Source organism: Megascapheus bottae, chromosome 7, assembly GCF_031878675.1.
Source record: "Megascapheus bottae isolate mThoBot1 chromosome 7, mThoBot2.hap1, whole genome shotgun sequence".
NCBI lineage: Eukaryota > Metazoa > Chordata > Mammalia > Rodentia > Geomyidae > Megascapheus > Megascapheus bottae.
In genome coordinates, this window is record NC_143515.1 from 41,060,179 (window position 1) to 41,132,267 (window position 72,089).

The 72,089-nt window shown below is 40.8% G+C and overlaps 1 protein-coding gene across 2 annotated transcripts; it reads left to right on the forward strand.

Annotated features, from left to right (window-relative positions):
* The first annotated feature begins 35,510 nt into the window (after window positions 1-35,510).
* On the forward strand, window positions 35,511-43,084 carry Tmem17 (transmembrane protein 17). 2 transcript variants are annotated; one of them, XM_090336835.1, is made up of 4 exons: window positions 35,511-35,689; window positions 40,267-40,370; window positions 40,509-40,622; window positions 41,956-43,084. In XM_090336835.1, exons 1-4 carry the CDS (start codon window positions 35,590-35,592, stop codon window positions 42,232-42,234), a joined length of 597 nt encoding a protein of 198 aa, XP_090192961.1. In that variant the 5' UTR covers window positions 35,511-35,589; the 3' UTR covers window positions 42,235-43,084. The 2 variants fall into 2 exon arrangements, with proteins under 2 accessions (XP_090192961.1, XP_090192962.1); XM_090336836.1 differs by lacking the exon at window positions 35,511-35,689 and adding an exon at window positions 37,017-38,921.
* The last annotated feature ends 29,005 nt before the right edge of the window (window positions 43,085-72,089 follow it).

Here is a 72,089-nt window from a genome sequence, read left to right on the forward strand (position 1 = left end):
CCAGAAAACTGAAAGTAGCACTATGGCTCAAAGTGGTAGAGTGCTAGCGTTGTGCTAAAGAGCTCAGGGACAATGCCAAGGCCCAGATTTTAAGCCCCACTACCAACCAAAAGAAAAGGTTGCTCAAGATGTATAAATAAGGACAGCATTAGAATAAGAACTCACAGCCTCAACATCTCAATCCAGGTCAGATGAAGTAAGAAAAATACTAGGCAAAAAACACTCAGACCAAATTAACTAATGTACTGGTCATTTCTGTACTACCTTCTAGCCAGAACTCCAATTTATTGTCTGTGTGTGTATGTCCAGATAGACTGTCTTTTCAAAAAGGAAAATAATGTTTGTGCACCCATATAAAAAAGTTGGAAAAACTTTGAAATATTATTTGTCCTCATTGGCTGAATATGTCTTTGTTGTCTCTTTTGATTGGCTTTGTTTTCCAAGGTTTTTTTTTTGTATTAAACATGTATTAGCTTAGTAATTAGAAAAAAAGCAGGCCAGCCTGGATACTAAAATCCGTGAGACTCTTATCGCACAGTCATGAGGTAGGGTGATAGCCTTGAGCTAAAGTGCTCACGGACAGCACCCAGGCCCTGAGTTCAAGCCCTTAATCAACAAAAAGAAAAGAAAAGCAAAACATCAGCAAAATAAAAAGCCAGAAAGCAGGTACTTGAAAGGGATGGGGTGAAGTCAAGGAGAAAGAGGTAAACAAACAAAGAGGAGAGATGGGGAGAATACAATCAAAAATCCAATGTATAGCCTTCAAAATTAAGAAGAGTAATGGAAGGGGTGGGTGCTGAAAAAAGATGGCATTGCTCAAGATATATTCATAAACTGCTTCATTAAATGGTAACTCCTTTGTACAACTTTATGCAACTACTTCAAAATAAACATTTTCAAAAAGAACCCAAAATTATTTTCTCTGCATTCTAATCCTCATAATAACAATTTAGGTATAAACTCTTGTTTTCTAGCTTCTTGTTTGTAGCTTCACAGACAGCAAGTGGTAGAGCTGGGTTTTCTTTGAGGCCATCTCACTGAACTTTCGTCTCTCCTCTACCTGGTTCTTAGAGCTGCCACTCTCACAGCTCACTGTAGCACACCCAGGGCTGTCTTTATGTTATCCTTGTGATACAATCACAGCCACTCTTTTGTACCTGTTAGTCATTTCTGCAAAAAACCTGCTTCCCGATTAAAGTGGTAGCTGTTCCAGAAGGGCTGAAGCAATTAATATCTAACAACGAATTCCTGCCACTCCATTCATCTGAATAGCCTTTATTTCAAAGCAGTGTACTACAAACTGCTCTCAAACCTAAAAAGTCTCTTGAATCCTCTCCTGGGCTGGGTCATCTTTCTCTATGTCCAATGTTTTCCTCCCATCAGTTTTTCAGCGTATGAGTTCTTCTCTGACCTTTTTCTGAAAGGCTCTGTCTTGCTCACTAATGGGCTCTTTTCCATGGTGAAAATGTAGCCGTAGCCGTTTGTGGAGAGAAATAGAACTACAGAACCAAGTGGGACCAGAGGACTGCTGGAAATCTGAGCCAATGACCCCATCTTTCACAGTTGAGCTAAAAAAGCAGATGCTGATGATAGATGCTGGGCATAGAAAGAAGTTACCAATCAGTTGAAAGTTTCTGCTTTGGGAATTCCCTGAACATTTTTATGCCTTGTCTTTTCACACAAAATTTTCAGCGTCAGAAAAATATTCAGAATAAGCAACATACATCATGCAGAACATTTAGAAGATTTAGAGCTGGGGGCTTTATGGCTGATGGGTTGGGAGGGAGAGAAGGAATCACTGCCAGAAACTGAGTCCAAAGCCTTTGCACATGATAAGCAAGTACTCTACCACGATGTCCCTAGCCCTCAGCCATTTCTTACACTGCACAAAGGAGAAGTCATGAGCAGACCAAATATTTTGGACTTTTTTTCACATATAAATTCTACCTCACATCAGAACTATAAACCTTCTTAAGCAGCCTGGCCCTGGACTCAGACACATTGAACTAGGACTCAACAACTTCTACCCTTTTCAATAAGAACACATTTGTCTTCCCCAACATATCAACAAGAAGCATAGGTTTTTGAGGATTTTGCTGGTTTCAATCTAGCATGACATAGCAAACTTTTCAATAGTCATTCTTATTAGCATCTCAGGTCCACTTATTTCCTCTCAGCCAGTTTCTCATCCCTCAATCCTACTCACAGTAGGCTCTATATTTTCTCTGGTTCTCCTGGGTCTCACTCATTTCCCTTTAATCACAGCCCCGACTGCAATCTATCAGTTGATCTGTCTGTTTTTACTAATACAGAACAATTTGTGGACTTTCTTAACTCTGCATCTCTACACCCATCAAAGAATTTCCTTTGCAATCAGATGGGTATTGTGGATTGCAAGTCATTTTTCTCTGCCACAAGTAATTTTTTCATCTGTCACAGTCTTGTTGGTTTAGTATGCCGGTTCCTTCTGAAACTATAAATTCAAATTCAAGGAGGCTTTCTTCAAGGATAGATCAGAAAATGCATGAGGCTTTCTTTAGTAGAGCTATTTCTCAGGAATGAGAAGGAAAAGCTTGCAATGGGAAAAAAAAAACTAAAGAATTCAAAGTAAAGAGAAAGGAAACTAAAATTTACCAAGCCTTTTTTCAGGATTATTATACACATTATTTTACTTCGTCTTCAGAACAACACTTTACAGATGAAGAAAGTGATGGCTTTTAGAGAACTTCAAATAAGTCTTGCTAGTAAGGGGTACGGCTAGGATTCTAAGCTAGGTCCATCAACTCTAAAGATCTTACCTTGTGTTCTATTATTTTCTGTGAGTTTGGGATTTCTAATCTACTTTGCTGACCCACCAAATTTAGCATTTTAGAGCTGCAACAGAGCTGGGTGCTGGTGACTCTTGTAATCCTAGCACCTCAGGAGGCTGAAATCTAAGGGTTGCAGTTTTGAGACCAGCTGCAGCAAGAAAGTCTCTGATACTCTTATCTCCAATAACCAGCAAAAAGCTGGAAGTGGGGCTATGATTCCAGTAGTGGAGCACTAGCCTTGAGCAAAAAAAAGCAAAGGATAGAGCCCAGATGAACCTAGGCCCACAGTTCAAACTGAGTACAGGCATCAGAAAAAAAAAAAAAAAGACTTGCTTCTGTCCACAGAAAGCCATTTCCTCACTTATACTAGCCAAGACACAGGAATAGCCAGAAATAGTTGACCTGATTCAGTCTCTCTTGGTTCCATTGCAAACCCTACCCAAACAGCCACATAAATTCCTGAGCTTTCACAGGAAAGCCAAAACATTTTGAAGATGGGGTTGTAGATAATCTTGAAACCTGTATTAGAAAAGATCCCATGCCTTAAATTTAATAAGGACCACAGAACATTACACTGTGTATCTATCTTTAAGTTCTTTGAGAATCAAATATTGCACAAAATGTAGTAAAAGAGGAAATAAAGGAAAATTCATATGTGTGGTGTGTTTCTTGCAATTTCTCCCAGACATATAAAGCTATATTTTTATTTTATATTTGAATGGCTTAACAACTTGATGAAAGCAGAGTTAGTTTTGTAGTATAAAATAGTAGAGAATATATTTTCATTTTTTTTCTGCCATCTCCAAGATCTATTACTTTTGTACACACAGGGAAAGTTGCATATGAGCCAACTTCAGCTGCCCACTCAGTGTCTGAAGTGTTGCTGCTTAAGTTACTTAATTTCTTTTACCCTAATTTCTTCCACTATAAAAGGAAACCAGTAGGCTGCATACGCCCCAGGTTTCCTTCTGGCCGTGTGATTTGTAGAGTGGTGAACATCTGTAAGAGTCACTTGCCTTGTGGGAAATGTTATCACCCATTCTAGGAAGAATCCCAATTGGAGCACTTTAGCAGCAACCTTATCTCCCTTCACATAAACCCAAAAAGTGCAAGTGGAAAGGGGAATGACTAACAGAAGGGAAGAGGAGGGATGAGGAAGGTGAAATTAAGTCTGGGAGAATTGCAGTTGTGAGCTAACACGACTGCAAGCTTTTGTTAGGTTATGTTTTTCTACTTGCCTATTTCCTAGTTATGTCTACTCTTATATAATACTACCATTATAACTCAACTAAAAAGTACACCCTGTGGTTTCATTTTGGTCGTTTTTAGGGAAAAAACCTTATCAGTGAGTACTTCTGCTGCTTGCACACATGTGTGAGTATGGATATTTTAATTTCTAGCCATTTGGCTTCTAAACTTTCTCTGATATTTGTAGAAACTATGAAGTGATGTAACAGTCCCCGAATAAAAGATGCCCTCTTTCTTAGTTACTTTTGTACAGTTACATTTGATGTTTGTTCCTTGACATATATACAACTTTTCTAATAAAGAAAATCAAATAGAGAACTCTTGAATACTTCTTCTAATAGAACATATGTCTACAATGCATGTCTAAAGATACTTTTCTACTTGTGACCTCTACAACATTTCTCACTCGTGTGCCCTTGGCGAGCTTCCTTCTCTTGGGACTATGACACAACATTCCCTTTTTTTTATTGTGATTAATAGAAGGGTTACATTATATTCACCAGACAGAAGGTACATAACTTCACAAACATTGATACCCTTTATTATGAAATGGTCCCCATTTCCCTCCCACCCTTCCCCCACTCATCTTGATTTCCCCCCTTCCCTATCCAATTTCAAATAACCAATTAAGCACATACAAAATATATCAGATAACAAGGTGAAATATTGTAACAATATAGATAACCAAGGGATGGCAAAAGAGATGAGCGATGACATAGTACATTAAGGACACAGTCATTCATTATATGGCTTTTGTTTCCTTATCCTGGAGGTCCTTACATTTAGTGTCATACTATTTGGCCTTATGTCTTTAGATTTTGTTCTGTTGTAAATCTCTGCTAGGAGAGCCCAAGGTTTCTACTGATTGTGACAAATGAGGAAGACTATTGGGCCTATGTTCCTTTCAGTCTGGCTTACTTCACTTATTATGATTTTTTTCTAAGTCTTATAAATGGGGCGATGTCGTTCTTTCTGACAGCAGCATAGAATTCCATTGTGTATAAATACCACATCTTGTTGATCCACTCATCAACTGAGGGACATCTGGGTTGGTTCCACATCTTTGCTATGGTAAATAGTGCTGCAGTGAATATCATTGTGCTAGTGGATTTACTATGTCCTTATTTCTGGACAAGTGGGTAAATGCCAAGTAGTGGAATTGCTGGGTCATAGGGGAGCTCTATGTTTAGTCTTTTGAGGAACTGCCATACTGCTTTCCATAGTGGTTGAACGAGTTTGCACTCCCACCAAGAGTGTAGTAGTGATCCCTACTGGCCACATCCCCTCCAGCATCTGTTGTTATTAGATTTCTTGATCCTGGCCATTCTAACTGGAGTGAGGTGGAATCTTAGAGTTGTTTTGATTTGCATGTCTTTTATGACCAGAGATGTCAAGTATTTCTTCATGTGTCTATAGGCCATTTTTGTTTCTTCTTCAGAGAAGACTCTCTTGAAGTCTTTGGCTCATCTTTTAAAGGAATGGTTGTTACTTTGGAGATTAGTTTTGGAGTGATTCAATTTTTTGCGCTGTTGATATATTTTAGATATGAGGCCTTTGTCCATTGAATGGTTAGTAAAGATCTCCCATTCTGTAGGCTTCCTAATTAATTTACTAGCTATGTCCTTTGCCTTACAGAAGCTCTGCAGTTTAATGCAGTCCCACTTATCCAGCCTTTCTCTGATTTGTTGTATTTCTTGGTCCTTATTGAGAAAGTTTTGACCTGTTTCAAGGAGGCCTAGTGTATCTCCTATTCCTTCTTGTAAAGTTTTCAGTGTATCAGCTTTTACCTCCAGGTCTTTGATCCTTTTGGAGTTAATCCTAGTGCAAGGTGACAAAGAAGGATCCAACTTTAGTTTTCTGCAGGTGCTTAACCAGTTCTGCCAGCACCACTTGTTGAAGAGGCTGTCTTTCTTCCATTCTGTTTTTTTTTTTGGCTCCCTTGCCAAAGATTAGGTGGCAATAAGTCTGTGGTTTAATATCTGGGTCCTCAGTTCTATTCCATCGGTCTTCAGGTCTGTTCTTGTGCCAGTACCAAGCTGTTTTGATTATTATAGCTCTGTAATATAGTGTAAAGTTTGGTATTGAAATTCCTCCTGCGCTGTTCTTTCTGCTAAGAATTGTTTTTGCTATATGGGGTCTTTTGTTATTCCATGTGAAATTTTGGATTGCCTCTTCTATTTCTTTAAAGAATGACATTGGGATATTGGTGGGTATTGTGTTGAATTTGTAGATAGCCCTTGGCAAGATTGTCATTTTCATGATGTTGATTCTTCCAATCCAGGAGCATGGGAGGTTTTTCTATTTCCTCAGTTCTGCTTTAATTTCCCTTTTCAGGGTTTTAAAGTTTTCATCAAAAAGGTCCTTTACATTCTTAGTTAAGATAATTCCTAGGTACTTTATTCTCTTTGAGGCTATTGCAAAAGGAATTGCTTTTCCTGATTGTTGCCTCGTTTCTCTCACTGAACACAACATTCTCTTATGTTCCCCCTTCTGTCCTAAGTTTTGGCCACCTTCCTAAGCTAATCTTTTTGCAGCCTCTTCCCTGTCACTGGGAAGTATCATTCAAATCATTCACTCCATTCTTTTGTGAGCATATCATCGCTATTTCTACCAGTATTGCTAACTCAGAGTGCCTTCCTATCCAACACACTCACCCATCCCACTGCTTGAACATTTCCTACATGTGGACACCTCAAAGAGGGTCTCCCACTCCACGTGCCTTACACGAGTCTCATCCTTTGCCTTCTCAACTTATGTTCCTTGTCTCAGTTAACTGAGCCAGAAATCTGATTCACATCCTCAGCACTCCTCCATATCGAAAGCCAATCACCAGACTCAGTTAAATCAGACCCTACATTGTCTCTAGAACATGGCCATGTTTCTCCATCCACACCTCAGCTCCTTTTCCCCATCTCCATCTCACCTGGAACACTAAAGGAGACTGCTTTCTCACCCTGTTCCCTCACTCTTCTCCTCTTCTTTCTTTCCTCCACTCGACATTCTGACTCAATGTTTGGAAGCAGCAATGAGATCCCCTTTTCTTGCTGCTTTCCATGGCTCTTAAAATAAAATTCTTGAGAGCCGAAAGTTTAGTCTAGTGGTAGAGTGCTTATCTAGCATGCACAAAGACCCGGGTTTGATTCCTCGGTACCACATACATAGCAAAAAGCTAGAAGTGGTGCTATGGCTCACGTGGTAGAGCTCTAGCCTTGAGAAAGCCCAAGGACAGTGCCCTGGCCCTGAGTTCAAGGCCCAAGACTAGCAAAAAAAATTCTTGAATAAGATTTCTCTAACTTGCACTCAATACTTCAGACTTAAAACATGTTTGGTTGGTTGATTGGTTGGTTGGCTGGTTTCAATTACTTAAGAGAGCCATGGCCTCTTTCTTAACCACAAACTTCTACACATACCATTCCTTTTTCCTGAATGTTCACATCTCTATTTCTTTACAAACCCCTGAAGAATTCTTAATTCCTTGTTCCAATAGGCAGGAGGACTGGAACCTGATTTTCACTGGACTGGCACTTATTTACTTATCTGCCTCTCTTTCTACTGGCCGACACAGCCTCTGAGAGCAAGTTCCTGGCTGAGTATGTGGGAGAAGCTCAGTAAATGTTAGCAAAATAAGTGAATATTTTTAATATATCACTGTCATAAACAACAGTAATATATGAATATCTTAGTCATATTTTATTCTTGTTCAATGTAAACCAATGGCAGAAACCAAAAATGGTGTTTCATTTCAGTTCCTTAAAAAAAAAATCGTTAAGAGACTGGGAGTGTGGCATTGTGATAAAGTGCTTTTCTAGCATTCATGAAGCCCTGGGTTTGATTCCTCGGTACCACATACACAGAAAAAGTCAGAAGTGGTGCGGTGGCTCAAGTGTAGAGTGTTAGCCTTGACAAAGCCCAAGTACAGTGCTCAGGCCCTGAGTTCAATCAGTACTGGCAAAACAAATTTGAGCAATGGAGTGCTATTTCCCAAATGAAATCTGTATTAGAAATCAATCCATATAAAATGACCCAAAATAGAACTGTTTCTGGAAAAATTAGGGTGGAGAAAGCCCTTCCATTCACCCCCTACCCCTTCTTGATTCTAAGACATTCCTCAGGAACCAGAACACTGCAAACTTTTTGAAAACTACTGATCCAGACAATCCTACCATAATTATAGAGAAATATTCCTCTCATTGGAGACATGTTTTTGAAATCTGAGAAAGGGCCACTGATAGTAGGATTTGCTTAGCTAAAGAAAAATAAAGGAACTCTTTCAACTTTCCTGATGATTTTACATATTCTTAGTGTATTGAGTTTTGAACTCAGGATCACATACTTGCTAGGCAAGTACTCTACCCCTTGAGCCATCGTCCAAGTCCTTTGTGTTTTATTTTATTTTTCAATTACGGTCTTCTACTTTTGCCGAGGACTAGTCTTAGACTGCAGTCCTCCTGGTTTCTTCCCACACAGAGCTGGGATTATAGGAGTATATCACTACAGTGGACCCCCTGACAATGTTCTTCTAAGGATGAAGGAGAGAAGGAAATACCTCCACAAATGTCTAGGGACTTAATGTGTGTCAGGGCATAGATTGGACACATGTTCTGTCAAAAACCATCAAATCTAAGGATGGTTCTAAGCAAATAAAAGCATAATCAGATTTATCCTGATAGCCTCACTGCTTTGCTTGAAGCCTGAGGTCAATCATATGTACAAAGTTCTCTTGTTCCCTGTGGTGCTAGCATCTAGAAAAGCCTAAGAGAGACAATTGTCAATAGGAAATCATACAATAAAAGTCTTTGGGGCAGATGAGGCTGATGAAGGGGTTTGATGAAAGCCCACACAATATAGTGGGTGAGGCTGCAGCATGCACTATTATCATAAAGCCACAAATATCTAATATACCAGTGGAAAACTCAGCCTGAAATCATGATCATCTAGATTTCTTAGGGAAAATGAGAACATTTTCATGTTTATACATACTCTTTTTAAAAATATAAGCAAAGCTTCAAGTATGAATAAAATCTGAATATATTAATGACTATCTGATGGGGAAACAGGAAACAATTTATATTGAACATCAGAATGATTAAAATTTTATTTCCTTTCATTGACTCTGTAACATTAACAAGGAATAAAGACTGTGTAGGAGATAAATATTAGGAGGATCACAGTTCAAGGACAGCCCAGGCAAAAAGTTACCAAGACCTCATTCTCAGCAAAGAAGCTGGATGTGGTGATACAAGCCTATAATAATCTTAGATAGGTGGGAGGCATGGGTAGGAAGATTTGTGGCTCAAGGCCAGCCCAGGATAAAAGCACAAGCATTGCTTTTATATAATTCCATATGATTGGAATATAGTGTTTATGAAGAGATGTCAGGAGATTTGGTTAAAAAAAGTGGGCAGGACCATGGCTCACAAGCTAAAGAATGTGGATAACAGCCCTTAATGTTACAGAGAACCTCAGAGGGGTTTAGACAAAGAAATAACATGATCAGAAAAGAAAGGTGAAATAATCTATTGGTAGTAGTATGGTGTCAAAGTATAATCTTCCAAGTGTATCTGCATCTCCTACTAACAGAGAATGGACACTGGCTGGCAAACTTACATGGCAGTGACTGTGAGATTAGCCTTGCCCTGCCGAAGTGCCTTCCTGGCTGACTCACACACTTTCCCTCTCATGGAGGTGGGGAACTTTAAGCATTGTTGTAGACTAATTATTAAACTAAAAAGAAGTTGGCATTCATATGCTTCAAATGAGCCACAAGTCACCAGATCACATAAATCTTATTTTTCCAATTATTAGTGCACACTAATTGCACAACATAATGGGATTATGAAATTTTCATGTATATAATGCACCTAGATCATATTTGCCCCTTTTTGTACTCTCTCCCCACTCTTGCTCCACAAATAGTCCTCCTTCTATTTTTATGTCTTAAAAAAATCTACTCAGCCAGGAGTTTGGCCTAATGGTAGAGTGCTTGCCTAGCATGCACAAAGACCCAAGTTTGATTCCTCATACATACAGAAAAAGCCAGGAATGGTGCTGTGGCTCTGGCTTTGAGAAAGCTGAAGGACAGTTTGCCCAGGCCCTGAGTTTAAGCCCCAGGACTAGCAAAAAAAAAATCATCTCTTAGGATTATTAGAACCACAGAGAATCATATGGGGATTATTTGTCACTGCAGACATCACAAGGTGATTTTTGTACCCACTAACAGATTCAGTCAGTTCAGTCTTGTTTCCTTCAGTCTTGCTCCCTCAAGGCAAGAAAGTCTGGTAATGGTGATGACAACAGCTGAGTCAGCTAAAGCTACAGAAGGAGCCAAGAAGGTATTATTCACTTCAAACTTGGGAACATTGTGGAAACTCCTGATGCAAGCATCTGGTCCCGACACTTGATGCCTTCCATGTGTAATGCTATGCAAATAAAATCACACAGGTGGAGTTTGTCAAGGGAGCAATGCTGCTTTGTCTCACATCTTCAAATCTCCTATCCAAGCTAATCCATGTTTCCAAGTATCATGAGATTTATGCTGGTGCTTAGATCAGTGGCCTTGCTGGAGTCACAGTGGTTTTGATCACCTCAGTTTGCTGTGGCTCACCCTCAGAGTAGCATTCAATCTGGGATACCAAGCACAGACTGGAAGAGACTCTGTAACACACACCCTGTGTTTCAGCATCTTGTGGCAGGGCTTAGCCCTGGAGGGTAGCAGTCAGTCTCAAAAAATGACTTATGCAATAAACCAGCATTACAAAGAATACTAAAGGGAAGTATATGGTGTAAAGAAAACAATCAACATCAAGGAAACCAATTAGACCAAAATCACTAGAAAACTTGTAAGCGCAGGAAGAGAAAAGAAGCAAAATACAAGAAATCAAGAAAATGGCAGGAAATATGCCAAATCTCTCCATAATAACCTTAAACATTAGCAGACTCAATTCTCCAATCAAGAAAAATAGAGCAGTAAACTGGATTAAAAAACAAGACCCCTGGGCTGGGAATTTGGCCTAGTGGTAAGAGTGCTTGCCTAGCATGCATGAAGACCTGGGTTTGATTCCTTGGTACTACAACTAGCAAAAAAAAAAAGAATAAATAAATAAACCAAGGCCCATCTATTTGTTGTGTTCAAAAGATCCACCTCACAATGATTAAAAATACAAAGAGACAAAGAAGATCATTATATATTACTAAAGGAAATGATCCATGACAGTGGTCAATATGTCTGCACCAAACAATGGAACACCTAAATACATTACAAACACGTTTGGACTTAGAGAAAATGATAGACACCCCCCCAACACAAAAATAGCAGGAGATTTTTATACTGCACTCTCACCAAGGAACAGGCCAACCAAATAGAAGATGAGCAAAGAAGCCTCTGAATTAAATGACACCATAACCCAAATGGATTTAACAAATATCTACAGAGTATTCCACCCAACAATGACATAATTCACATTTTTCTCAGCAGCCCATGGAACATTCTCCAAAATTAATCATATCAATGGATACACAAGGAATCAAGGCAAATACAAGAGAACTGAGATAACAACTCCTTGCATCCTGTTGGACCACACTGGAATCCAACTAGTTCTCTACCACAAAACATATTTCAGAAAACACTCAAACACATGGAGACTGAGTAACACACTACTGAATAAAACCTGGGTCACAGAAGAAATTAGAAATTCTTCTAAGTCAATGAAAATGAAAACACATCACAACAGAACCTCTGGGATAGAGAAAGAACAGTGCTGAGGGGAAAGTCTAGAGCTCTAAGCACACACATAAACTGAAGAATAACCTTATGATGCAACTGAAACTGCTAGAAAACCAGGAACAAACAAAATCCCAAACTACTAGACAGAGAGAGACAGCAAAGATTAGGGCAGAAATTAATGAAATAGAGACTAAAAAACACTACACATAAAATCAATTTTCTAAAAAGCCTGTTTTTAAAAAAAATTGATAAAATTGACAGACCATTAAGAAAAAAAGAGACAAAATTCAAATCAATGATATTAGAGATGCCACCAGAAACACTGCAACAAAATCCAAGAAATCCAAAATGATTATAAAGGTCTGCATTCAAAACCTATACATAAGCCAGGCACAATGGCTCACACCTGTAATCCTAGCTACTCAGCAGGCTGAGATCTGAGGATCCCAGTTCAAAGCCAGGACACTAAAGCCCATGAGACTGTTTTTTTTTTCTTTTTTCTTTTTTTTTTTTTTTTTTGCCAGTCCTGGGCTTGAGCTCAGGGCCTGAGCACTGTCCTTGGACTTTCTCAAGGATAGAGCTCTACCACTTGAGCCTCAGCACCACTTCCGGCTTTTTTCTATGTATGTGGTACCGAGGAATCGAACCCGGGTCTTCATGCATGCTGGGCAAGCACTTTAACCACTAGGCCAAACTCCCGGCCCCGAGACTGTTTTTTTTTCTTTTTGTCAGTTGTGGGACTTGAACTCTGGGCCTGGGCATTGCCCTGTAGCTCTTCAGCTAAAGGCTGCAGTCTTACCCCTTGAGTCACAGCTCCACTTCTGGTTTTCTGGTGGTTAATTGGAAATAAGAGTCTCATGGATTTTAGTGCCCCAGTGCCCGGGATGGTCTTGAACCATGATCCTCAGATCTCAGCCTCCTGAGTAGCTAGGATTACAGGTGTGAGCCATCATGTCTGATTAAGTTCATGAGACTGTTATCTCCAATTAACCACCAGAAAACTGGATGCGGTGCTGTGGCTCAAGGGATAGGATGGTAGCCTTGAGCTGAAGAGCTCAGGGACAGAGACCAGGCCCAGAGTTCAAGTTCCATGACCGACCAAAAAAAAAAAAAAAAAACTATACTCAAAACAGAAGTAAAACTAGCAGTAATAGATAAATTTCTAGAGACATACAAATTGCCTAAGCTATACCAAGAAGATAAACCAGTTAAATAGGATAACAAGATTGAGGAAGTAATTAGAAGTCTTCCAACAATAGGTCAGGAGTTTGGCCTAGTGGTAGAGTGTTTGCCTAGCATGCACAGAGACCTAGGTTCGATTCCTAGGTACAACATATGTAGAAAAAAGCCGGAAATGGTGCTGAGGCTCAAGTGTAGAACTCTAGCCTTGAGAAAGTTCAAGGACAGTGCTCAGGCCCTGAGCTCAAGCCCAGGACTGGCAAAGAAAAAAAAAAAAAAGGAAGTCTTCCAACAAGGAAAAGCCCAGTCCCTAATGGATTCACCACTGAATTCTATAAGACTTTTCAAGATGAACTAATACCAATACTCCTCAAGTGTTCCTGTGAAATAGAAACAGAGGGAGAAATTCCAAACTCATTCTATGAAGCCAATATCACACTCATCCACAACCCAGATTAGAATCCAACACCTTTTTTAAAAAAGAGAAGTACAGACCAATTTCTCTGATAAACACAGATGAAAAGCTATTCATAAAATATTATTAGCCAACAGAATCCAGAAGCAAAATTAAAAAAAAATCATACATTATGACCAAGTAGGCTTCATCCCACAGACACAAGGCTGGTTTAATATTCTGCTAGAGTCCTGTCTATGTAATGATATTATACCAGTTAGGGAAAATGGTGCTAAAATTATTAATATTAAAGATGTTCATTTGTTGAAAAAAAAAAACAAATCAATAAATGTAATTCACCTTATCAACAAAGACAAGAACCACATGATCATCTCAATAGATGCAGAAAAAGCCTTTGACAACATAAAACATCCATTCATGTTTAAAAAAAAAAGGCTTTGAAGAAGCTAGGAATAGAATGAATATTCCTCAAAACAATGAAGGCTTGCTATATATGACAAACCAACAGCCAATACCATACTGAAATACTAAAACCGTTTCCCCTAAAATCAAGAACAAGGCATGGATGTCCACTCTCTCCATTTCTCTTCAATACAGTGCTGAAATTCTTATCCATAAGCAATAAGGCAAGAAACAGACATAAATGAGATTCAGAAAGGTAAAATAAGAATCAAATTATCCCTATTTGCAGATGACATGATCTTATACCTAAAGAATCTAAAAATCCACCCACAAGCTCCTAAAGCTGATCAACCACTTTGGCAAAGTACTAGGTTACAAAATTAACCCACAAAAATCAGTAGCCTTTCTGTATGCCAGCAAGATGGAAACAGAAAGGGAAATCATGAAAACAACTTCTTTTTTTATGTTTTTTGTCAATCTTGGGCCTTGAACTCAGGGTCTGGGCATTGTCCTTGGGCTGACTAGATCCTATCTAGACTATATGAAGCACCCTTATCCTGATTGGGACTTGAACTCAGGCCCTTGGTGCTGTCCCTGAGCTCTTTTGCTCAAGGATGGTGCTCTATCAATTGAGTGCAGCTCTACTGTTTTTTGCTTGTTTGATTTGGGGTGTGTTTTTTTTGGGGGGGTAGTTTATTGGAGATAAGATTATCACAGACTTTCCTGTCCAGGCTGGCTTCCAAATGGGATCCTGTGATTTCAGACTTCTAAGTAGCTAAGATTACAGGTGTGAGACACCAGCACCTGACAATTACAGGTACTATATCTCTTTTTAAAGAAATGAGATCTATTGTTTTTACTTACATTTAAAATGAAAGGATTTTAAATAAATGAGAATAACATGAATGAATTATATTATGTAGACTATGGAAAGAAACTGGTGTTATGTACATATTGATGAGATAATCTATAAGGCAAAAAGCTTTATGAGAGATAAAGAGAATCATTTCAAAAAGGTAAAAGGTTTGGCTCTCTAAACTCATCAGTACCTAGACAAAGTTGATAAAATCAGTGAGAAGATAGACAATTAGAACATAATTACCAAACTGATTGTCTTGAATAAAATATAACACACCATACCTACCTAATAACTTCAGAACACACATTCTTTTCAATCAAGAAGTATTTTTGAAAATTGACCACATGCTGGGTTACAAAACAAATCTTAACCATTGTAAAGAAAGTTAAACCATGCAGATTCCAGTTTCTGATCACAGTACAACTACAACCAAGAAACAAACATCAGAAGGATACCTACAAAAGTCCACATGAATAATCTATAGGACAAAGAAGAAACTACAATGGAAATTTAAAATTTTTTAAATATTTGTAATATGTGATGACAAAAAAATACTATCAATGCCCTTAAAATAATATTCTTTGAGAAATTAGTCTTAAATGTTTTTACTTAAATACAAGTCTACCAGGGGCTGGGAGTTGGCCTAGAGGTAGAGTGATTGCCTAGCATGTACGAAGACCCAGGTTCGATTCCTCAGTACCACATACATAGAAAAAAAGCTGGAAGTGGTGCTGAGGCTCAAGTGGTAGAGCCCTAGCCTTGACAAACTCCAAGGACAGTGCTCAGGCCCGGAGCTTAAGCTCAGGACTGGCAAAAAAAAAAAAAAAAGTCTACCAATGAGGTAAGAAGTTGCTGTTTTTCTAATAGCAATGAAATAGAAATAAAGTAAAAGTAAAATAAATGAACATACATGCATGGATAAAAAGGAATAAAACTTTAGTTCTCCAGCTTGACATGATGACATCCATCTTGATTGCAGCCATCATACTGTCCACCATCTGACCCCAGCTTACCTCTCAAGCATGACAAACAAAACTGTTAAGACAGTCATCTGAGTATGATGTGCTAGCACTGAATGCTAGCTGTTTTTTAACTGACACTTGAACTTATTTGTTTTTTGAAGAAGATCACGAATATTCTGGTCAGCATGGCATACCTTTATCCAGTGCTGGGATCCATTTGTCTCACTGCAACCCTGGTTCTGTCTGCCTCTTTCTTTGAGATCATGGCCCTTTGCAGCTGGTTCTCAGTCAGAGGGACTAGTATCTTTTAATATAAACACTTGTTATTCGTAGGTGATATATGACATAAAATCTCAGCACTATATATTATTCTCCCTTCTGCTGGCAGTGTTTGGAAGGCAGAGAAACAGTAGTGAATGAGATCACATCCCAGAAATACGGTGATTATGAACTAATGAGCTTAAGACAAAATTAAAAGATGTTTTCCTATGTTTTGTTTTTGCTATAAAATCCTTATTAGAAAATTTAAATGTGACCAGGAAACAAATGACAGTTGGCACATTCATACACACGCTGAGTTAGAAGAGAATTAGTGGTTATCAGTAAAGCCCAGAACCACCTCTGAAAGAGAATCCCAAAAAAGTATGGTAGATGTGGCGGCAGCATGATGTCTCTCCCAGTGTCACATACAGTAAGTGACATAGATCTGCAGTGTTTACATAGAAACCTCAAAGATTCATTGGAAGTATTAATAACATTGTTACTTTTCTTCCACAGTGAAAAATCTGATTGGGCCAGAAGCCATTCCTTCAATAAAGAGCCTAACTAGATGCTACCTAAACTATACGAAGAACTCTTATCTTCCCTGATTGGACAATGAACAAACGTAGTCAAGTTATCCAATAGGTTCCATATACACAGATGCAACCAATATGGATAGAAAGTATTTTTAATCCATCAGTACTGATTATGTACAGACTTATTTTATCCTGTGATCATTCCCCTACAGCACAGTATCACAACTATCTCTATAGTATTTATGTTTGTGTGACATTAGTCCTCTAGAGTCAAAGGAAGCCACTCATGTCTCACTCATGTCTTCATCCAATGCCAGCCCCAAGTATAAACACTGAGTTCCTCATTTAATCCCCACTCTGCAGACGTAGCCTGAACTCTCCTTCAGGTTGCTTCTTGGAGCTTCCAATGTCCCCTTAGTCACTGGTGAGTTCTGCCAATGTCACCTATAGTTTACTGAGGTTCAGAAGCCTAGCTGGAAACTTTAATGCAAAGAAAAGCCTGTATTTCATTCAAAAACCTTTCAAAAAGCAGATTTAAAAGTTGGTGTAAGTGTATTCTTTCTTATTAGAGTCAGAGCAAGATCTCCCTGAAGTCTGGATGAACTGTGTCCTTTTCCAGAGATCAGGGAAGGGAACAAGGAGTAGCTAGAACTGCAGGAAATTTGTTGGAAGACAAAGGAACCTTTCTACAAGAAAGGTTCTGGGGTTCGGAGTTTGGCCTAGTGGTGAGAGTGCTTGCCTAATATGCATGAAGAACCGGGTTCGATTCCTCAGTATCACATACAGAGAAAAAGCCAGAAGTGTTGCTGTGGCTCAAGTGTTTGAACACTAGGCCTTGAGAAAGCCCAAGGACAGTGCTCAGGCCCTGAACTTAAGCCCTAGGATTGGCAAAAAAAGAAAAGATTCTGGAGAAGCAACCAAAGATGACCAAGATTTCTTTGTGGGGGAAGCAAAGTGACCTTAGTATTGTGGATATTTTATAGCTGCCCCTGTAAATGTTTCTACCTAGTGTTGTCTTTTTTCAAAAATTTTTTTCAGCTAGTAAAAGATACTTAGGAATTAGCCAGCAAGAGAGAGATTGAGAGAGAGAGAGACAGAGACAGAGACAGAGACAGAGACAGTCACTGGTAATACCAGTTGTTACTGAGAAGCCAAAATAAAATAACAGAAAAGATGTTGAAATATCAGCAGACATTGGCCATTTGAGAAAAAGACTTTAAAAGAATGATATGGTTGAGACTAGGTTTCAGTAGATTGTTTAATCGGTTCATGGAAAGGGAATAAAACTTTTGAAATATAGGCTTTAGAGAGAAAGAAAGAGGAGAAGTCTAGGTGAATGAAGTATGTGTAACAGAAAGAGAAAGGCAGACACAGATGGACACAGATATTGGACGCCTTCTGACTTGTTAGGTTCACAAGAAGCAGAGAAACTGAGGAAGAGGTTAAAAGCAAAGGGAGAGAGAGGAATAATGAGGGTTGGAGGCATGGCTCATGAGACTGGTAGAGTGTTAGTCAAAGTGCAAAGGTGCATTTCAAGTCCTATTCTCAGACAAAGAAAGAAAGAAAGAAAGAAAGAAAGAAAGAAAGAAAGAAAGAAAGAAAGAAAGAAAGAAAGAAAAAGGAAGGAAGGAAGGAAGGAAGGAAGGAAGGAAGGAAGGAAGGAAGGAAGGAAGGAAGGAAGGAAAGGAGGGATAAAGATGAATATGAGTTCCTGCATGAAGAAGGCAGAAATGGTTGGATTTTAGATTGGTCTTCCATTGAAATAATCCAATGACTCCTTGCCTTATTTTGAAAAATGATATAGGTGGATACTTCCAAAGCACAAGATAGTCTTGCACTTAATAGCCTTTATCTGAAGACTTTGATTGCATTTAAACATTGATAACATATGTTATGTATCCATTAAGGAATACGCTTGAAGATTAGAATCCTTTAGATGTTATCTGGATATTTGTTCCATGGTCTATGAAAAACATATTTTTCAAGTCAGGAAGGGAAAAGAAATATCCAAGATTCTGCCTTTTTTTAGAACAACAAGCACATAATTTTTCTGGTTTGTTCTCTATCCATCACTAACATGAAAGGTATTTATCATTTAATCCATTCCTGGATATTCGTTGCAAGTTGAGCCTCAATAACGTTAGCCTTTATTATCTCTAAGGTTATGAATGAAGATAATATTCCTAGAGCCCCATTATATACCATCAAATATCAAAATCAATAATGACCAATAAACACATGCTTTTACAATGATTCTCTGAGTTTGTAATGAAAAGGACTCTGTTCCAAGTGATCCTTTTAAAGGATTCTTTTTTCCCCTCAACTAGCTGAGGTTTTTGAAAATATCAAATCCAAAGAAGTTCCAATAAGAGGTATTTTATTTTTCTGGTACATCTCCCTGGAGCAAACATATGTTCAGTGATATAAGGACTTTCAAACTATGATAAAAATGAGAGACAGTTGTCTAACATTGCAGATTCAGGAGCTGAAACTTCCGTGGAATATTCAGGGTTTCCTTTGTTTCAGTGTTTTGTCTTTCCTCTTTCTCTAGCTCATCCTCATCTTCTTCCATTTCTACTACTAATTTCATTTAACTACCTGTTGACAGCATTATTCTTAAGTATCATTTCTCCTCTTCCTCCTTTTGAATATTTTGAGGGAAAATTATTTGACATAATTCTATTGGTTGCCTGGATTCTTTCCTGAACAGGTCATGTCTGGCTAACTATCGTTTCAAAATGAGAAAGTTTTAAGTAAATAAATAAAGTGATGAACCTAGGCCTTGCTGGAAATAAAGCCTTCCTTTATTGTCCTGGGACAACTCTTCTCTCATAGGGAAGAACGATGTCTTTCCAGGAGTGTTAGCTAAATCAGATGCATATGGATTTGATTCATCTATGCCTATAACCACAGAAGCAAAAATCTCCCCCACTTCATGCTAAGCACCCACAGATTTTTCTGTCACCTATGATAAAAGTCAGGCCGTCACTAGGGTGAGATTTGGCAAACGGAGAGGGTCATAAAAGCAGGGATGTCAAGTGAAGCCAGTGTGACTAAGGAGCCATCTGCACCCTCCTGTCAGTGTTTATTGTGAGGAGTAAGAGCATCAGGTGCCTTAAAAAACGGTAAAACCTAATGCAAACAGAAGAAATCTTTGTAAACTTGTAAAATACATACAGACATACGAACCAAGCCACACTAATGCTTTTCTCATACAGATCTAGAATGAAATGTTTTCCTTTTTCCCTAAAAATTATAGAATTAAAGAGGCATTTTTGGTCATCACAAAAAAGAAACACAGGGCATGGTTCATTCTCTTAATAGGAAGGCAGCCCTTCTTCCCCTAGCCTCCTCCTCACCCCTGCCCATCCTTGCCCACACAGCCACTCTAGGAACGATATCCCTCACTGTTTCAGATTTGAAAACTTTTGTCAGACACCTGTAAGCACAGATCAGCATCATGGCATTCAAATCTGAAAGTCTTTCATCCCAGTTTCCCTCCCCAAAGCTTTCAAGTAGTCAGTGTTTCTTTTATTTAAAAACAAAATTAATGCACCTTCTATCTGGCAAAGATCATGTAACCCTTCTATTAATTACAATAAAAAAAATAAAGATAAAAACAGAAAAAACAAAAAAACAAAAGAGGCCAGGAGTTTGGCCTAGTGGTAGAGAGTGCTTGCCTAGCATGCATGAAGCCTTGGGTTTGATTCCTTGATACTACATACATAGAAAAAGCCAAAAGCGGTGCTGTGGCTCAAGGAGTAGAGTACTAGCCTTGAGAAAGCCCAAGGACAATGCTCAGGCCCTGAGTTCAAGCCCCAGGACTGGCAAAAAGAAAAAAAGAGAGAGAGAGAGAGAGAGAACAAAAAGCCCAACTAACTTGCTATAAACAAAACAATTTGAAATTCTAGTCACATTAAAAAAAAAAGTCAAGAGGTCATTTTTCCACTGCTTGCTCCCCAACCCAGCCATTGTCTTATGTGACTTCCCAGAAGATTTCAGGCAAGAAAACGCTTTAGAAATTCAATCTATGTTTTGCTACTCTACCTATTCCTGTAGGACCAAAGTGCCAAATAGGCTGTGAGAAAGGAAACCTCAAAATCATCACCAAGCCACCCCTTAAAGTTCCAAAGATTAACAGAAATGGAGTGCGAAGTACACACATTGGTTAATTATAGTTATTCATTTCATTAAATGTGAACCAAATCCCAATTACAAAGACATGCATCTTCTTTCAACTATCATTGGGGCTTCAAAGGGATGGCTTCAGAAGTAGGTCTGAAAAAGCTCTCTTGCGCTCTCTCTCTCCTCCCCTCTTTCTCTCTTTCTTTTCCTGTCCTGTCTCTTGTTTTCGAATCTTCTTTCCAAGGCAAACCAGGAAACTAGAGTTTCTCTTTTCCAAAGCAAATCATAAAGCCCATCTTCCCTACCGTCTGTTAGAGATGGCCATAAAGAAATTCTAATCTATTTGTCCAATAGTATATCATAAGGTCTCATTTCAGAAGGGGTCTAGCCCTAAACCCAGGAGGAAGGAATGCTGCAAAGAAACATCTGAAGACAAGAAGAATCTAAACAGACAGGCCTTTCTGGATTTCTCCACTCTAATTAGTATTAGCTCATACCTTTTTTTGTCCAATTATATTTCTACACAGCTATCCACATAGAATTGAATCTAAGCATAATAACAGATTTGTATGTGTCTTGGAGCCTTCCATAAGAATACTCTTGCATCACATAAAATTATAATCAAGTATATTTGTTACATTTTTCTTGTCTTTTGCAGGACAGTAGTTATGATTTCTTTTCACTAAAATAAATATCATGATGGTTAATATTGATTTTTAACGTAATTGGATGGAAATGTACCCAAGGGATTAGTAATGTACACCTCTAGGTGTGTCCTTAATAGCTTTACCAAAGAGGATTAATGAAGCAGGAGGGGGAAGATGTGCTCTGAATGTGGGGAGTACCATCCTATAGGCTTGGGGCCTACATAGAATAAAGGGAGAAAAGGAATAAAGCCAGGAAGCCCAAGAATTCCCTCTAGCTCTGCTTCCTGGCTAACATGATGTGGGCTATTCGATGCCATTATACCTTGTTGACAGTAATGGTCTGAAACCATGAGCCAAAATTAATCATTTTACCCTTTAAGTCATTCTCTCAGGTATGTTTTGCTACAGTATTAATAGCTGGTGGACTCAATGACCCATAAAAGCTAAAACAAGGATGTGAAAGGGTATCAATATATGTGAATTAATGCACCGACTATCTGGCAAATATCATGTAACCCTTTTATTAATTACAATAAAAATATATATATATAAAAGCTAAAACAAGGAAAAATAGAACAGAACTAAATGAACCATCTTCCTTGATTCCACAAAGATTCATTTTCATACTTATTTCCACTGTTTGTTGTAGTCATCCATTAATATTCACAGGATATACCTTTACCCACCCCAGAAGCTATAAAAACCTAAGGATGCCCAAGGGCCCTGTATAAAAGAATACATAACCTACACCCATTCTACACACCTTTAAGTCATCTTCAGATGACAATACCTAACGCACCATAAATTCTATGTAAATTGCTGTTCTGTGTGATAAAGAATAGAAAAAATGTTTGCATATGTTTGATCAAAGCTCTTTTCTGAATATTTTAACCCATAATAGGTTGAATCTATGGATATGGAATCCATGATTGTAAAAGCTAACTGTACTTGAAAGATAGCTTGCCCATCTTTTGAGTTTCTACCAAAGATCAAACTAGAAGATGTAGACCTTTGGAATTGACTCAGGTATGGTTGCTTAACAATTTACAGAAAATCCTTGTCTATCATTTCCTTTCATCAGTACAATAAACAACAGTTGAGTAGATACTATTATAACTGAACAAATTGAGTCTCAGTGAAGCAATGTAAGTCGGTAAGTTAAGGATGATTAAAACCAAACTCTGACTCTTCATGCTACTCTGTTTCCTATGGTAAATGAACATAGAGATAATAAAATATAAGAAATATTAATATAAAAGTGTTCAAATACAAAAAGATGGGGATATTAACAGCAAAGGTCACTAAAACACATTAAAAGTGAAGTTTCAAGTTGACACATGTGCAAACACATATATGTAGAGCATTCAGCCCTGTAATTCTGTAGTATTTTCTCCTGTTTCTTTTAACAAGTCTGGTGATGTTGGTAGACTGAAAGACAAAATAAGAAAGATCCGAGCTAATACGTGTTTGTGTTGATTCATTTGTGGTGGTGGTGTTAACACTGGAGCTGCTTGTAGGCTATCTTCTCACACAAAATAATTACTGTTTACTGATGGCAAAGCCCTGTGGATATGACCCAAGTGCCAGTGACATAAAGAAAAGCCTGTTTAAATGATCTGAAAGCAGGGCCACAGCTGTAACTTTGCCCTGGCAGAGTCTGTCAAGTAAATAGCATGATCTTTTCAAACACAGCCATATTATTTTCTTCCTGGCATTTATAATTTGTTAAAACTCTCAGTGTGTATGCCTTGCCTGCTTAATAACAATGGCGTGTAGCCAATCTCTGTACTTATCTCTTGCACACACATTACTTCTATGTATTATATAATCTAGTTTTATATTAGAAATTCATACACATCTAACTGCAAATTTTAAATATGTTCTGTTACTGTCATGAAACAACTCCATGATATAACATTTAAAACTGCTAAACAAAACCATTTTAATAAAATATGATATAAATGGAGCCCAACACCAGCTTCTGGCTTTGCTTAAAAGAACAAAGAAATCCAAAACTTGATGCTTTGAAACAGCTGATATTTGATTTGGTAAGACATACTACATTTGGTATTTATAGACTTAGTCTTATTGCCAGAGGCCCAAGAACATCTATAACGGGATTGAAGCCATTGTTTGTATCTTGGTAGTTATGTGAATCCTACCATTTTCTAATTTAGAAGTGATGGGTAGGTTTTCAATAATTTTATTCTTAACTTAAAGATTGGATTCTGAACTAAGGCTCACCTAGTATTGTCAACAAAATTTGTATTTATATATTAAATCCCTTTCTCCCAAACAATTATATAACCATGGGGTTTGAAGAAGTCTTGAAGGTTGCAGAAGCTAGAACAATTAGCTTGCCTGAAATTATTTCAAGGAGTAATTTTTTGCTCAAGAGCAAAAAAAAATTACTGTCAACAGAAATAAACAAGAGGAAGAGAGAGATAATGATTTTGAACAATTTGGTTTACCAGGTAAGAATAAAAGCCTTGGAAACAGCATGAGCCTGAACTCAGGTTTTCTGTGTGACCCTTCTGCTTGATTTGTTAAGTGGAAATGAAATAAAACATTCTTCATTGGGTTGCCAAGATTGAATGAGCTAGTGCATGGCTCAGTATAGATACATAATGGGTTGACAAGTAATACGTGTTTTTCTGTTTCTACAGCAACCCCCTACATAGTTCCTCTGTCTTTAATGAAAAACTTCAGGTTAACAGGGACTCTGTCCCTGAAATTTTGTGCTCAGGGCTAGCCTTCTACCACTTAACCCACAGTTACACTTCTAGTTTTCTGGTGGTTAAATAGAGATAAAAGTCTCGTGAACTTTCTTGCCTGAATTAGCTTTGAACTGCAGTCCTCAGATCTCAGCCTCCTGAGTAGCAATTACAAATGTGAGTCACCAGTGCCTGCGGTCTTTGTTATTTTTAACACAATTGTTTCTAGTGTTAAGTTCTATATTTGCAATTCCCTACTTCATGAAAATTTGTTATGCCTGCACTATACATTTTGAAAATTGAGTTGACGTTATGAGAAGCATAGAGGTTTTTCTGAGAAGTATGTAATGCCTGTGAGATTTGTGTTAGACAATCTCTGAAGCTATCTTAGAAGCCTAAGTAAAAACTGTTGAAGCTATATGTGTTTCAATTTTGCTATGAAAATGTGCCTGCCCTGTCTTGAAGGTGGGGGATTATTTTTACCACACAAACTCTCCCTGACAATTGGTCAAATATTAGTGAACAAAGTGAATGACCTCAAGTGTATCTAAATTAAACATTCTGTAAGACTCAATCCTTTTGTCAGTAGACCAGAACTGCTGGCTCTCTGGCTCTGGACCTTAACCTCTGTCAACAAAACCTAACATCTGAGTGGTTTTTTGGCAGCCAGTGCACAGTTTGCTGGCAACATCATAACTGCCTCATTCACAGGCTACTAATTGGTAGTCTGAACCTATAAGCCAGACTTTTACATATTTACATTATGTATTACTTAGCTAAGATAAAAGATATAGTTACACCACTTGAAAATATCTTCAAATATGAAAGGCAAATGCAATAAAATGATGGCTAGACTTCTTAAAAATGAAAACCTTCAGCTGGCTCATGCCTCTAATCCTAGCTACTCAGGAGGCTGAGATCTAAAGATCACAATTTGAAACAAGCCTTGACAGGAAAGTCTGTGAGACACTTACCTACGATAAACCATCAAAAAAGCCAGAAATGAATCTGTGGCTTAACTGGTAAAGCACTAACCTTCAGCAAAAGAAGCTTAGGGACAGTGCCTAGGCCCTCATTTCTAACCACACGTGCGCACACACACACACACACACACACACACCAGAAACAAGCAAGCAAGCAAGCAAGAAAGAAAGAAAGAAAGAAAGAAAGAAGGAAAGAAAGAAAGAAAGAAAGAAAAGAAAGAAAGAAAGAAAAGAAAGAAAAGAAAGAAGAGAAGGAAGGAAGGAAGGAAGATCGTTCACAGAAATCTTAAAAGCAGGAAAAGAGGGAGAAATTCTCATTACCTGTGTATAGCATATTGTTTCAGAACTAACATTGTATAATAATGCAATTGAAATAATAGTTAATAATTTGAAAAAAGCTTTATAGTGTTTTGCTGGGTGCTGGTGGCTCATGTCTGTAACCCTAGCTACTCAGGAGGCTGAGATCTGAGGATTGAGGTTCAAAGCCAGCCCAGGGAATGAAAGTCTATGAGATTCTTATCGGGACAGAAAACTGGAAGTGGTGCTACGGCTCAAAGTGATAGATCACTAGCCTTGAGGTGAAGAGCTTAGGGACAGTGCCCAGGCCCAGAGTTCAAGCCAGAAGAAGAGGAAGAAGGAGGAGGAGGAGGAGGCGGAGGTGGTGGTGGTGGTCATCATCTAAATGATGTAAGAGCATTTGAAAGGAAAGTAACAAAATCCAGATAACCTTTAAAGTCAGTGCATACTAAACTTTTCTAAGTCATAGTGGACCAGTGTTATAATTAGTTTCAGTTAATACATTTTGAATTTCTACATGCATGATATTGATAAGATTTTCAAGATCTAAGGAATACAATTTAAAGCCAACACAGGCAGGAAAGTTCTTGAGAGGAAAGTTCTGTTCTGGGGCTTGAAATCAGGGCCTGAGCACTGTCCTTGGGCTATCTCAAGGCTAGCGCTCTACAACTTGAGACAAGCACCACTTTTACCTTTTTCTGTGTATGTGGTACCAAGGAATACAGGGCTTTCTGCATGCGAGGCAAGCACTCTACTACTAGGCCATGCTCCTGGCCCATTTTGAGATTTTTATCTCCAACTAACCACAAGAAAAGAAAAAAAAAAGGAAGTGTTGATAAAAGTGTTGAATAGAATAAGGTCAAAGGGACAATTTTTATTTAGGGGGAAAAAGCCCTTCTAAACTGCAGTAATTCATATCCTTTGGGCATTTTCACTTAATATACTCCTAATTTACTAGTGTACAGTCACAGGTAAGTGAAATTTTCTCAAAAATATGAAGTATTACATATTTTAATGAAATGCTTTGCTAAAGCAAAGATATACATTTCCCTTTTAAGTGTAAAGAAGAGGCTCATTCAAACCACCTTAAGAAATAAGGTTTCTTGTAAGAGGATGGATTTTGTACTGGCACTAAATACCTTGCAGGAACAAAGCAGTGGTAGAAAAGTCTTCTCTTGTCTCTTTATTGCCTATATGGTACACGCTTCTGATTCAGGATTTGTTTACTCTCCTTTTGAAAGTGTCTGTAGGATCTGTCCTACTCTAAATCATGGAAAGGGCTCCTTGGCTGGGCCACCTCATTGCAAAAGACAGCCTGCTTCCCTGAGTAGGGAGGAGTTTTCATCCAGAAAGAAATCCTCAATGACTGACTAATATGACTACTTTCACCACATGGCTAATTCTGACAAAGCAGAAAGGAAAGTTAGGGTGACATGATTTGTTCTCAGTAAGCATGCCCTATCAGCTAGGCGACAGTTGTACTTCTAAATATACTCACAGACCAAATAATATTTTCCAAACTATCATCTTAGCACTAACTCCACATGTATCTACTTTTTCTGTCTCCAGTATATATTATTTAATATTTATTTACAGATATCTATTAGCCAATTAAAACCAATAGCCAATTAAAAACAAAAACAAAACTTGTCAGAATCATTGAAAAACGTTACATGCTACATATAAAATGCTCAAGGCTAACACTCTTAACCCTTGAGTCACAGCTCTACTTCCTGCTTTTTGCTGGCTAATTGAAGATAAGAGTCTCATGGACCTTCCTGCCTGAGCTGGCTTTGAATTCTGATCCTCAGATCTCAATCTCCTGAGTAGCTATCAGTGTCTTGCTTAAGTATGTTCATTTATAATAAACCTAGATAATTAACAAAATTGATCATATATTGAACTATAACACAAGTTTCAACAAATATCAAAACAATGGAATGGGAACTTAAAGAGAGACATCAAAAGAAGAGGTTAAAATGGCAGAAAAACATATGAGAAAATGTTCATCATCCATGGTCATAAAGGAAATGCAAATAAAAACAACCCTAAGATACCATCTTACCCCAACAAGAATGGCCAAGATTTTGAACTCAGACAATGACAGATGCTGGCAGGGTTGTGGAGAAAAAGGAACCCTACTGCACTGCTGGTGGGATTGTAAACTAGTTCAGCCACTCTGGAAGGCACTGTGGAGGTTTCTTAAAGAACTGAAAATTGACCTTCCCTACCATCCTGCCATACCACTCCTGGGCATCTATCTTGAACATCATAACCCAAGATATAATAAGGATACTTGCTCAGCTATGCTCATCTCTGCACTATTCACAATAGCGAGGCGATGGAAACAATCCAGATGCCCTACTGCAGTTGAATGGATACAGAAAATGTGGTTAAATATATACACAATGGAATTCTACATAGCCAACAGACAAGATAAAATAATGGCATTTGCAGGGAAGTGGATGAATCTAGAGCGAATTATGTTGAGTGAGACAAGTCAAGACCAAAGGAACAAAAGGCGCATGGTATCCTTAATATGTGGCTATTAGATCCAAACAGTACAAGAGCGAGGACTCAATATTTGCATACCCAATGCTATGAACATGGTCCTGGAAATATAAACACAACTACACAGACATAAAAAGTTATGACTATATAGACATAATGTTTTATTATGTAGATTAATATGTATATATTACATACAAACCCTCAGCCTAATTTTAATTATGTTCTAAAATCTAAGTGCCAGTGGTTGTATATAGAGATTCCCTTCTTGAATACTTGTTTGTTAAATATGTCATTTGAAATATGATGTAAAAGTCAATATTAATAAATTCTTTAAAAAAAAAAAAGAAAAAAAGGCACATGGTATCCTTAATATGTGGCTATTAGATCCAAACAGTACAAGAGCAAGGACTCAAAAGTTGCATACCTAATGCTGTGGACATGGTATTGGAAATATAAACACAACTACATAGTCATAAAAGCTTATGACTCTATAGACATAATGTTTTATTACATAGATTATTATGTATCTATGACATACAAACCCTCAGCCTAATTTTGATTATGTTCTAAAATCTAAGTGCCAGTGATTGTATATAGAGATTCCCTTCTTGAATACCTGTTTGTTAAACACATCATTTGAAATATGATGTAAAAATCAATGTTAATAAATTCCTTAATTAAAAAAAGTAAAAAAAAAACAATGAAATGATACAGAGTATATTCTCTAACCATAATGCAATTAAGACAGAAATCAACTACAAAAGAACAAACATTGTAGGGAAAACCAATACATGCCTAATAATCCACTGGTTAAAAAAAACCAACCTCAATAATGTCAGAAATTATAACACATTTTAACAAAACAAAAATGAAAACACTACATACTAAAATATGCGGTGAAGTAAAAACCAAATTTAAAACAAAAGTTATAACACTGATGCCTTATATGAAACCCCACAGGAGGCCAGGTGCAGTGGTTAAACCTTGTAATCCTAGATACCTAATGGGGTGGGGGAGACATAGAGAGAAGGCTGGGCAGGGGTTAGATTGGAGTGAGGCCAGTTTGGGCAAAAGAAAATTTGCAAGATTCCATCACAATCAATGACTAGGTATAGTGGTACTCACCCATTAACCCAGCAATGTGAGGAAGCACAAGAAGGAGGCCTGCAGCCTAAGACATGGAGAGCATAAGCAGAGCCTGCCTTGAAAATAACACTATAGATAGAGGTGTGGTTAAAGTGGTAGAGGACCTGCGTAGCAAGTGTGAGACCTTGAGTTCAATTCCAGTACCTTTAAAAAAAAAGCCTGAAAAACCAACGATCCCTATACCCATCTTAAAAGGTCATGTTCAAAGTCAAAACAGAAAATTATTTCCACACAAATAAAAATAAGGAAATAATAATAGAAATTAACAACAAAAAGAGACAACAGAAAGAGGTTATTTTTTTTCTTGCCAGTCCTGGGCCTTGAACTCAGGGCCTGAACACAGTCTATGGGCTTTCCCAAGGCTAGAGCTCTACCACTGGAGCCACAGCATCATTTTCAGCTTTTTTCTATATATGTGGTACCAAGGATTCAAACCTGGGTCTTTGTGCATGCTAGGCAAGCACTCTTACCATTAGGCCAAATTCCTGGCCCAAAAGAGATTATTTTAAAGAACACTACAATTGTTAAATTCTTGTCAATACTGATCAAGGAAAAAAAAAAAGGAAAACAGAAAAGAACCATATCAAGAAGGCAATATGAGACAGCAATATAGATCCCATCCAAATTAAAAATAGTAAAAGGGACTGATGCCTGACGATCTCAGTCCAAAGCCAGCCCAGGCAGGAAAGTCTGTGAGACTCTTATCTCCAAGAAACGACCAAAAAACAGCAGTGGAGCAGTGGAGCTCTGGCTTGAGTAAAAAAGTTACAGGGATAGCACCCAGGCCCTGAGTTCAATGAGCCAGGAGGAGAACAATAACAACAACAAAGACAATCTGAATCGTTCTAAATCCATAAACAAAGTTAAACTATACATTCCCTATACAGAAAACTTCAGGGTCTGGGAGTTTGGTCTAGCGGTAGAGTGCTTGCCTAGCATGCACAGAGACCCAGGTTTGATTCCTCAGTACCACATACATAGAAAAAAGACAGAAGTGGTGCTGTGGCTCAAGTGATAGAGCTCTAGCCTTGAGAAAGCCCAAGGACAGGCCCTCAGCCCAAGCCTAGGACTGGCAAAAAAAAAAAAAAGAAAAAGAAAGAAAGAAAAGAAAACTTCGGGCATAGATGGTTTTTATAGTAGAGTCTTTCAAATACTTTGTACTCCCTCAGAGAATAAAAAGAGAACATTTGCAAGAACTTTATGAGGTCATTACAGCCCTGATATCCAAAACTAACAGGAAAAATCACAAGAAAGGAAAATTAGAGTCCATCTGCACTCGTGAATAAAATATGTGAAAATTTTAAATGAAATATTATCAATCACCTGAACTGAAAAGCCCCACAAATTTCATAGTTCATTTGTATAATAAAAGTTCATTGTATATTCAAACAGCAGAACATAATGCAGCACTGAAAACAACGGGGCTACTTTTATAACAATATGGATGAATTTCACATATGTAAGGTTAGCTGAGAGAAGTAAGTACAAAAAGGAATAAATAAGGGTTGGGAATGTGGTTTAGTGGTAGAGTGCTTGCCTAGCATGCATGAAGCCCTGGGCTGGATTCCTCAGAATCACAAAAACAGAGCAAAGCAGGAAGTAGAGCTATAGTTCAAGTGGTAGAGTGCGAGCCTTGAGCAAAAGAAGATCAGGGATAGTGCCCAGGCCCTGAATTCAAGCCCCAAAACTGGAAAAACAACAACAACAACAAAAACAGAACAAATAAAATCTCCAGGCTTAAAAAAAAAAAAAAAAAAAAAAGCTGTACAAGATAATAGTGACTTTGGGGAGGCGAGGAAGGTAATGACTGAGGAGAACAGAACACAGTACTTCTCTAAATTTATGAGCAGTAATTATGATTTTTCTATTTTCCAAAGCAAATATAGTCTTGGAGAGTTTTTACCTACACACACATTATATATATAATAATTCAAATTTATTTGAACTTTTTACATGTAACTACACTTTTCATACTAGTCTATCCCTTTAGAACATTATGTTCTTGCAATGTTGATGTGATTAAGGATGAAAACTGAACATCACCAAGCAATGCAAAACTTCAACTCACTGAAGACAAAGTGAAAAGACATAGAACCACAATTTAAGGCCAGCCAGAGGGTACAGGGAATAAACTATCAATGGTCAGATTCTAGTGGCTCACACTTGTAATCCTAGCTACTCAGGAAGTTGAAATCTGAGGATCAAAGTTCAAAACCAGCCCAAGCAGGAAAGTTGGTGAGACTCATCTCCAATAAACTACCAAAAGCCAGAGTGGAATCAATAACAAAGATCAGCTTTCTTGGGCATTGATGGCTCATGCCTGTAATCTTAGTTACTCAGGAGGCTGAGATCTGAAGATCTTTGAAGACTTCCTGTAATCCTAGCTACCCCAGGAGGGGAAGATCTGAGGATCTTCAAAGCCTGCCTTGGCAGGAAAGTCCTTGAAACTCTTTATTTCCAATTAACTGCCAAAAAAGCCAGAAGTAGAGCTGGGGCTTAAAGTAGTACAGCACTAGCTTTGAACAAAAAAAGGCTCAGGGATAGAACTCAGGCCCTGAATGGAAGCCACATGACTGACAAAATAACAAGTAAATTTTCTTCCAGAAAATGGGACATGATTTATGCTTTACACATACCTTAGCTGAGTAAGATTGTTACTACCAAAACTGGAAATTATTCACTAAAATGAACATTTGCGTCTACTCAGAAACACAAATCTCACTCAACGGGTCTGAGGTATCCTAAGGGTTTTGACTTTCTGATCTTTCTCCCTGGACTTGACAGCAAACTGAACAGCTGCCTGGCACAGCAGACAATATGGTAGGCTGACACAAGAAATGCCACACACTGAAAGCTAGAATATAAATAGCACTTTAAAAAAGAATGGATTTTCAATGGGGTAATTTTGAAGGCAAACTATTAATGTCAGCCTTGAAATATCACTTAATATAGTACAAAACTTCCTTTCATGAGATTTGACTTTCTCTGTAATTCATAGTCTGGTGCTTTCTTATAAACATTTGAAAAGCACTGGGAATAAAATATATTGTATGAAGGATTCAAAAAGCTTTGATTATCTGTTAACAATGGAAGATTACACACTACATTTCAGGTAATTTAGAATAAAAAAATTAAAGTGAATCTTGATGTGGAACCGTATCTGAAGATATTATACCCAAATATATAATTTATCTACAGTCTGAGAAATGTTTTCATAGTTTATTTTTAAGCAATAAATGGAGTGACATACTCACATATGGTATTATTTCCTTACTATTAATATCAAGTGGGTAGATTTTATATTTTTACTCTGCCAAGGAGTAGTTTAAATATCTCACTGAGTCAGTTTCTTGTCACATAAGATACCAACGGGGCAGTGGTGGCTCACGCCTATAATCCTAGCTAGTCAGGATTCTGAGATCTAAGGATTGTGATTTGAAGCCAGCTTAAGCAAGAAGGTCCATAAAATTCTTTTTTTTTTTTTTTTTTGCCAGTCCTGGGCTGGAGCTCAGGGCCTGAACACTGTCCTTGGACTTTCTCAAGGTTAGAGCTCTAACACTTGAGCCTCAGCACCACTTCTGGCTTTTTTCTATGTATGTGGTACCAAGGAATCGAACCCGGGTCTTCGAGCATGCTTTAACCACTAGGCCAAACTCCCAGCCCCAGTCCATGAAATTCCTATCTCCAATAAACTACTCAGAAAAATACAGGAGTAGCGCTTTGGCTCAAATGGTAGAACACTAGCCTTGAGCACAAAGAGGCTCAGGGACAGTGCCTGGGCCCTGAGTTCAAGCCCCGGTAGTGCCCTAAAGAAGGAGGGGAAGGGGGTAGATAGGGAGGGAGAGGAGGAGGAGGAAGATAATACCAGACAACTCTGCCTCTTGTTAAAAAAAACAAGTCATCATATGAGCCTCATTTTTTTCCTGAAGATTTAAATAAGCAAACCATAAATGTAACTAAACCCTAATGAAACACATTAAGCAATTATTGAAGGAGCAGCAATTAGCCTAAACATTAACATTGGTATAAGAACTAGGTATGAATCTTGCTTAGAATGCTCCCCATGATTTTAAGAACAGAAGCCCTTTCTATCACTGGTGAAGCCATAAAGCACAACTATTCTCCAAGCACGTTGCTTTCCTCTTAAATTCTCTCTTTTAACTTATTTTTGCATGCTCATTGCCTGTTCTTTTCATTTATTTATGGGTTTTTTTCAGTACACATGAGTTTGAACTGGGGTAAGGTAAGTGTCTCATTTTTGCTTGGTTTTCTCCCTTGGCTTGTGTCCTAATACTTGAGCCACATCTCCTGTCCTGCTTTTTGCTGGTGATTATGAAGATGGAGTCTTTTCTGCTTGAGCTGGCTTTGAATCTCCGTCCTCAGATCTCACCCTGTTGAGTAGACGAGAATTACAAGAATGAACCACTAGTGCCCAGCTCTTAGCTCACCGATAGCTAAAAAGTGATTCTTGGTTGCTTTAAATTATTTATTATTTAATTTTAATATATTTTTGCTAGTAATAGGGCTTTCTGGAAGCTCAAGGTCTTATGCTTGCTAGACAGGCACTCTAACATTTAAGCTATGCCCTCCAGACCTATTTACCTTGGGCTGGTATGTAATTCAGTCCTGCACAGAGGATACCTTACACAAAGGCTGGGTAAATCCTGGCCCTATTCAGAAAGCTATGGGAGTGGTTATTAAGGCTTTTCTTCCCATTGTCCATTCAGTAATCACCCAGCTCTGAGTCTAGGCCAGGTATCAAAAGATGAAAGTCTACTTCTGACTTCACAGAGCTTGTAAAGTAGTAATAGAGACAAGCATATGCGTAGACAATCATGTAACCCAGTGACTAATGCTGTGCCCAAAGCAACAAGAGGGAGATGTTTTGTTCATTACGGGGGAGTGCATGTAAGCCAGCTTCAGAAGGGTGCTGAGAACCTTTTCCCACATGGTTAGGCCCAAGATCGACCTTGAAATGGAAGAGTAATGAGCTAGCTTTTCCCTGATGTCCCCAACCAGAATGAATTGCCTCTTTATTGGTGTTCTTCTATTACAGCACCCATACAGGGTACTGTACTTATCTGCCTCCATGTCAATCACTTTCTCACTGAGCTAAGCTTGGTGAGAAGGCACCACATCCCTGCTTAGCCTAATATAGCACTTGAAAGAGAAGTAGAAATGGATCCAACATTTGTTGAACGACTTTTAAATTCTAGTCATAAATATATTTCCTCCCATACCATCCTGTTGATATGTACATAATGAATGATTTTCCTTTTGATTATAAAAGGATGATACCATTTGCTGCACACCAATACAAAGGCTAAAAGGGGAAGGGAAATAGCAAGGGCTGGGGGAGCACGTATAACAGGAATGTTTGTAGATGGCTGGAGTTGGTCCCATCACTTTGAAAAATCTCTTAGTAGGATCTACCAAAGCTGGCTCTTTCAGTAATTAACCCAGCAATTCCCCCTCCCAAGTATATATATACTCAACATGAATGCATGCATGCTTCACTAGAAAATATATGCTTCACCTGGAAAAAATATAGGTACTTAACAACAATAGAATAGATAAGTTTGTATTAGAATAGATAAGTTTGTAATGACTACATACAACAATACAAAGGAATTGGATTAAAATGATATTGAGGAGAGAATAAAAATCCTTACTGTATGATTATATAAAAAATAGGCAAAATGGTCCTACACTATTAGCAACTGAAAGAAATAGGAAGTGGGAACCTGTAGGATTGCTAGTATGTTTCATGATCTGGGCATTGATATATTCTGTCTATGCCTTATTCTCTACATATATTGTACTTTAATTTTACTTAACACTTATCGTGTGTGTGTGTGTGTGTGTGTGTGTGTGTGTGTACTAGAGCTTGAACTAAAAGTTTCCTATTTGTGCTTAGCTTGTGTGCTCGACTGGAATTCTACCACTTGTGCCACACCTCTACTTCCAGCTTTTTACTGCTTCACTGAAGATGGGTGTCTCAGCTTTGTCAACCCTGAGCCACACTTCAGATCTGGGCCCCTTGAGGAGCTAGAATTACAGGTGTGAGCCACTGGCACCTGGAATTATTCTCTTGAGGCAAAGTCTTGCTATGTCATCCAAGCTGCCTTGGAGTTCACTATGCAACCCAAACTGGCTTTGAATTTAGGATCCTCCTGCCTCTGCCTTCCAGGTGAATAAATATGTCATACATTTTGTTCTAAAGATGGCAAAATACTGATGCATTCAAAGTATTTTAAATCATCCTACTGTCTAGAAATAACTGTCGTTGATATTTTAAATAATTTCCTTCTTTTTTAACCTGCCTCCTCCTTCAAAGATGTACATACAGAGAGGAGAAGGAGGGGGGAGAGGGGGCTGTGAAGTCTTCAAGCTGTGCTTTAGGTCTGTTATTTCCCTCGATAGAGACGTTGCATCCGTTTGCCCTCCCACTAATAACAGACGCTCCGCAGCTCGTTTTGTCTTATTTTACGTTACATCCTTTTCTTTTTAAGACGGTGGGACCGTGGACAGGCTGACGGATCTGCCCCAGGCCGGCGCTCTGCCCCAGGCCCTGCCGCCCCTCCCTGGCCGCCCCTCCCCTGCGGCGCGTGCACACAGGCGCGCGCGCGCCGGCCCTTCCCGCACCACTGGGCAGCCGCGCACCCGCCGTGTGCCGCCGGTTGCCGTGGAAACCAGCGGCGCGCGGCGGCTGCGTGGGAACCGCCCAGCCGCCAGCATCCACAGGGGGTCGAGGGGAGCTGGGGCTCAGGCATGGAGCTGCCAGACCCCGTGCGCCAGCGCCTGGGACACTTCAGCCGGGCGGTGTTCAGCGACTCCAGCCGAACGGAGCCGGAGCACCATGAGGGTCCCGGTGAGTGGCCGAGGCCCACGCACGGGTTTTGGAACGTCCGTATCTTGCCCGAACCTAAAATGGCGGTCTCGGCTTCAGCCCAGTCTCCGCAGTGCGGAGAACTCGGCCAGAGGAGCAGCCGGGCCTGGGCGGGTCGGGTGCCGCTGAGCCGGCTCCCTGCCAGCGCCACGCCGGAGGTCCTGGCAGCCCTTCGGCCGCGAGGCCCCGCGCGGCCTGGGATAAAAGAGCGGCCTCGGCAGCCGGGCCTCCGCCAAGGCCCGCCCTGGCTTTTCCGTCCCTGATCTCCTCCCCGGTGAAATCGCTTCACCCTTTCTGTTCTCCCAGCAGAGCCGGCACGTTGCTCGTGGAGCTGTTTTCCAGCAGAAAAGACCATTTCGTGGGTCACGTTGATCCGCAGTCTGTATCCAGTGACAGCAGCCGCGTCTTAGGACCTGCTGCAACACCTCCCCTTCCCGCCTTCTCCCTGGCCCATGTGTAACTCTTCTCCTAAACCTAGTAACAACAACAACAAAAGCCCAGGATGCCCCGCTCAGCATGGGGACAAGCGATAATGCAGTTTGCTCCCAAACACCTTTGCCTCCTAAGTCTTCATGATGGCACACTGTCAGCCAAACCCATATGGTTTTCATTTGCCTGTTCCTCAGATGAAGGATTTTTTTTTTTCTTTTAGGATTTAGGATGATGCATTGAGAAAAATGTCAACAATTAGGTTTCTACATTTCTGATTCTCAGGATGAGGCTTTACAGGCACTAAGTGCTGATGACACATGATGTGCAGGGCAGCAGATATGTACAGATCATATTTCAGATATTATAGGCTATACATGGCGTCTGCCATAGACACCACTTGTAGTGATTGCATGGACATGGCCCTGTACCCATAAAGCTCTATCTATGGGGCCGGGAGTTTGGCCTAGTAGAAGAGTGCATGCCTAGCATACAGGAAGCCATGGATTCAATTCCTTGGTACCACATACAGAGAAAAAGCCAGAAGTGGTGCTGTGGCTCAAGTGGTAGAGCTTGACAAAGCTCAAAGACCGTGCCTAAGCACTCTTTTGATGATCTAAACATAAGAAAAACACATTTTTAGCTATCAGTTCAAAACCACTGTTGGCCAGTAGTCTGCCCAACTACATTGATGTTTAAATTTAAATTCTGTATATAGAACTCAACTTGAAGTTTTGCATAATTTGACTGAACCCATGTGCTGGACAAGTGCTCTGTTACTACATTTCCTCCCTAACGTTTTTGGTTTCTTTTTGTGCCAGTCCTGGGACTTGAACTCAAGGACTGGACACTGTCCTTTAGCTTTTTAGCTCAAGATTAGCCTCTACCACTTGAGCCATAGCTTCACCTCTGGCTTTTCAGTGGTTAGTTGGAGATAAGAGTCACACAGACTTTTCCTGCCAGGTCTGGCTTGGAACTTTGATCCTCAGATCTCAGCCTCCTGAACAACTAGCATTATAGGCATAAGCCACCATCACTCAGTTGGATTTTTATTAACTGTGTTTTGAAACAGTCTAGCTAAGTTGCTCAAGATAGACTTGAACTCATGGTCCTGTCTTAACCTTTCAAATATCTGTGCAAATTTTTGACTACAATTTCTGCTAAAATGTTCAGCTTAGCCAGTTTAGCATTATTTTTCCACATTTTTGTAGTATATTTATACTGCAATAACAAGTTTATATCATTTTCATATCTACAGCTGACCACAAATTATACCATTATGAATAAAAAAAAATTAGGCTTGTGAGTTGTCTTCAGGTTTAACATTTTAGAATACATGGCTTTATCATTGGTAATTTAATAAATTAATGCAGGGAAACATAGATGATTATAATCAGCCATTTTGATATGGAAGACCATGGTTATTTCTCACATTTTAAAATTATTGTGACAGCTAAACACTTAACTGTAGAAAAATATTTTTAAAAATGTTTTCAAGATATATTGTACTCAAACTGGTATGCTGAAATAAAACCTTTGTACAGCTACAGCTTTAAAGATAATTTTAAAATTATGTTTTAAATGTTGAAGTCTTGCTGGGCACTGGTGGCTCACACCTATAATCCTAGCTACTCAGGTGGCTGAGATCTGAGGATTGTGGTTTAAAGCCAGCCCTGGTAGGAAAAAGTCTGGTTACTCCAATTAACCACCAGAAAACTGGAAGTGGTGCTGTGGCTCAAAATGGCGGGGTATTGGCCTTGAGCAAAAGAGCTCAGGGACAGTGCCCAGGCCCTGACTTCAAGCCCCAAGACCAATCAAAATAAGAATAATAGGGGCAAGGAGTTTGGCCTAGTGGTAGAGTGCTTGCCTAGCATGCAAAAAGACCCGGGTTCGATTCCTTGACACCACATACATAGGAAAAAAAAAAAAGCCGGAAGTGGTGCTGAGGCTCAAGTGGTAGAGCTCTAGCCTTGAGAAAGTCCAAGAACAGTGCTCAGGCCCTGAGCTCAAGCCCAGGACTGGCAAAAAAAAAAAATAATAAGAATAAGAATAATAATGAGAATAATAAAAATAACTATGTTAAAGTCTTTGTAAAAATCTTATGTTTAGAGAAACAGATGTTAAAATGTATATCTGCTCTTCAGAATTTACTTACATTTAGCCAGACCTGGTGGGTCATGCCTGTAATCTTAGCTACTCAAGAGGCTGAAATCTGAGGATCACGGTTCAAAGCCAGCCCAGACACTAAAGTCTGTGAAACTCTTATCTCACAGTCATGAGGTAGGGTGGTAGCCTTGAGCTGAAGAGCTCAGGGACAGCGCCCAGGCCCAGAGTTCAACCCCCATGACCAACAAAATAAAAAAAAAAAAAAGATTTTACTTCCTTTTAGGATGTGTTTTATAGGACAGCATCTTTAAAACCAGGTTATTAATTGAGGACCTTTCTCCCTTATGTGAGTCTAAGATAATTGGAACCCATGTAACACAGTGACAAAGGTCATGTCCTAAGAGAGTGTGCATTCACAAGCTTTTTCTATTTATCTGTGTTTAGTATTCACAATGGATAAATCAAGCTATTGGTAATATGAAGGTCTTAAATCTGAGTTGGATATCATCTATGCTTACATAAGATTGTATGTGTACACAGATGGGAAGGAAAGTGTACTGATACCATGGAGTATCAACTGTGTATGCCACGGGACTGGGAGAAATAATTTATAATGTCTCTAACCTTTTCAAGCAGCCTGCGAAGAAATTTTAATGTTCCCATTTCACAAATGATAAAGGTAAAGCTCAAAAAGACTGAATTATTTATCACAGCCAAATACCAATCCTTGGTACTGACACCTGAAATCCTTGGTACTAACCCTTGAGAAAGAAATTTTAGAGCAAGCCTAGACATACAAATTCACCAGACCCTTATTTCCAATTAACTAGCAAAAAGCTAGAAGTGAAGATATAGTTCAAGCGGTAAGCCACTTATGAAATTCTATGCAAGATTATTAACCTATAAAAGATTTTGGGGGCCGGGAGTTTGGCCTAGTGGTTAAAGTGCTTGCCTAGCATGCATGAAGACCCGGGTTCGATTCCTCGGTACCACATACATAGAAAAAAGCCGGAAGTGGTGCTGAGGCTCAAGTGGTAGAGCTCTAGCCTTGAGAAAGTCCAAGGACAGTGCTCAGGCCCTGAGCTCAAGCCCAGGACTGGCAAAAAAAAAAAAAAAAAAAAGATTTTGTACATTGATTTTATAGGCTCTTTTAGGAAGTCTGAGGAGGCAGTTACTGCTGTTGTTCAACAGGACTCAGTATCGATACTCCACATTCCATCTACACCAGTATTTTTCTAGTTGTTTTGATTTAGTTTTATTGTCAAGGTGATACACAGAGGGATTGCATATATAAGGGATACATGTATAAGGTAGTGAATACATTTCTCATTGAACATTGTTACTCTCCCACACACACATTTTTCTCCCTTTTAAAAAAAAGGCAGACTGGCCGGGAGTTTAGCCTAGTGGTTAAAGTGCTTGCCTAGCATGCATGAAGACCCGGGTTCGATTCCTTGGTACCACATACATAGAAAAAAGCCAGAAATGGTGCTGAGGCTCAAGTGGTAGAGCTCTAGCCTTGAGAAAGTCCAAGGACGGTGCTCAGGCCCTGAGCTCAAGCCCAGGACTGGCAAAAAAAAAAAAAAAAGGCAGACTGAAATGATAAAATAAGAACTATGAAGCATACCTCCAGATAACCAGTATTTGAATAAAAGAATATTAGGATAAATTTTTTTCACTGTCAATATTTATTTATTTATTTATTTTTGTCAATCAGGTGACTTGAGCTCTTCAGCCCAAGATCACTACCCTACCACAGCACCACTTTCAGATTTCTAATTGTTAATTGAAGATAAGAGTCTCAGGGACTTTAGTGCCTGGGCTGGCTTTGAACCTTGATCCTCAGATCTCAGCCTCCTGAGTATCTAGGATTACAAGTGTGATCCATCATGCCCAGCTTTCACCGTCAATTTTTATAAATGTTGAGTATTATTGTACCAATACTAGTTATTAATTCTGTATGAATGAAAAATGTATAGGACATCAACCAGGCTTAAGAATGTGTTCTTTGGTCTTTTCCGTAGATAATGAAATGGTTTCCAGTTTGGCACTGCAGATGTCACTTTACTTTAACACTTACTTCTTCCCACTTTGGTGGGTGAGCTGCCTTATGATGCTTCACATGAAGGTGAGTCTGTCCTTCTTAACATCTGCCCACCCACAACATGGTTACATTGCCAGCAGCAGTACTTCATTTTCTTTTTGTCTATGCTAGGCCCAAGCAACTAGATGAGAAAGTTTACAAACATGGTTTGCTTTTTTTTAGTATTCATTCTTGCCTGATTACTATAAATTCATTGTGATCACTGTTATCGTCCTCATCACCTTAATTGAAGCCATCCGATTATACCTGGGCTACATGGGCAACCTACAGGAGAAGGTAAGCTCTTCTGTCCTTCCTTTCAGCGCTATGCATTAGTGCAGTAAGGTTTTTGTACAATGCAGTGAATGTGGGAGAAATGCACAGGCCTGAGTTTAAGGCCTGGATCCAACTTGACCATTTCCCCCATTGTAGTCTATTTGTTTGGTCTCTTGAGCTCTGGTTTCCTCATGTATAAGATAAGGAAAATAATACTTTTTCCCAAGTTTGTGGAGATGAAGTAAAATCATTATATAAAGAAGCAAAACAGAAGGTTGGGCACAATGGCTCATGCCTGTAATCCTAGCTACTCAAGAAGCTGAGATCTGAGGATTATGGTTCAAAGCCAGCCCAGGCACTAAAGACCTTGAGACTCTTATCTCCAATTAAGTACTAGAAAGCCAGAAGTGGTGCTGTGGCTTAAAGGGTAGAGTGGTAGCCTTGAGCTGAAGAGCTCAGGGACAACGCCCAGGCCCAGAGTTCAAGCCCTATGACCGACCCCCAAAAAAGAAGCAAAACAAAGTATACAATAACTGTAATAGTTTTCCCTCTTATCAGTCTTGAAAATATTTGGTTAATCATCATGTCTCTTTTGATCCTTAATAAGTAGAGGGAAATTATTATACATTCTTTTTTTTTAATGCTGGGTCTGTGTTTTCTGAATCGTCATGCTGCCTAACCATCTATAATTTCTAGAATCTTGGAATAATTCTGTGGTTTTTTAGGACTTTAAACTACTCCCCTAGCATATCTTACAGCATTTTTTAAATTTTTTTCTTGCCATTCCTTAACCCAACCATCCAGGGCAGGCTGTGTTGATTCCCAATCATAGATGCCTCATATTTGCTTACTTAACGTTCTTCCCTCTTACTCTGCACCACTTTTAAGAATACACATGTATACATCCCTGACATCTTCCACCTGCCCCTAACATTTAGCTCTTGTAACATTTGGTCTACACCTCTAAATGCCACATTTAATTATTTACTAAAGTGTACTGTTCTAGGACTGTTTTCCCACTTACTTTTCTCATCTAGACAGTAAGCCCTGTAAGGTCAGTGACTGGGTCATAATGTCCTTGAACTTTCTCAAGGCTAGAGCTCTACCACTTGAGCCTCAGCACCACTTCCGGCGTTTTTCTATGTATGTGGTACCAAGGAATCGAACCCGGGTCTTCATGCATGCTAGGCAAGCACTTTAACCACTAGGCCAAACTCCTGGCCCGTCATATTCATTTTTAATTACTCCTGAAGCCTATGATATAGTCCATAGCGCAGTACTAGATACTTGTTTATGTGTATTAACAAGAAATTACATTTTACTGATCTTGCTACCCTTATGTGTGTCACTGCAGGTTCCCGAGTTGGCTGGCTTTTGGCTTTTGAGCCTTCTACTACAGCTGCCTTTAATTCTGTTCTTGCTCTTAAATGAAGGCCTAACAAATCTGCCCTTGGAGAAAGCAATACATATCATCTTCACTATCTTCCTTACTTTCCAAGTCATTTCTGCATTTCTTACCTTAAGGAAAATGGTCAATCAGTTGGCAGTTCGTTTCCATCTCCAGGACTTTGACCAGCTCTCTGCAAACAGGGGAGACATGAGAAGGATGAGGTCATGTATAGAAGAGATCTGATTCAGTGCCCTTGGGTGAAAATCTGAAAGATGACCTAGAAGACTGCATCAGAGATGCAGCATGAGAAAAGAAACAAAACAAATATTTTGAATTCATGTTTTCTAGCTCTGAAATTCCCAGGTTTAGGAAATGTTAAGACTCCATATGGTTCATGAAAGCTGTGTAGTATTCTTGAAACCTAGATGTTGTCTGCCTGGTCTTGAATCTTCTTTTTGATATTATTGACTTTTTCAGGTGTGTAAAAATTTTGCCTGTTAGTAGTCACAGATTACTTGTTTTACTATAGAGTTAGAATCTGTAACAAGAAATGTGTGTGTTTCTTTTTTTTTTTTTTCCCAGTCCTGGGCGTAAGCTCAGTGCCTGAGCACTGTCCTTGGATTTTTTTCTCTCAAGGATAGAACTCTACCACTTGAGCCTCAGCACCACTTCTGGCTTTTTCTAAGTATGTTGTACCAAGGAATCGAACCCGGGTCTTTGTGCATGCTAGGCAAGCACTCTACCACTAGGCCAAACTCCCGGCCCATGTGTGTGTTTCTTTTAAACGTGTCAGTTATCCATATCTTGGCTGTACACCTGACCACGTTTCTCGAGGCACATAGAAATGCTTCCTAGTCAGTATGTGTGTGTATTAAATTATGTGTGAAAACTAAGAGACCAAATGTTCATGTCTACTTGGGATAAGTTGTGACCCAAGTCCCTACTGTGTTATATTGAGGTAAAGAAGACAGGTGGATTACTATAGTATTATCATGCCTTAGAATTGTTACTTTCATAAAACTATGTTCAGTATTTGTAATGGTGATGTGCAAAATTTTTGACAATAAAGTATAAGCTATTTATGTTTAAGAAATCAGCAACAAGCCATTTTTGTCTTGTGTAATCCTTTTGGGCTATGGATTTCTATTATAGTAATTCAAGAAACGAGGAAATATATATATATATATATTAAAGATCTTTCTCTAGTATTTGTAGTAGGCAATGTAGTCAGCATATTAAATGAACCCTTGTGATCTCATCTACTAAGTCACTGTTCACTGAAGAAGTACTACATACCTACTAAATTCACATGAGGCTGATTTGAAACCCCAGGTACCTGTTAAAAAAAACACAAATAAGATGGCCAAAGGAACTCTACCCCTCATCCAAAGCAAGATGTTCCTTTTAAATAAAGGAACCTATTTAAGGAAAGTTTGAGAACAAAGTTGCTTGGGTATATCTGAACATAGTTTTGAAACAATTATCAGATTATTTTTAGGAACATATTTTTCTCATGGGTTTTCTTCTTTTCTATAGGTACATAGGTCCTTTTCTTTCTTTCTTTCTTTCTTTCTTTCTTTCTTTCTTTCTTTCTCTCTTTCTTTCTTTCTGGCCAGTCCTGGGCTTGAGCTTAGGGCCTGAGCACTATCCTTGGGCTTCTCTCAAGGCTAGAGCTCTACCACTTGAGCCTCAGCACCACTTTTGGCTTTTTTTCTATGTATGCGGTACTGAGGAATCGAAGCCGGGTCTTTGTGCATGCTAGGAAAACACTCTACCACTAGGCCAAATTCCACTACATAGGTCTTTTTAAGTAATGCATTTTTACTGAGGGAAGAGTTGAAGAAATATTAAAAATTGTTCTCTCCAATTTCCTCTTTTCTGAAATTTTAGGATTTCTATGCTTCAACTTAGTTGGATGGGGGTAAGGGTTGTGCGTGCACATTCGTGTGTGTGTGTGTGTGTGTATACACAGAGAAGTAGGGCTAGAACTCAAAGGTGTTCTACCACTTGAATCGTGTACCCAGACCTGGTTATTATCTTTCCATTCATTCTTGGTTGTACCAATCTAACTATTGTGCTCATATAATTATTTCTACTTTTTTTATTATATATAAAGTTCAACCAAAAATTTTCTCCCACCTCACCCATGCAGTGGCTAATTAATTGTTCCCTATATCAAAGCAATCTCTAGGTACACTATAATTTGAAATTCAAAACAGACCTTCCTTTGAATGTTCTCCTGAAACTTGTATTTATTTGCTTTTTTTTCAGATAGAAATTATAGGTGGTTCTGTAAGAAAATATGAAGGAAAATGAAATTTACAAGGCAGATAAAGGGATCATTGATTGTACTTCAATGTTGCCTCCAGAATTTTGTTTAAACCCACAGAATTAAGAGATTAATAACTAAAATATTAGTCATAATCATCAAAAATTAAGATGATAAATTTTTAAGGAAACTTATTTCCTCATATTGGAAGGAAGAAACTAAGAATATAAATTAATACCATGACCAAGTCATTTGTTTTTTCTCTAAACAACAACTGATTTTTTTGTAGTAGGCTAAAACAATATTTTCTGTTTCAATCTACCTGATCTTTGCCTCCCAAGTAACTGAGTTTTCAAGTGTGACCTACTATCCCTGACTCCCATTAAAGGCTTTTTAAGACAGTTGTTAGTTGTGGTGGTAGTACACACCCACAATCCAAGTACCTAGGAGGGAGACCCTATCAAAAAGCAAAACAAAACAAATGTACCAGCTGGGTGCTGGTGGCTCACACTTGTAATCCTACGCAAGAGGCTGAAATCTGAGACTTGAGGTTCAAAAACAGCGTGGACAGGAAAGTGAGTGAGACTTTTATCTCCAATTAACCACACACCCACAAAGCTTCAAGTAGAGCTGTGGCTCAAGTAGAAGAGCACTAACCTTAAGCAAAAAGCACCCAGGCCCTGAATTTAAAGCCCCAGAACTGGCACATGTGTACACATGTGTACATACATGCATATACACCAATAGATATAAAAATATAGTTGAAATAATAAGCAAAATTTTATGTCCTACTTTTTGGAAAATGTAAGTACTTTTTTACATAGTCATTATCACCATTATCTTAAATGATTACATAGCTAAAAAATATATCATAATTTATGTAACACCTTTCTTATTCTTGGATATCTGTTGCTTCCTTCATGTACACACGTATCCTCGGAATGAACATCTTGTGCACATGGTTTTTTACATCTCCTTTAAAAGTATAAGCCAGATCTGCAGAAATAAGACATTTCCGAGCCATAAGATAGGAACCATATTTAAGGACTCTTGATGCATATTATCAAATTTCAATGCCTTCCTTTTGCCATTCACTACCTGCAACTTTAAAAATAGTAGAAGGAAAATTTTGACAAGGATGGTCTTAGGAACTTTCGTTCCATGTTTCTCTTTGTGTTGCTGAGTGCCACCACACGAATACTGAGTGTCCTGGAAGGGAAAAAAAATTTAAAGTATGAAAGGAGAAGTGCAAACAACAAAAAAAAAGGTTTTTGAATTAAGGAGAAACTGATAAGGGACAGGAAAGGGATTAGACAAGCTGGTCACAGTCGGTGACAGTGAGATGTGACAATAAAAACTGGGTCATTGAGTTGGGACAGCCCTAGGACATAAAAAGACTGAAATGAAGTAAAGCTCTGGATTACTTTGTTCTTGAATATTGAATTTTTTCAGAAGCATAGAGCATGAAATATTATTGTGATAAGCCTAGATTGGAAACACAGCCAAGAAAAAAGAGCTCTTTAAGGGATAGTTTCAATCGTGCTGAAGGAATAATTTGGTTTGGTCTTAAAACGGCTCAAAAAGTAAATTGACATAAAGCTTTTGCATAGCAAAATAGGTGTGGAGACAGAAAACAATGAGGAAGCAAATAGTTTACCTGTATATTTGTTAACATGCAAAGTTTTAGATTTTAGGGGAAAGGAAATGTTTGTCAGATGTAACTGCTATATTTTGTATGTACAATTGATACCAGTTTATTATGAGTATATATCTTTATTTTTAAAAGGCTTAAATTTCAGGATTGTAAGCCAATTAAGAATTAGATATGGTAAGAATAATTTAAAATACACATATTTTTAAACACTCATGCCTTGGGAAAGAATGTGTTTAATAGGGGTTGGGGGGAGGGAAATGGGGACCGAGACAGGTGGAAGGGTATCAATGTATGTGAATTAATGCACCTTCTCTCTGGCATATATCATGTAACCCTTCTATTAATTACAATAAAAAATATATGAAAAAAATATGTTTAAGTGTAGCTTAAGCCATAAAGTTTTCTTTTGGGCCAGTCCTAGGCTTGAACTCAGGGTCTTGTGTTCTCTTTTGGCTTTTCCCGCTCAGGACTTCATCATTGGAACCACAACTCCAGTTCCATTTTGGGGTGAATAGTTGGAGATACAAGTCTCATGGGCTTTCCTGCCCCAGCCGGCTTCCAGCTACAATCTTCAGATCTCATCCTTCTCAGTACCGAAGATTCCAGTGCCTAGCTTGCCCCCAGGCTTAAAATTTGGTGCATAGATTGGTACCTTTTTTTAAATGAGCACAAACATTGGTGTGTAATATTAAATTATGAAATGACAGAACTCCAAATGCAGAAATACATACCACACACAGCATGGATTGTACATTATATGAAAGCCCAAAGACATTTGGAAATTTATCTTAGCAACATGATCAAGCTATACAACTCACAACCGAATGCCTTTGTCTGGAGGGTCTTTTCTCTGAGTGATGTATACAGCACTCACATGGTTTGTGTCTCAGCTGCATACCCCATTGTGGTACAGACTAGGTGTTTTGCCTTCAGCAACATTAAAAATGTAGGCCTTTAAAAACAGCAATCAACCATGAATGGCCTTGTCTTTAATTTTTCAAAACCCTACTAGTACTCTATTTGGTGAATAGCAGAGTGGTATTACCAATTCATCACTAATGTTTTTTAGTTCCTGAGTTTAAGTTATTTATAGTTCAATTGAAAATACATGAGAGATGTTGCTTGATAGTCCTGCCACAAGGAGAATAATACTTAATTTCCAGTTATACACATATTTAATAATGCTTATTATAAATGCCTGATTCATTATTGTCTAGAAGTACTGAAATGACCACTAGAGAGTCATAGAAATTTAGGATTAAGAAGACAACAAAGGTAGTAAAAGAAAAAAAATGAGGAGAAGGTTCCCATGAGCTACTGTCATTACTTATTTATTTTAGTTCAATATCATGTTACATCTGTAGAGACTGAGCCAGCATACTACAAAGACCAGGTAAAACTTTGGGGTGCACTGCCCCTCAGCATTGAGCATTATTGTCAGTCATTTCATGTTAATCCAAGTACACTGGCAGTTACAGAAATGTGGATCTGCTTCACTTTTTAATGGGATTACCCTTTGTAGACTAATTAAAAGGATTGCCCTTTGCTGGAGTAGGTCCTTGTGAAACGATAAGTGCTTTCAAGGCAATCTTATATCCCTCAAAGTTACTATGAGAGGAGAAACTTCTGAGAAATGCAATTCTATCACTGTGAAAACATCATACAAACTATGGCAGCTACAGGATATAATCTTAGGTAATATAATCTCAGAGAACCACATTCTTATAGACAGTTTGTCATTGACTGAAATGCCATAATACAGTGCATAATGTGTATAATGTCATTTATGTTATGATAGTGCCATTTTGAAAATGAAGGAAAACTGAGTCTGATGATTGGCAGAATTCAAACACTTCAAGGCTTTCCCATGTAGTTCTGTTCTACAAGTTAATTGAGATCCCATGGCTTATAGGCAGAGGAGATTCTAGGTTGAGAAAGATGCTGTTCATATATAATTCAAGACTTGGAGTGCAGAGGAAAATAAGGGCCCTTGGTGTGGGGAACTCTGGGCCTCCCTAAACCACATTCTGTCCCATTTCAAATGCCAAGTGGTCCAGAGCAGAAGGCCAGTGCTGGAGCCAGGAAGCAATGCAGCTTCTAGAGCAGATTGGCATACACACCTCTTCCTCCTCCTTTGGAAGAAAACTAAAAGCTAATTTTCATCAAACAAAATTCCTAGCATTGCAAATTGATCACGTGTAAGCTGAAACAGAGAGAAACAAAACAAGGGGCTGAACACATGAGGATGTCAGAAAAGGGTTCTGAGGGAGACTATGTGACTCTTTGCTAGCTCTGTGACACTTAGGGTGTCCCCATGCACTTCCGTTTCTCTGGTAAAGGACCTGGTTTTTAATATAAGGGGAAGAAATTGAGAGAATCATTTCCCCAACTGCATGGCTTCTTGAATTCTTCATGGCAACTCACGAATCTTTGAATCTATGACTTAGTGTTTCTACATTGTAATTTTAAGAATATGAGTTTTCAGACTTTCCTGGGTGTTTATAATACAGTTTTTCAAAACATCACACACATATCTTCTGAAATAAATCTTATTTTTGGACTTACAAAAATAATAAGGGACTTATTTGGGGATTTGATAGATGTGAAGAGCATGGAACTCAAGTGGATGTGGGGTAGTGGGGAGGACTTGAATTTAGGATCTGAGTACAGCCCTGAGTTTTGTTCCCCAAAGCTAGCCTTCTACCACTTGAGCCACCACTCCACTTGTGGCTTTTTTGGATTTGGGTTTGGGTTTGGTTTTTTATGGTGTGGGGGTGGGGGGAGTGGGTGTGTGTGCATACACACACATGCGAACATACATGTTCATGCCAGTCCTGGGACTTGAACTCAGGGCATGGGTGCTGGCTGTCCCTAAGCTTTTGTGCTCGAGGCTAGCCACAGCTCCAATCTGGCTTTTTGGTGACTAACTAGAGTCTCTCAGACTCTTCTACCTGGACTGGCTTTGAACCTTGTTTCTCAGATCTTAGCCTCCTGAACAGCTAGGATTACAGGTATGAGCCACTGGCACCTGACTCACTTTTAATTTTTGTTTCCTTCATAAAGAGGCAGTGTGGATCAAGTGGCAGAGTGCTTGCTTTGGGCAAAAGAAGCTCAGGGACAGTGCACAGACTGAGTTTAAACCTCAGGACTAGAGGGAAAAAAAAATGAGGCGTAAGTGCACTTCTGGTAATATATGGCTCCTTATCACACAAAAGTAACACCTAAGGCATACAAAATATATTTTGAAAACTTCAGTTTGCTGTTATAAAAAAACAGTTCCTAAGTCCCCTGTACGCGCCTGGCTTTCCAGCAAGAGCCAACTATTTCTTCCTTTTGCAAACAAGCCCACATCAGCATATAAAAAAGTTAGCATATGAAAAATGGAAAAGACAACAAAAATACATGAGAAGCTAATCAAGCTTCTCAGGAAAAATAATCCTCTCTTTGCAGTGGCCAAGCAGTCATGGCTCCCCATGTGAGTGTCACCAAAACAAACTCAAATGTGGTTAATAACACAAGCAATATCAAGAGCAAATCTGACTGCACAATGCCAGTAAGAGATTTTCCTGATTTCAGTAGTGAAACACTCCACCTTTTACTCCATTCATGGCCAAAAGCAAAGTCAGGCAAGTGGAAACTATTCTGGAAACACTGTTGGGACTTTCCAACAAAAACATTCCTTCCCTTGTCATTTTAACTCTTTGAGGCAGGCCTGCTTTGGAGCTTTCTGAGCGACTGGGCTACTTGAGGATACCTTTGCCATTTTCAAATGGGGAGGTAGGACAGGATTCTGTGTGATTTGTGCTGCCAACTTTGAGTATCTAGTAAAAGTGTCTGTGAAAGATGCATCATTTTTAATTCCTGGTTTAAGAGTATGAGCTCTGGACAAATGGCACATGATTCTCTTATATGTTGAAGCTAGATCTAAAACACAGCTGGACATGACAACTTCTACAGAGCTCTATGCATTTACACATATACACTGGCTAAAGGAACGTACATTAGGGGAGGCCCCCAAAGTCCTCTGAACATCTGGAGTACTGTTTATCAAAATAATGGAAACACAGGAGAAGGTAAGTTTCTTGGCAAGATGGGTTGGGGAAGAAAAAGGGAGAAGGAAAAACATAGAACTAGAGAGACAAAGTGTAAGCAAATGCAATCATTGTATTCAATATGCACTATGTAAAAAGTGAACTATGTGAACAGGGACAGGAGAGGGGACATAGGGAATGCAAAAGAAGGGATGACATTGTCTGAGAAGTAATGTCCTTATTACCTGATTTATAGAATTGTGACCCTTACTAATAACTTAAAAAGAAAAGAGTACATTTTATTATTGACAAAGAACAATCCAAGTACCCCAATAGTGTATTCGTGTGTGTGTGTGTGTGTGTGTGTGTGTGTGTGTGTGTGTGTGTTCTATTTTATTGTTTAAGAATCTGGCCTCTGAGCAGGAAAGTTATGCTGAGGCTGAGGAAGTACTTTATTTAATTCTACTCCAAAATACAAAAGAAACAAAATAGAGTTATAGTTTTTGCCCACAGGAGCTTTGTATAATTTTTGCGTGTCCAGACTCTTTGTAGGTTGGTTGTTGTGCTTATTGTTGTTGTTGTTGATCCCTGGACTCAGAGTAGAGTTGCTGGGCTCCTAGTCACCATGCAGAGGAAACAAGGCTTGTTGGGAGAATCCCCTAGCTGGGTCCTGAACATTTGAACCACAGGGATAAAATGAAGGTCAGAATTCCTCCTTACAGCCCACCGGGGTGGCTCACACCTGTAATTCTAGCTACTCAGGAGGCTGAGATCTGAGGATCAAGGTTCAAAGCCAGATAAGGCACAAAAGGACCTGAGACTCTTATCTCTAGATAACCTCTAGAAAATGGAAAGTGGGGCTTGGTTCTAGGGAGGTAGCCTTGAGCTGAAGAGCTCAGGGACAGCACTCAGGCCAAGTTAAAGCCCCGTGACCCACCAAAAAATATATATATTTTTTTCCAGGTGCAGTGGCTCACATCTATAAGCCTAGCTATTCAGGAGGCTGAGATCTAGGTATCATTATTGGAAGCCAGCCCGGGCTTTCCTAAACACAAACTTTCTCACAAACTCCTTTATCTCCAATAACTTCCCCCCTAAGCCAAAAGCAATAGATCCCTAGACGAAAGAAAGAAAGAAAGAAAGAAAGAAAGAAAGAAAGAAAGAAAGAAAGAAAGAAAGAAAGAAAGGAAGGAAGGAAGGAAGGAAGGAAGGAAGGAAGGAAAGAAAGAGAAAGAAGGAAGGAAGGAAGGAGAAAGAAAGAAAGAGCTCAGAAACAATACCGAGGCTTAAATTCAAGCCCCAGGATTAGCACCAAAAACACAAAAAAAATTAACAGAGGAAGGGAGTGGATAGTCCTCACTTTCCTTTCTCATAGGCATTATTAAAGTCAAGGTCAAAGGAAGTCTGTAAAAGAGCCTTGAGAAAGGTCAGTGTTTATTATTATGAAAACAAGAATGAAGACCCCCAGAGACATCCACATCCTAATCCCCACTCCTCTTAGGCTACATGGAAAGGAAAGTTATTAAGGCAGCTGTTGTTAAATAATGAGAATATTCTGGATCATTTGATGCGCCCAGTGTAATCACAAGGGTTCTTAAATGAAGGAGAGGAAGGCAGAAAGGTGGTACCAGAATGAAATGTGATGGGTGGAAGACTCAACCAATCACAGCCGACTTTGAAGCTAGAAGGGACCAGGAGCCAAGGAATGTAGCACCTCTAGAGGCTGCAAAAGCCAAGAAAGCAAACTCTCCCCGAGAGCTCAGAAAGAAATCCAGGCCTTCCAAAAGCTGTGTTAAGCCTAGTGAAACCTATTTGGGATCTTCAGAACGATAATAAACTATAATAGCCCCTGTTTTTTGTGTGTGGAGATTTGATACACAGACCTCGAAAACTAACACAATTACTAAACTGACAAGCTTTACCTAAATGGATGATGAGGCTAAGTGGGATACGAATAGTCCTGAGTATCTGCCGCCTTGGTCAACAAAGCACATCTGCTAAGAGAAAGACAACCAGACAGCAGGAGTGTGGTAGCCAGCCAGAGGGACCTAGATCAAAACGGTACTGTCTCCCACATACCCTGAGTAGAAGTCAGTGGTGAAAATGACAAGAGGCTCATAGCTGTCCCATCTGTTCCACAGAACATCCCACTATGTCACCAATGTGGGGAGACACAATATCTCCTCCCATACTGTCCCACACACATCACACACACACACACACCAGAGCAATGTCCTTGCCATTCTGGCCTCCTTTCTACCATTTTCAATCTGTTCTCAACTAATTCCCTAGCAAAAATTGGACTTCTGTCATCTGCCGTGGGCTAATTTAATTTCTGGGAGCACCTCTCACCACAGGCTCAAAGTTTACAATCAGGAGAAAGTAAGTAAATGTAGCCTGATTCTATTCTTGCTGGGAGATATTACTTCTCATCAGAGGGCCTTCAGGAACAGAGATGAGGCAAACGTTTGATTTTAAATGTATTTTCCTCTGGCTGTACATTAACATTTTATTTTCATCTTGACCCAAAGCCTGCTTAAGATGAAAAGCTTAGTTTCCAAAGTTGGAGAGGAGCCAAACTTACTTTTGTCCATGTCTCCAGGCCCCAGCTCTACCCCACCTCTGAGAACCTTCTCATGAAAGGAGAACCTGCCCAGAGAAGCCTGGATTCTGGCAACTGTGCAAGCATCCAGGGCCCCCCCCCCCAGGCAGGTGTGACTCAATCCTGATCAATTCAACTTCCACAGGAATGGCCACTCTGACCCACATCCTGGAACAATTTCTTTTGCAAATCAGCAGGTTTTAAGCAAACAAGGACATATTTCAGGACACTGAACTATGCAATTAACTGAGGGTAAATGTGGCAAAGCATCTGGTCTGTTCACCAAAGTGGAAATAGAGGGGGAAAAGTGTATATTTTTAAACGAAACCTTAACTTTTTTAGTTAATTCTGTGCAAATATACTTGAATGACACAGAGACACTGACTCTATACAAGAAGATAGATTAGGCACTGATTAGGCAGAAGCTGATATAAAGACAAATATCATTTCATAATGCCAGAGGATGAGAACAAATAACAAACAAATCTGTTGGCATGTCCAAAGTCAACCTTCTGCAGTTTTCTGCATTTACTCACTAAGAGCATTAAACTGTTAAAAGGGTAACCGATTAATCAAATTAAAAACAAAAACACTCCCTGAGCCAAGTACCAGTGACTCATGCCTGTAATCCTAGTTACTCAGGTGGTTAAGATCTGAAGACTAAAGTTTGAAACCAGCCCAGGTAGGAAAAATTCATAAGACTTTTCTCTCCAATTAACTACCAAGAAGTCACAAGTGGAGCTGTGGCTCAAGTGGTAGATTACTAGCTAAAAGACAGCCACCCAGGCCCTCAGATCAAGCTCCAGTACCAGCACCAAAAAGAAAGGAAAACTTGGCTGTTTGAACACATATCTTACATGAAAGCCTTGATCATTCTACTCTTCTGTCAAAGACAAAAGCTCAAGACTAGGAATCAGTAAGACAATAATGAGAAAATGGTAGCAGTATGTTCGCTATGAGGCCCTGCTGGCTACTTCCTTTTCATGAGTATATTTGTTGAAATAGTATCATTTCTCTCTGAGAGTAACAAGAGTGAACTTGAAATATTTCCCAACAATAGAGTAAGATATTACATGGAGATGCAGAAAGGTCAGGGAAACAGATTTTCATGTGGTGTCAGCAACATCATTTTCCGACCTTTGCAGCAATAGGCAACTCCTGGTATGATAGAAATTATGAATCAGCTGAGAAAATGATGATGATCTCCTTTTATGTTTCATTCTGCTTGTCTGAGTAGTTCTTACATAATTTTCCACCAGCTAACTCTGTGGTATCCTTTTTGGTCAAAGCCAAACTATTCCGAACAACATGAGGAACAGGAGTTGAAGGACAGTTCAGTAGTAAGGAACACAGAGTTACAGAAATGAAACCCAACAATGATATCACACAAAAGTTGCAAAGTGTTTACATAAGGTAGGGGATTTAGGAGACCCAATCTTGAAGAAGAAGAAAAAAAAAGAAGTCAGTAGGACTTATGTATATACATGTGTTGATCCTGGGACTTAAACACTGTCCCTGACCTCTTTCATTCAAAGCTAGCCCTCTACCACTTGAGCCACAACTCTATTTCTGGCTTTTTGTTGGTTAACTAGAGTCTCATGAACTTTCCTTCCTGGGCTGGCTTTAAACTGACATCCTCTGATCTCAGCCTCTCAAGTAACTAGTATTATAAACATGAGTCGGGGCCGGGAGTTTGGCCTAGTGGTTAAAGTGCTTGCCTAGCATGCATGAAGACCCGGGTTCGATTCCTTGGTATCACATACATAGAAAAAAGCCAGAAGTGGTGCTGAGGCTCAAGTGGTAGAGCTCTAGCCTTGAGAAAGTCCAAGGACAGTGCTCAGGCCCTGAGCTCAAGCCCAGGACTGGCAAAAAAAAAAAAAAAAAAAAAAAAAAAAACATGAGCCACTGGTGTGCATCTTCTTAGCAGAACTTTAAAGAGAAAAGATAGAGGGCTGGGAAGGTGGCTTGGTGATAGAGTGCTTGCCTAGCATGCATAAAGCCCTGGGGGCAATTCCTCAGTACCACATACAAAGAAAAAGCCAGAAATGGTGCTGTAGCTCAAGTGGTAGAGTGCTAACCTTGAGCAAAAGAAGCTCAGGGACATTGCTTAGGCCCTGAACGCAAGCCTAGTACTGGGAGAGAGGGAGGGGGGAGAGGGAAAAAGAAAGGGAGAGGGAGACAGAACAGGGCATAGTGGTACATGTTTATAATCCTAGGTACATGGGAGAGGTGGTTAGGAGGGGTTTTGTCTGAAGCTAACCTACAAGGAAAAGGCACAAGACTGTCTCTTAAAAATCTTTTTAAAGGTGGCTCACACCTGTAATCCTAGCTACTCTGAGAATCCGGGTTCAAAATCAGCACGGGCGCTAAAGACCTTGAGACTCTTATCTCCAATTAACCACTAGAAAAACCAGAACTGACGCTGTGGCTCAAGGGGTAGGGTGGTAGCCTTGAGCTGAAGAGCTTAGAGACAGTGCCCAGGTCCAGAGTTCAAGCCCCACAATGGAAAGAAAGAAAGAAAGAAAGAAAGAAAGAAAGAAAGAAAGAAAGAAAGAAAGAAAGAAAGAGGAAGGGTTTGTGATATGACTCAAGTGGTAGAGCACTATCAGCCAGTCTAAGACCCTGCATTTAAACCTCAATATTGTCAAATACATAGAAGAGGGGGAAGAACAGAAGAGAAGAAATGAAGGTGAGAAAAAGAGAAGGGAGGTAGGAAGTCCTTGGAGAGTCAGGAAACATATAGACACTACTATTTTGGGAGTTCATTTCTGGGTCTACTTGATTCTTTTTTTTTTTTTTTTTTTTGCCAGTCCTGGAGCTTGATGTAAGGGTCTGAGCATTGTCCTTGGGCTTTCTCAAGGCTAGCGCTCCATCACTTGAGCCACAGCACCACTTCCAGATTTTTCTATGTATGTGGTACTAAGGAATTGAACTCAGAGCTTCATGATACTAGGCAAGCACTCTGTGATTACAACACACTGCTGGCCCCCACTTGATTCTTTTAAATCTAATTTTATTAAATGTAAACAAAATTTAAAATTTATTGCCTTGGTCACACTAACCATATTTCAACTCACGTACCCCTTGTGGCTGCTGGTGGCTACTGCATGGGATTTTACCTCTGCTGAAAGCTATGTTGGGTGGCCAAGACAGTGTGAAGTCTCCATGCAGACACTGAGGGAAGAGGTCTTTCACAATGAGTTTCCTTTTTTTTTTTTTTTTTGCCAGTTCTATGGCTTGAACACAAGCCTGAGCACTGTCCTTGGGCTTTCTCAAGGCTAGACTTCTACTTCTTGAATCACAGCACCACTTCTGGCTTTTTCTGTGTATGTGGCACCAAGGAATCAAATTCAGGTCTTTGTGCATACTAGGCAAGCACTCTACCACTAAGCCAAACTCCCCACCCACAGTACATTTCTCAAGCTTAGGAAAGAAAAGGGAGAGGAGTGATTTTAGACTTTACACCTATGATGATTGTCAGATGTGGTGGCGCATATCTATAATCTCAGTACTCCAGAGGCTAAGGCGTAAGGGCCTTGAGCTCTAGGACAAGGACTACAGGGCAAACACCCTTTCTCAAAAGAATAGAGCAAAACTTCTGTGGTTGTTGCTCAGTGAACTCCAGCTGTTTTCTACTTGCTAAAAGAGCTGAAAGCAGGACGTATGGAGGTTAGTCACTGGAGCTCCTCACTGTGAGATGACTAGACACAGAATCAGAAATAACATGGTAGGCTGATATTTAAAATGGGATGGTAAATTTACATCTAGAGTTCAGTAGAAGTGATCTACTGGAATCGCCTTGGGCCTGGTGATCAAATTGCTATGACCTGTTCAAGTCCTGGGTATAGATTACACATGCAGGAATCCCAGAGGCTTCTGTGAGCTTTGTTAAAAGGATATTCATCATCCCAACCACAGTCTCAGATCCTGACCTCAAAATCTAGTAATTTATGTTTCAAGTCCCATACTCTGTATTTTCCAAAAGGAATTAGGAAAACTCCCTCACCACCCTTCCACGTTCAGTGATAGCTGTAAAGACAGAGCCACTGTAACCTTGAATATGCTGAGTAAAGCAACATGGCACATAGGTGTGAGCCAGACCTGCACTTCTGGCTTTTTGTTGGTTATTTGTAGATGAGAGACCCAAGGCTTTAAAATGTAGCCATCTGGCTAAGTTGAACTACATTTCCCATAATTCCTTTTCCTGTGTGTTCCTGCACAGACTATGGAGAGAGAGGGAGGGAGGGAGGGAGGGAGGAAGGGAGAGGGAGAGGGAGAGGGGTAGGGAGGGAGGGAGGGAGGGAGGAAGGGAGAGGGAGAGGGAGAGGGAGAGGGAGAGGGGGAGGGAGGGAGGGAGGGAGAGAGAGAGAGGGAGAGGGAGGGAGGGAGAGGGAGGGAGGGAGAGAGGGAGAGAGGGAGAGAGGGAGGGAGGGAGGGAGGGCCCTTTTTGTGTAAAATTTGGAAAATGGACTTAAAGCAGCAGCTATTTTGTACCTTACAAATGCGGTCATTTATCTGATGGTTCACCTTGCTTGGGTGGGACAGCAGTTAAGCCTATAATATTTCCACCTTGTTCTGGATTCTTCCCCAGCTTCTTCAGCTTCCTCAGCAGATGTGTGCTTAGTTCTGTGTCAGAGAGCCCAAGCTTCTGCTAAAGAACATTCACACCATCCATCAGAGGCAAGAATCAACACTGGCTCTGTTCTGTCCTTCCTCTTGGCTTGTATCTTGAGCATGTGGTTGCAGTTTGACCTTATTTTCCTTTCCTTTCTAACCACCCTCCCTGAGGCCTTCAAACCCCAGCATTACATAAAAAAAAAAAAAACTACAGAAACTCTTCCACCAGCCCCCAATTCTGAAAAGTCAAATCCTCTTCCCTGCGTCTTTTTCTATGTCTGTCTCCCTATGTCTGTATCTGTGAATCTCTATCTCTGTCACACACACACACACAACTAAAAGTGGTTCTGCATTTTTCTTTGGTCCTTGACTGATAAAACCAGAGCCTGATTTTTCTTCCCTTTGTGAGCTTCCCAACAAACAAAACCTTTTGAAAATTGTTTTAAGGTAAGTAAAAATTAAGATAAAATTTAGTGTGATAGGTGCCTTATAAGGTAACCTTCAAACTAATAATTTTTTAAAGACAAAGCAGAGGAAAAATATCAACTAAAACCTCACAGCACTAACCATAGCTTAACCTCTCTGTGAAAACACAGACAGTGAAAAACACAGGATTGCCTTCTATTATTGATCCACTACTGGTTCACACCTGCCCAAAGTCAGCAGGAATACCCCACAGACACTACAAGATGCTTGGGCTGCAGTAAGTTGGTCTGCAGTAAGTCAAGCAGAAGCCCATTTCAGTGTTTCTGTAGAGCAGGATAACACCAAGGAGTGTGGTGTTCACATACACAGATGTGCAAGATGGGAATTTCTTGCCATGTACCTTTCTATGTCCAGAGACTTGGGTGAGTCCCCAGAGGCAGCTTTCCAGGACAGTGTTCTCTGGACTTCCTCATTTCTGCCCTCTCTCCACAGGAAGCCACAAAGCAGTCCATGCTGTTTCCGAGACGAACTCATAACAGGCAATTCTGGCTAAGCACGGGAGAATTCCCATTCTGTCACAAGAGCTGGGACCAAACGTGAGTTCAGTTTGGGGCTCCATCAAAGTTTCTCTCACAGTAGGAAGTTCATTGGCTTTTTTATCTTCCTCCCAGCTCTGTCTACAAATCTCTCTTCCGTGGACTTGCTCACCTGAAGTTCTACTACTAGAGTCATTGATTTGGGGCCCAAGTTACAACTATGTGAGATAGTTTAATCATCTTTTCACCTGATTACTGTAAGCGGAGATCCTTCAAGTAAGAGTAAGTGTTTCCATGGCAATTTCATGGGGCTACTGGGGGCATCTATGATCCAGGCAATATAGCAGAAGAGCCCTGAAGAAAGGGGATAATATGGTGGCAGTTCCAGGAGCTGCCATTAAAGGAGTGTTTCAACTGCTGCAGTGGGAGTTGGGGGGGGTGGGTACAAGGTCAGTAGACTCCTCAAGGGAGTAACATAACAGAATGCCAGAAGTGCCTGCACTTTTCTATTGCAGCTTGGCCTAAGACCCCATCTTGCCTGTAGTTCAATTACTTCATGTGTGAAGTTAGGGGGCATTGCCAAAGTTCTTGGTAAGGGTAGACCAGATGCCTCTGATGTCCTTTCTCCCATCTTTGGTCTCACTTCTCATTCTAATCACTATCTATGTTGGCCTCATCCTCACAGCTCCTGCAAGAGCAGGACTATATCTCTGCAATCTCTATTTTGAGGTTTTTATGGAATCATGGATGTTAATGGGATTCCCCCTAAGCTCACATACACAGAGGAACTAAAGCACTAATGTAAGCCTCAAAAATGAGTTACGGGAGCTGATGGTTACATGTCTCTTCTGGATGATCACCAGGACAATTCTGAGAGATTTTTTTCCACACCCCTCAAAAGTCCTGAGTAGGATGATACTCCAACTGGACCCTCAGAAATTGCCTCACAAATATTTTTATACAGCTTTTCTTCCCTCTCTGTTCCCATCCCCACTCACTCAGTTCTGCTCTCTTGAATCTCTTCCTAAATGAACTCTGAGCCTCAGCTTACCAAGGACATCAAGCACTGGAAAAGTAACATTTTTGTATAACTTCAACAAATCTTAGAACACCACGAAGTTCAGTCTCTGTAGGAGGAATTTCAGTTTCAAGCATTTTTTTTCCGGTCCTGGGCTTGAGCTCAGGGCCTGAGCACTGTCCTTGGACTTTCTCAAGGCTAGAACTCTACCACTTAAGGCTCAGCACCACTTCCGGCTTTTTTCTATGTATGTGGTACCGAGGAATCGAACCCGGGTCTTCATGCATACTAGGCAAGCACTTTAACCACTAGGCCAAACTCCCGGCCCAGTTTCAAGCATTTTTAAAAGGTACATCAAAGTACCAGTGACTTATGCCTATAATACTCGCTACTTAGTAGGCTGAGATTTGAGGATCATGGTTCCAAGCCAACCCATTCAGGAAAATTATTGGGACTCTTATCTCAGAGTAAACACCTAAAAAGCCAGAAGTTGAGCTATATCTCAAGTAGTAAAGTGCTAGGTTTGAGCAAGAAAAGCTCAAGGACAATACCCAAGTTGAATCCAGATTCTGAGTTCAAGCTCTAGAACTAGCACACACGCACACATGCACACACTCACACACACACACACACATGCACACACACACACACACACATATACACTATACATACATATACATGTATACATATATATGGATATATATATATATATATCAAAGGGCATCCAACACTTAGCAAATTTCCTTTTGTTTGTACCCCAGACAACTCACAGCCAGATAGATCCCTTTGATGTCATTTTTGCTCATCTTTGTTTCTACTTCATTTATTAAATGAATGTGTTTAGCTTCTCTGGCATGCATGTCGTGTGTGCATACACACACACACACACACACACACACACACACACACAGCTGTTCTGACTCAGTGTCATTTTAACTGGAGATGGTGCTGCTGGCAGTGGTGGGCTGAGAGACCCGTGACCCCCAACTATTGTCCTACCTATTTGGTTCTTGGGTCCAAGGTTATGTTGCAAGTTTCTAGAGCATAAATATAGCCCTTAGCTTGCATGGTATCTAGACAGAATCCATAGCACATAGCTGTGCCACAGCTTTTTCCATATCATGACCTGCAGGGGAAAAAGGGGCCCATTTTGCCTCTTATATTACAGTAAGTGGATAAATCTGCCATCCCACGGGCAGAGGGGCTCCCTGTCTTGTCGGCACTGTGTGACCCACTCGCAGCATGCTAAAACACCCCAGTTAGGATAGCTATGGAACCTACAAGGGTGGCCACAGCTATGCCACTGTGGAAGGGCCTGAGAACTCTGGGGAACATGAGGAGGGACTCCCTCTCCCCGCTTCTAATGAGCACCAGCACTTTGCCCTGCACATTCATACAGTTTCCAATGGCCTCCCTCCCCCTATCCATGCACTCCACAGAACAGCAATTCATGGTCCCCAGCTGCACAGCGGCACTGGGGCACATTGCCATCACTGTGGTGTTACTTTGTCCCTGGTTTCATCAGTGGCTGTCCCTAACCATCCCTCAAAACCAGCCCTCTGCAGACCCAGCTGTCTGGGAGCCTGGATACTGGCATTCAAGTGGCCACAAGGGAGCCCATCCACTGCCCAGAGAGAGCCACTGTCTGCTTTTCTGCTGCTCACAATTGACAGGCTCCAGGGAAGGAAACAAAGCTCCAGGCTTGGCAGCAGGGCAGGAGGCTCTTGCTAACAGCTTGCCTCCCTGTTTATATGGGGTTTGGAAAACCTGTTAATTTCTCTCTCACACAGGTGACAAATGGGAACTTATTGAAGCAATGCCAGGAGGCTCGAGGTGGATGTGCATGGACCCTAGAAAATTCCCAGAACATCTGCACTAGGCTGCCCCTCTAGAGAGATGCACTGGGCCAACTGTGTGGCATGTCTCTCCACCAAAGTGCGCTGGAAACAGGCGCTGCAGCTTTTTTTATATATATTTTTATTGTAATTGATAGAAGGGTTACATTATATTCACCAGATAGAAGGTGCATTACTTCACATACATTGATACCCTTTCTCATGTCTTGGTCCCCATTTCCCTCCCCCCCCACCCCCACTCTCATCTTGTTTTCCCCCTTCCCTATCAAATTTCAAATAACCAAATACACATTTATCCAATATATCAGATAACAAAGTGAGATACTGTAACAATATGAGATAACCAAGGGACAGCAAAAGAGATGAGAGATAACATAGTACATTAAGGACAACAATCACTCATTATATGGCTTTTGTTTTTATATCCTAGAGGTCCTTTCATTTAGCGTCATACTATATGGCCGTATGTATCAAAATTTTGCTCTATTGCAAATCTGTGCTAGGAGAGCCCAACGTTTCTACTGATTATGACAAATGAGGGAAACCATTGAGCCTATGTTCCTTTGAGTCTGGCTTACTTCACTTAATATGATTTTTTCTAAGTCTTTCGATTCCTTACAAATGGGGGGATGTCATTCTTTCTGACAGCAGCATAGAAAACCATTGTGTATAAATACCACATCTTGTTGATCCACTCATCAACTGAGGGGCATCTGGGTTGGTTCCATATCTTTGCTATGGTAAATAGTGCTGCAATGAACATCGTTGTGCTAGTGGATTTAGTATGCCCTTGTTTCTGGATGGTTGGGTAAATGCCAAGCAGTGGAATTGCTGGGTCATAGGGGAGCTCTATGTTTAGTCTTTTGAGGAACTGCCATACTGCTTTCCATAGTGATTGAATGAGTTTGCACTCCCACCAACAGTGTAGTAGTGATCCCTCCTGGCCACATCCCCTCCAGCATCTGTTGTTATTAGATTTTTTTGATCCTGGCCATTCTAACTGGAATGAGGTGGAATCTTACAGTTGTTTTGATTTGCATTTCTTTTGTGACCAGAGATGTTGAGCATTTCTTCATGTGTCTATAGGCGCTGCTGCTTTTCTTCATATGAAACTGCAAAGTACTAAAAAAAGAATCCTGATTATCCTTCTGGAAAAGACAGTTTCATACTGTGCAGTCAGAGGTTGACTCCTTATTGCGGACCTGAAGGGTCTCCTCCTCACCTATCAAGTGTTAGCAGGTCTGGTCTGGCAAAAACTGGGAATAATGAGAGCTGGTCAGCTCCTTTCCTGCTGTCCCAAACTGACAATACAAGAAAAATACCTGGGGAACGCCAAGCTTCATTATCATGGGTGGGGCTGTGCACTTGAACTTTTTCAAAACTTCCCAAAGTAACTGGCACACCCCTATCAGCCTAGCAATTCCGGAGGTTGAGATTCCTGGTCAGCCTAAGCAGAAAAATGTTTATGATACTCTTAGCTCCAGTGCTGGAAACAGAGTTGTGGCTCAAGTGATAGAGCACTAGCCTTAAGCAAAAGAGCTCAGGAACAGTGCCCAGGTCCAGAGTTCAAACCCCAGTACCAGTAAAAAATAAAACATTCTCGTGATTAAAATCACTAGAATGAGCATCTAGAGTGAAGAGCTGCTAGAAAGGATCCACGGTTCCTTTTCATTCCATGATTATGGTTCTCACTTTACATTAAATTGCAGATTAGTTTTGAAAGCCTATGTTAAGGGATAAGACAGCGGCAAGAAATGAGATGAGGAGAAAAAGAGAATCACAGTTATGGGTGAGTGAGCACAGTCCCCATTTGAAAATCAGAGGAAATATGTCGAAGACATGGGACTTCCCGTGCTAAAACCAGGACGTTTGTCACCTTGCCAGCCCTTGGATCCTAGGGTGCCCTCACCACAGGTTCCCTGAGCTTCCTGCGGGCAGGGGAGAGAGCTTATCCACCAGCCAGGGCTCCTTATTCAGTTCCTCATTTGCTGCCTTGTGTTGAATTCAACAAAGGCCCTTCACTGCTTGTATTTCATGAAGGAATGCTACCATGCGTCCCTGGCCTGGAGGAAGACATAGTGTTATTTGTACTTGAGAGAGAAGCAGGCTCGGAGTGGGTGGCAGAGGAAGCTGTAGGCTCAGCTTTGGGAGAGCATTTACAAGACTGTGGACATAGGTTCTGTGGTTGTAAATGCTTCAGAGACCCTGAGATGTTCTCATCAGATATAGATATCATTTAAATATCCCTATGCATACAGATTTCCTATTAGAGGAGCGCAACTGAAAAAAAAAATTAGCTATTTTGGAAATGTTGTCTTTTATAGAAGAAAAATCAGGATTGGGAAGTGGGGAGCTTCAGTTTCAGAAAAAAGAAGTCAAACAAGGATCGGTGGAAAGCTCAGCAGGGCTAGGCTTCTTAAGGAATCAAAGGACAGGTGTCTCCTGAGGAAGCTGACAATAAATGCCCTACCCCATCCTCAGCGTGGCCACCCCAAGTCCCTGCAAGGTCACCTCTCACCCCCTATCCAGCCCCTCTTACTTTCACACTTCATGCAATGGTCAGTGGAAGCCTTGGCTCCTCCTCAAAGCCCTACTCCTCTCCCCATCTTCAGGAAGATTCCAAAGCAAGTAAATCCAGTGACCTTTCTGGAGAATTACCAGGTAATTAATTCCACCAACATGTCCTTTGTGGAGATTTCTCTGCCCACTGGCCTCAGTTATCTTCTAAGATTGCCTGAAAACCTAGGTGTGGTCAGCATGACAGAAATATCAGCAGCAGGAAAGCGTGTGGGCCAACCATCTAGTCACAAGAGCTGGGGGAGGCTCGCTCCTCTGCTTCCTCCTTCTAGGCAGTGGAAGGGCTGGGGATAGGGTAGGTTCTGTCATCTTAGGTGCAAGGGCTCTGCTGTGGCTGCTGTTTCAGCTGCTGTGTTGCAGCATCCCTCCGGAGCATCCAGCATCACAGCCACATCTTTTCCATTCTGCTGTGATCTCTGGCTGTGCACTTAGCTCCCAAGTCCTGGGTTGGTCTTCAGCTGTGCCATACAAGGAGCCCCTGAGCATGCAGTTAGGAACCCTAACAACCCTGCAATCTGTGACTTAGGTTCTGGAATCTGCAGCTACATCTGACTGGAATCACAGAAAAGGAAGTAACCATAGTTTACATAGTGACCTTTATCACTGGGCTATTCACAGGATCAAGATACCTACTGCTGTTAAAGCAGAAAGGACTTGACCATAATCAAGTTGGCCATTGCTAGCTAATGTTCTTTTAAGGGACATGTGCAAGGAGGAGTGCAGATAACTGCAAGTTCAAAGCCAGCTACAGACTACACACTGTCATAGGGTCTCAAAAAGCCAAGAAAGAAAAGAAAAGTTACTCTGCTTTTTCTTTCTTGCTTGCTTGCTTTTTGTGTGTGTGTGTGTGTATGTATGTGTGTGTGTGTGTGTGTGTGTGTGTGTGTGTGTTGCTTCTGTATTTGCAAGTCTGCCAAATTTCTTTGTCAATTCTAATGGATTTTTTGGAAAGCAGGTGTTTCTGAATATAAAATCATGTTCCCTACAAAACAACAACAAAATACTTTTTAAGGGAAGAGCAGGAGGACCAGTCCCTTCTAAAGGAAACGCTACCTGCTTTGTGTGAATACTGAAGGGGGAAGTTTTTCTGTCTCTGAGTTTGGTTCTTATTGCCAGAGGCAGTTCTGCTGTCCACCTTCAACCCTGTCACTCAGGTGTCCCCACTGCACTGTCATCTCCTAAGGAGGCCAGTGAGGGCCGAGTTGTGAGGAAAAAACATTTCTCATTGCTGCCCTTACAGTCTAGTCTATTGTTTTGAACGTGTTAGTCTTATTCTCTCAAACCACTGCGTGCTTTTTGAAGCAAGTAATATTCTTTTTCTTTGTGGGGCTTGAACTCAGGCCTCCTTGCTCACACTCAGCTTTATGTACTCACAGCTTGAGCCACAGCTCCACTTTCAGCTTTTTTAATGGTTAACTGAAAATAGGAGTCTAACAGACATTCCTGCCCAAGCTGGCTTCTTTAGATCTCAGCCTCCTGAGTAGTTAGGATTACAGGTGTGAGCCACCAGTACCCAGCTGAGACAAACAATGTTGCCCAGTGTGTTTTCTTTCTCTGCCAATAATCCCAGTAGTTCTCTAGGTACTGAATGAGTGATACATTTGAAACCAGGAGAACCCAAAGTAGCAGGTCAACTCATTACCCGTATCCATAACACCAAAAGCAGCACTGAAAGGATCCTACTAACCTTGGCTTGTGGATTGTGATAAATCAGTACAGTGATAACTAGCAGAACTTCCACCCCTAGCCTCTATCTTCTTCATAAGGTTTAGAGTCAGACCAAATAACTTTATTTGGGAATCAGACAGAGGAGAACCCAGCCAGAACTAATAAGTAGATACATTGGTATCCCTCACTTGAATTTCCTCAGTAGTATTCTGGAGCCCAGAGTCCGTCATAATAAAGAAACAATGATCAAGAAAGGGCTGTTATTCCAGGCTGTAGGAGAAACCTCAGGTGGTATAGTGGCTTTCCCTGGCCACTCTTTCTTTCCCAAAAAAGGAGGTGTTATAGGTGACATCTCTTGGGTTCCTCTGACATTTACAGTCTTTGTTGGCAAAATGCTTTTAGGTTAACATCGAGTCTGTGTTGCCCTTGAAAAGACTGCATGAGTAATAAATGAGCTAACCTACCCTATTTTCCATAAAGAACTCTACATTCCTCCCACTTCCCCTGAACAAAATCTCCGTATTCCCACCCACACTCTGGGCTACCTGCTGCTGAGGCTGAAACCCTGCCAAACTTTGCATCTATGCTGCTGCTTCAGTGCCTGGGGCTTCGGGCTGCTCCTTGAGTCCACCCAGCTCCTCCATGCTGCATTCTGGTGTAGAAAAGGGCATGGAAATGAGGTCAAGAGACTCTGGCTAGATGAGCTGGAACACCACGGGCTAACTTGCACACCCCTCCAAGAAAAGAGTTTCGACGTTATTAAATGCTTTGCTGTAAGCAAGTTGTCAACTAACAGCAGGGTTTCCCAGCCCCCTCCCACAGCCCTCTCCTCTCCTAACACCTGACAATCCTAGCGTCCTTCCACACTTAACCTGAGCTTTCCCCCCCACCCACCGCATCTATTCCTTCATAATGAATGTCCTTAGCACAGCACCTGCTGAGTTCCAGGTGAGCTACGGAGCATGCTCAGTTGCACAAACTCCTCCCACACAGGCTCCCCATCTACCATACATCTTTGCTCACTCTTAGTACTGGACTTAGAGATGAGTTCACAGAGCCACTGAGAGGTCAAGGTCACTAAGTACAATATAAATTGTCTTTATTTCCCCAACCTGTCCCCAAGCTCCCAGAAGGAGGCCAGAACACATTAGCTTCCTCATACACAGCCTTCCTTCCAATCAACATCTTGCACAAATTCAATACCTGACAAATACAGGTGCCTTGTTGATGGCTCTCTCAGCTGCCTAACTCGCAGGGCCCAAGGTCCAGGTGTTCTTGTCATTGGAACTGAGGCCCTGTGCTCCCCACTGACATCTTCTCCAGTGCTCCAGCCTCACACATTTCCCCATCATGTGGCTTCTTCTGGAGAAACAATGGATGTTGGCACCAGATAGGAATATGTATCTATTGTTGAAGATGGTTCAACATGGTTCTTGGCAATGGCCTTCTGGTTCAGAGAGAATAAAATCATTCTGATCTCTTTCATGTAATGAGCATTAGGAGAACAGAAGATAAAGCAAGCTGAATCCTGCCCCCATTCCCCACTCCCCACACAGCTCCCTGTACTCTCTGCAGGAGCCACAGTCTTGCCAGAGGGGCCTTTGGCTGAGGAGGTGAGGCCTGGGTATCATGTACCAAAGACAGCTGCTCAGACTCTGCACACTTGGACTGCCAAAGTCTAGGGCATGGGCCTGAGTCCACCTGGAGGCCTTTGTCCCTTTATGGGCAGCCCTACCTGGCACAGAGGCAGGCGTGGTAGTGGTAATGATTTAGGATGCAGGAGCTGAGAACTCCACTTGGGAACACAGAGATTTAAATGGCCCATTTATCTCTTCTTTCCCTCTCCCTCTCTCTTCTCTCCCTCTTCCTCTCTCATCCCCCCCAAACCCACCCCCTGCCCCAGATCTGGTAAGTTGGGAGAAGGACCTCTGGGGCTGGAAAACAAGGAGGCATGGCAGTCACGTAAGTGTTCAGGACAGATGAAACGTTGCCATTCCCCATGACTATTTGTGTGTGGGAGAGGCAGACTGAGCGCTGGGTTGTGGCTAAAGGAAACAAACGATTCAGCGAGTATCTTCTTAGAGCTGCTAAGGAACACTTGGGCTGACTTGCAGAGGCAGCGAAGTAGATGAGCATAGGCTAGTGCACAAAGACAAGTCCTAGGCTGGAGTGGGGTTGAGCTTTCTCATGGACTGAGGAAGGAAGAAAGATGAGCAAGCAGAGACAAACTCACAGCCAACCTGCCAGGCCCAGGCTGACCACAGCTAAGGAGGTGGAGACAGCTGCTTCTAAGACATCAGAACACAGCAGCTTTCCAAAGCCCACCTGGTGTCTGCCAACAGGAGAGCCACTTGTGCCTGCTTGTGCACTTTCCTCCCTTCAAGAGCCAGGAATGTGGCACCTCTGTCCCTCTGACTTCCTGACCACACCAACTGTACTCAGCAGGATAGCCACATATCTCAAACTGCTGGTCACCTAACAGCTAGCAGCTGGTCACAGGTAAACTCGGTGACCACTACCTTGCCTTTCCTGTGTTCTTCACATAAAGAGCTTTGAAAATGAGAAGAAATCTTAATTAGGGAACATCATGAAATGTTTCCAATTTCCAGGGCAATCCATATTCTGGATTTTTAATTTGGAGGTGTGGGGGTGGGGGGACAAGAAGAATCTTAGGACAAAGTTAAGTGAACTCATGCAGCTTGAAACCGAACATAAAAGTCTTATCAAAGCTCGGGCTTCCCCAGACCTCACGTGGGATGGGATCAAGTAAACACCCAATTTAGCTCAGCACATCATCCGCCTCAATCTCCATCCCGGGCCCATTTTCAGGGAAGAGCTTAATAGTCTCTGCAAGCCTAACGACATCTTCTGGACCTGATAGTGCTCAGCCTGAGAGCTGTCCACTATCTAGTTTAGGGACATGGGTTCTTCTATAGCACAGAATATAAAAATGCTGGCCGAATAGAAATTAAATGTGTGCCTGAAACCATGTAATATAAACATGCATTTTGCATATTTCCTCCATAAACAATGGTGGTTATTGGCTTGAGCCTCCGGAGTACAATGACAGAAGGTAAAAGAGGTGTCTGGCCACCTGATAGGGCACAGATCCGAGCTGACCCATAGTGTGTATTCAGAGATGGGATGTCAGGGTTGCTGATTGTCCTTGGTCCTATCAGACTCTCATACCATCTCCAGCCATCTGACAACTCTTCTCTCTGTCCTCTGACAGCCACACCTAACAGACATCAGTTTTCTGAGTCAGTTTTTCCAGAACACAGGAATATAGGATTCCTTGGGTCTCTCCCATACAGGCCTGTCTGCCCCAACAGCTGGATAGTAGGGTGTGATTCCACCCTCCAGTTCTCCCCAGGGTTTCAGAAGTTGGTCTCTGAGGCTTACTTAAGCTCAATAACTTCTCCCCTAACACCTACATAGCCCACATATATCCAGTTCTACCTGGTAGTTTATTGGTTAAACAAGACAATGATAGTAACATCCCTAAGTCAAGGCTCCAGTTGTAATTCCACCAGATACCTCTGTGTCTATCTTTGTGCGCGCGCACACACGCGCACACACACACACACACACACACCTCAATTCTGAGACTTCAACTCAAAGCCTGGGTGCTGTCCCTGAGCTTTTTGCTAAGCTCTCTGTCACTTGAGCCACAGCACTAGTTCTGGCTTTTTGGCAGTTAATTGGAGATAAAGAGTGTCACAGACTTTTCTACCCAGGCTGGCTTTGAACTGCTCTCCTCAGATCTTAGCCCTCTGTGTAGCTAGGATTACAGGAGCCACTGGCACCCAAAGAGTGTTTTTGTTTGTTTGTTTTGGGGTTTTTGTGGGTCATGGGGCTTGAATTGGCCTGGGTGCTGTCCCTGAGCTCTTCAGCTCAAGGCTACCACCCTACCCTTAAGCCAAGCCCCACTTCCTGTTTTCTAGAGGTTAATTGGAAATAAGAGTCTCGGGTCCTTTTTTGCCTGGGCGGGCTTTGAACCTTAATCCTCAAATCTCAGCCTCCTGAGTAGCTAGGATTACAGGCATGAGTGAACCATGCCCAACAAAAGTTTAAGTCTCCATGGATTTCGGACTAAATGTCAAATGATGATGTGGAGTCTCATGTTTTATCTTTTGGGGGGAGGGGCTCTTTGAGACCTTGTTGGGGTGTGGGCTCGTCTGGAGAACACCCATATACTTACCTCCCCACCCTTCTGAGACTAGAGCATACACTCACAGCTTTTCTCTTCATTCAACGTTGGCCCAGCCACAGCCTTTGCAAGAGCCAAGAAACCAGGCTGCTGTCCCTCTCTTCAGGCTCACCCAGGGTAAGGATCACCCAGCGGAATGGCAGAGTAAGGCCCACACTGGCAGGACTGAAATGGACAGACAGGAAAAGAACTATTCCAACCTCCTATTTATGAAAACCACAAGAAGCCACGGTTCTAGGGCTGCTGTTACCTTTGAGGATTCCCCAACCCCCACTTCACCCAGCCCAGCAGACCAGCTAAGCATTCCTTTCCCCTCCAAGAGGTCAACAAACACCTGGTTTCACAATTCGAACCCCTCCTCTGGCTAGAAAAGACAGGACATGAGCAAGCCCAGCACAGTGATCTGCGGGCCCCTGTGGACAGCTTACCCACTGCCCCAGGCGCTGCCACCTGGTGCTCTTTCAGATCTCTGGAGCTCAGAGAATTCCTGTGAGCTAGAAAGCCTGGCTCCCCAGGCCTGAGTCATCTCAGCCCCACCTGGCCCTGAAGCCAGAAAACAGAACAACCGTAGAGCCAGGAAGCTCCAAATAGGCTGTTTATGGGCTGTCTCACAATGAGACTGGGTTCTTGTCTGGTGAGCAGCAGAAAAGAAATTTTGGTTGGCACCGGGGGCAGAGGCTTACACTTCCTCTAGGAGGCCTTGGCTCATGACAAGCTGAACATTGCTAGGAGTGTTCTAACAAGTATGTTCCAGAAGTCTCTATAGAGCTTCTGAGGTTTACTTGTTCATAGGTAGGAAGGGGGTTTTGTGGGACTTATGCAAATCTTTGCTCCTTTCTGGGCTACAGTTCGCTTAATCTGTAAAATGAAAAGATTGCATTAGATCTGAGGGTCCCAACCCTGTCTGGACAGGAGAACCACCTGGGGATGCTGCAATCCGGAGTTTGTGACATCCTCAGGCCTGTGACCTCAAAAACAACCCAGGAGGCTAGTTGGGAAGGTGCCACAACAGAGCTGGCCAAAGGTTGAAAGTTGTGTAAGTGGATGATAGGTAATTCTATTCCCTAGAATTTTCAAAACAAAAATAAAGCTAGGCACTAGTGGCTCACGCCTGTAATTCTAGTTACTCGAGAGGCTAAGATTGGAGGATCACAGTTCAAAGGCAGTCTAGGTAGAAAAGTCTGTGAGACTCTGACCTCCAATTAAAAAAGCTGGAAGTTGGAGCTATGGCTAAAGTGATTAGACTGCTAGATGATACCGGGACATCCTGTACCCTGGGCCACACTTTGACCAACAATGGACTTGGTTATCTCTGGGATGGCTCATAGCTCACCTGAGAAACACAGATTCCTTTAGCCAGTGCTAATATGAGATGGGTCAGTAGAAAAGTTGGGGCCACTCCACTAGTGAAGGAGACATCGGCCTTCATGGAGCTGCACACCAGCCACACATGGAAACAGGGAACTGACACAGAGATGGAAGATCCCAGATGACAGAAGCTATGCTGGCACTCACCTCTCTCCCCTACTCTGACCTGGTCTGTTCATATCAACTCCCAACCAGGCTGAAGTTCATTTCAATACATTTGTATACCAGGGGGCAGAGTTCAGGGCCTGTGTCCTGGAAATGGATTGTGTTTGTCCAAATTGCAGAGGATCAACAAGTTAGAGAGGCCTAGCAGCAATCCAAGAGGCTGGGTGGACACCCCTAACTCAGTTACTCTGGGGGAAATTCTGCTTATCAGTTTCGACTCTGAAGCTCATTTTGTCCCACTATCCATGGGTCTTTCATCCATTCTCTATCATCAAAAAGTTCCTTTCTTTCAAGAATTCCTTTCTCCTGTACAGCCTCAGGAGACATGGCCTATACTCTTATTCTACAGAGTGTGTCTGGCACACACAAGTTTTCATCACATTCAAGGTAAAAATGAAGCCAGACATGGTGGCTCACACCTGTAATCCTAGCTACTCAGGAGGCTGAAATCTGAGGCTCACCGTTCAAAGCCAGCCTGAGCACTAAAGTCTATGAGACTTTTATCTCCAATTAGCCATCAGAAAACTGGAAGTGGTTCTGTGACTCCAGGGGCAGAGTGGTAGCCTTGAGCTGAAGAGCTCAGAGACAATGCCCAGGCCCAGAGTTCAAGCCCTACGTCCAAACAAAAACAAAACAAAACAAAAACTCAGCACCTTGAGCTTCTAATTGACAGAATAGAGTCTCTCTTAGATCACGGAGGTGAATGGAACAAACAAGGCCACAGTCATGGAGTACAGTTGGTAATCACGATGGAATCATGACCTAAGAATGGAGCCCCTCTGGCATTTATCCCACAAAGGCAGGAGTGCTGGTATGGGCAAGACCTAGTTCACACCTGAATAAGAGGTGGTCTCTGTCAGTAAGGGAAGTTTGTAGATACCCCAAGTTTTAAAATGTAACAGTACTATCTGCAACCAATAGGGATGAGGAAGGAATATCCATAACTCATACTAAAAAGAACTTTTATCTCAGCAAGAACCCTGACTGGAAAACAGGAGATCATCACGACTACACTAAATGTTGTTGTTGGTTGGGTTCATGTGACAAGCACCCAGCAATAAGTGAGGCGGATGAAAAAATAATCAGTGAATATAATACATA

Excerpts from the sequence above, each read along its gene's own strand:
- Tmem17 (XM_090336835.1), top strand. The coding sequence starts at position 35,590 with ATGGAGCTGCCAGACCCCGTGCGCCAGCGCCTGGGACACTTCAGCCGG. Across the intron at positions 35,690-40,266 it reads GGAGCACCATGAGGGTCCCG|ATAATGAAATGGTTTCCAGT; the intron begins GTGAGTGGCCGA and ends TCTTTTCCGTAG. Across the intron at positions 40,371-40,508 it reads TTATGATGCTTCACATGAAG|TATTCATTCTTGCCTGATTA; the intron begins GTGAGTCTGTCC and ends GCTTTTTTTTAG.